At 33.9% G+C, this 72,089-nt stretch overlaps 3 protein-coding genes, 1 long non-coding RNA gene and 1 pseudogene across 9 annotated transcripts; 4 read left to right on the top strand and 1 right to left on the bottom strand.

The window, feature by feature from the left end:
• The first annotated feature begins 8,153 nt into the window (after nt 1-8,153).
• Nucleotides 8,154-12,134, top strand: LOC126694228 (uncharacterized). Its single transcript, XR_007645682.1, has 2 exons — nt 8,154-8,384; nt 11,608-12,134. It is a non-coding gene; the product is annotated as an uncharacterized LOC126694228 (long non-coding RNA).
• Nucleotides 12,135-17,200: 5,066 nt separating this feature from the next.
• LOC126694229 (uncharacterized) lies at nt 17,201-30,048 on the bottom strand. Of its 6 annotated transcripts, XR_007645684.1 has the most exons (10): nt 29,906-30,048; nt 29,743-29,801; nt 25,975-26,198; nt 25,826-25,862; nt 22,169-23,177; nt 21,597-21,676; nt 19,368-19,774; nt 19,171-19,257; nt 18,918-19,010; nt 17,201-17,642 (listed from the first exon to the last, which is right to left on the bottom strand). XR_007645684.1 is itself a non-coding variant. In XM_050390314.1 (8 exons), the coding sequence occupies exons 3-8, from the start codon at nt 26,178-26,180 to the stop codon at nt 17,619-17,621; spliced, it is 1,449 nt and encodes a 482-aa protein (XP_050246271.1). In that variant the 5' UTR covers nt 26,181-26,198; nt 29,743-29,801; nt 29,906-30,048; the 3' UTR covers nt 17,201-17,618. The 6 variants fall into 6 exon arrangements, 1 of the variants encoding a protein (XP_050246271.1); XR_007645686.1 differs by lacking the exon at nt 19,171-19,257 and having other exon boundaries at nt 29,743-29,797; XR_007645687.1 differs by lacking the exon at nt 19,171-19,257 and having other exon boundaries at nt 25,975-26,202; nt 29,743-29,797.
• Nucleotides 30,049-34,363: 4,315 nt separating this feature from the next.
• Nucleotides 34,364-35,810, top strand: LOC126694167 (uncharacterized). Its single transcript, XM_050390247.1, has 8 exons — nt 34,364-34,522; nt 34,616-34,678; nt 34,786-34,885; nt 34,978-35,074; nt 35,167-35,291; nt 35,373-35,454; nt 35,565-35,715; nt 35,790-35,810. Exons 1-8 carry the CDS (start codon nt 34,364-34,366, stop codon nt 35,808-35,810), a joined length of 798 nt encoding a protein of 265 aa, XP_050246204.1.
• Nucleotides 35,811-36,055: 245 nt separating this feature from the next.
• On the top strand, nt 36,056-37,020 carry LOC126697934 (uncharacterized). The gene is made up of 4 exons (XM_050395071.1): nt 36,056-36,209; nt 36,292-36,412; nt 36,540-36,698; nt 36,785-37,020. The coding sequence occupies exons 1-4, from the start codon at nt 36,181-36,183 to the stop codon at nt 36,875-36,877; spliced, it is 402 nt and encodes a 133-aa protein (XP_050251028.1). The 5' UTR covers nt 36,056-36,180; the 3' UTR covers nt 36,878-37,020.
• A 3,225-nt stretch (nt 37,021-40,245) lies between these two features.
• LOC126694168 (uncharacterized) lies at nt 40,246-50,484 on the top strand (annotated as a pseudogene).
• Nucleotides 50,485-72,089: the final 21,605 nt, after the last annotated feature.

Below are 72,089 nucleotides of genomic sequence, written 5' to 3' on the forward strand. Positions count from 1 at the left end.
ATAAAAATGTGTATTCCAAGCATCATACTGTCAAAACCAACAAAACCCATTCAAAAAATTCAATAAAAAGATACCCAACCCATATTCAAACATCATATTTTTCAAATTTCAACAAAAACACAAAATCCAAGAAAACAAGGGCTATAAACATGAAATACTTTGAGAAAAATAGAAAACTCATACCTTTTCTTGAAGTTTGAAGAAGAGATGATGATGAAAATGGTGGATTTTTGGAGTAAACACGGTGAGTTTGTGAGGGAGATGAACAGACAAGATAATGAACGAGGGAAAACTGAAAAGTTTAAAAAAAAAACTATCTTGAAAAAGAACCTTAAAGTGCAAAACCGATTTTCGTGACTAAAGTGAGTCGCAAACAAGTCGCAAGAACAAGTCGCCAAAAACCCCTGTGACCAAATTTGAAAAAAAATTCTAAGTGTTTTTCGCGATTGGAAGGTCCACCCACGAGGTAGTCGTGAAGGGATCCGCGAAACTTTCTGAGTACACCTCACAACTGGAGCTTCCACTCGCGAACAAGTCGCTAAGCCGAGTCTCGAGAAATCTAAAAACCTAGATTTTTGAAAAATTTTCTTAGTCTTTTTCGCGACTGGGACTTTGACCCACCAAAGAGTCACGAAAACCTTTTATGTATGCTCACAACTGGGGCATGCGACTGGCTTGACCCGCAAGGCATGTCGCCAGAACAGAGTTGCACAATTTTTGACATTTTTCAAAACAAAATACTTTCCAAAAACAATTAAAACACTCAAAAATCTTTTTGTGTTTGATCAACATATTATTGAGCATGTGCAGCACATTTAATCAAGTACAATCACGTAAATGAATAAGGCATTCATTGAATATAGACATGTGTGATGTGTGTGGGTATCAAGAATGAAATAGTCCTTAGTCTAATGTGAAGTTTCAATGATCAATTCAACCAAGTCATGCATAATTAGCACTAAGAAGAGTAACCAATCTCAATTATAGAAGTATGCATATATGACCTCCCACAAAACTTGATAGCATAACTTTGAAGGTTTTCATTTGGCTCCATATACATCATATCATTTGATCATTTTGAATCAATGCATCTCATTTTGAGATCGATGCGTAAAATTTTTTATATTTCAATTTGATGAGCAAGCCTTTAGCTTTTTGGGCATCATACATTTTATTTGAGTCGCTTTCCCTTTTTCCTAGTCAAATACTAGAATGTGCAACGGCTTTTGCAGCTCATTATCTCTTTTCATTTTGATATTTACATTGGTTGAGCTCTTTAAGCAAAAACAATAAAATAAAAGAGTGGGAAGATATATAGGCACAAGTCTATGCATGTCTCAAGATCAACAAAATTATTGACTAATCATTCATGACAAATTTGAAGATCTATTTATAACAATCACATAAATGTCAAGATTTTTCCTACAATGATATGAGTGCATAGAGAACAAGCTATGCTCATAAATGCACATTGTCATTTGTATGAAGGTACAAGGCAAAACATGCTTGTGACAAAACATAACAATGCCGATCAAACTTTTTGGATTTTCTTTATGTGTTTTTGGATTTTTGACACAAAAGCAAGGAAAAATTTATCAAAAGCAATAAATGTAAAAACATTCAAAAACAAATAAAAAACAAGCAAACAAAAATTTTCAACACTTGTTGGAGAGATAACACAAAACACACAACCAATCAATGTCACAAAACATAGAAAGTATTAATGCATGGACATGTTGTAATGCTTATGCATGTGTACCCTTCTTCACCTACACGACACGTGCGTTTGGGGTGATATCCTTAAAGGATTTGGTACGAGTGTTGTGGTTTTCAAACCTTCTGATGAAGCTTGCCAAACAAGTGGTGAAAGCATCAATCATCTTCATCACATCCATCACTCCAGAATCACCTTCTTAACCTTTTGATTGCTCAGCAGTCCAATTCCTTTTGTCATTTCTTGGTCCTCCTAACCTTTGAGAACTTGCATTCTTCAATGCTCTAAGCTTATGACAATTTAGTCTAGTGTGTCCTTGAAGTCCACAATGATGGCAGAAATGTTTTGTTCTCGGACCTCTTTGTGATTTTGAAAGTGATTTCCCTTTAGCTTCAGGTTTGACCACTGATTAGTTACGAGGCTTTATCAACACCCGTTGGTCAGTTGTATTCCTCTTCTTCTCCACCTTCACTTTCTTAGTAGTAGTGGTAGCTACTATTGGTTCCTTAGCTTTCACAAACTTCATTTCCTTGGATATATTTGCGGTCGAACTGCTCTCTCTGGTGTATCCCAATCCGCTTCTGTCAAAGAAAGGCTTTTGATGAGCAAGTACTTCATCAAGCTTCTTGGAGAAAACCCGCTCTACTTCAGCATTCACTTGAATTGCCTTAAGCTCAAGGAATTTGATCTTTGAATAAGCTACGGTTAACTCTCCGTTCAATGATTCCATTTCATATCTGGTCTCCTTGTATCGCACTAGAAGACTTCTATAATCTTGCTCTGCCCTCTTCATCTTTTTAATGGCTGCCTTAGCCACTCTTGCATATTCTGTTGACTTCTCAAGGAGGGAATTGTAGGTTTCTTGCAATCCCACTGTTTTTTCATCATCCTCAACATCGGATTCTTCTACTATCCCCATAGATTCCACTTTAGTGTGCTCCCCAAGCTCTTCTACTAGCAAATTCAAATCATCTGAAGATTCAAAGGGAGCAGTGGTCCCAAGGGCGGAGTAGTTTCCTTCTCCATCACAGCTTTCTTTCGAATATGAATTGGATGAGTCTGAATCGCTAAAAGTAGTGGCATACACTTTGCCCTTCCCTCTCAAATAATTGGGACACTCTTTCTTAAGATGTCCATGACCGTTACATTTGAAACATGTGATTCCTCGAGAGGATTGAGACTCCTTCCCATGTTTTCTCTTGAAGTCTTTTTTCTCCTTTCTGAAACTTGGGAATTTTCCCTTCTCAACAAATTTTCCATTCTTCTTGAATTTCAAGAATTTTTGGAAATTCTTCACAAGATATGCTACATCTTTCTCGACCTTATCCTCATCCGATGAGTTGTGAGCTTCTACCCTCTCATTAATCGTCTTTAGAGCAAGGGATTTGCTCTTCCTTTGTGATGGTAGAGACAACTCATATGTTTGAAGTGAGCCAATTAGTTCTTGAACTTTGATATCATCTAAGTCCTTGCTCTCTTCAATTGTAGTAACTTTTGCACGGAAACTCTCCGGCAATGATTGAAGGATTTTCCTCACTATCTTTGAGTCCGCCGTCTTTTCACCAAAGTTGAACTTGCCAATAACCACCTCATTCAGCTTGCCATAAAACAAATCAAATGACTCATCTTTAGCTCCTCAAATCGAGTGGTTAGAATCTGCAACTTGGTATCCTTGACCTTATTAGTGCCTTCATAGGTTTTCTTCAATATTTGTCATGCCACCTTAGCAATTGTAATGTGGGATATCCTATGAAACTCATCTGGAGAAACACCACAGAAAATAGCATTTAGTGCCTTGCTATTTGCATTAGCTACCGTGAGGGCTACCTTATCCCATGTGAATTTGGCTGCCTCCGGCCTAGTTCATCCTACATCTACTACATCCCAAACACTTTCATCAATTAAACATAGGAATACCTTCATCTAGACTTTCCAAAATGCATAGTTTCTTCCATCAAAATATGGTGGAGCATTGAGAAATTGAGACTAATCCATCTCAAAAGGGGTCAAGGATTGCACTTAGGTAATTAAACCACAGCAAGTGCACCCGCTTTGATACTAATTGAATGTTCAAATAGTGTGTAAAACACCTATGAACGTTTAGACCCCCAATTTACAAATTACTAACGTAAGCTTATAATCAAACAATGTATGTGCAAAATATGAAAATAAGCTAAAACAGAATTGTTAAAACAATCTAAACCGAAATTAATCACAACCACAGCAGTAATTAAAAGGTAAAGATTAAGGGAAGAGAGATGCAAACATAAAGACAATATAGCGATATGTTATCGAAGAGGAAACTGAAATCCTCGGCAAAAAACCTCTCCACCACCCTCAAGCAGTCAATAATCCACTAGAGAATAAAGTCAGGATACATAAATAGCAGAAGACCCTCCAAGCCTAATCTACCTAGTGCACCTAAGCCCTCCAAGCTTGCTCCAATAGGGTTACGCCGAATCTTGTCTTCTCTAGCTTATCAGATCCCGTAATCGCCTATTACATCAACCAAGATGAATTGGTCCCTTCCTAACTTCTTCCCAAGTACCAAAATGCCTCCTCACAAATATGGGTATGGTGAGATAAGGATTTAGCTAATGTGCCTCTCAAGGATGTATCAATGAGAGGGTGAGAGTAGAGGAATTTGGAGAATCAAAGGATGAAGATTATGGATGAGTCAATCTTGTTTTTCTCTAGGGTTTCTCTCTCAAAATTCTCTCTAAAAACTCTCAACATTTCGTGGGTATAAGGGTATTTATAGTAGGGTGTGTATGGAATGCGAAGAGTCAGTTACAACCAAACAGGGTGTTCTGGTGACTCGAGCTCGCGACTAGAACTAGTTGCAAGTTTGAGTCGCAAGCTAACTGTCTAGCCAAACTGGAAGTTTTGTCCTGTAGTGCAACAGCTGGCGTAACCCTTCAGCTTCCCTGCATGCTTCACACGTGTGCCACCTTTGGCGACTCGCCAATCGCTAGCCAGTCATGAAATCCAGTCGTGAAGCTCTTCTTGAGTGCAACTCTTGAGCTTTTCTTCACAATCTTTCACACACTACCCTTACATGATTTCCACCTAAATACAGGGTTTCTAAATGCTAAATTACAAGCAAATTTGGCACGGAATAAAGCCAACAAAATGATTGAATAAATTCAACCTTACATGTTGAACTTCACAGATTGAGGGTAAAGATGGTGATGATGATTCAGTTAATTGATTAAAAATGTGAAAAGAAAGAGCTTGGAGAAGTAGGTCCGGGTCTGGCAATGGAAAAACTGAGTAAGAAGAAAGAGCTAAGGTGTTGTTGCTAAGGGAAATGGAATAGCAACCTAGAATATTGGTATTGCTCCAATTACTTGTAGTTGCATCAAAGAAATTTCACTATTAGAGTCAAGAATACAGCAAACTAGGAGAAAGCAAGAGGTGCTATAGACTTGCAGGAATCGCTAAAAGAACAGGTAATCTGTTTTGGGATTGTAAAGGACGAACCCCATGTTTTTTTTTATAGAAGAAAAGTAGAAGATGTGGATACTGGATACAAGATTCTAAGAGGACCTTCTTAATTATATTGTTATTGTAATAGGTATTGTTTTTTAGTTTAGACATGGTGATGGGGATGGCTTTCTGGATTTATCTGTACATATGTTTTTATATTTAAAGCAATATTTGTGTAGGAACTCACTTATTGAGCTCAAATATTTATGATTTTGCTCTCTACATGGATTTCTATTTGGTAATCCCTTTGTAAGTTAATCTCTTACTACGAGTTAGCTGTCAGAAATTAAAATGGTGGTGCTAAATCTGCTGATGAATGATGTGTAAAGAACATATCCTTTTTATTGCTCACTTTGGCCCTTTTTTTCTCCTCTCTTTACAAATACTAGCCTCACCATATGTGCTTTGTGCATGCGGATGAAGCTTTTTTTTTATTTTTTCATTTTAGTGTGCTTTGTGCATGCGGATGAAGCTTTTTTTTTATTTTTTCATTTTAGTGTCATAAGTTTTTATTCATCCAAATTTAAGATTGACACGTTTTCCCACTAATATTACGCATTTAGAACTGCTAATACAACTAGGAGTGTTATGAGGTTAACTCCAAAAAATGAACACCGAAAATTGAAATCATATGTGTTATGATCCTAGTATCCCACATAGATTAAGTATAAACTTAACCATGTGTTTATAAGTTCTTGGGTACCCTCTCCTTGCAAACTGGTCTTCAAGGGTGAGTTCTACCCATGGGTTCCTAACAATGTGTTCTTGTGTGGATTTGTTCATTTTTTTTAAGTTAGTCTCATGACATTCCTAGTTGTATTAGTAGTTCTAATTAAATAGGTAAAATTAGTGGGAAAATGTGTAAACCTTAAATTTGGATGAATGAATAATTATGACACTAAATAAAAAATAAATAATAAAAAAGTATCATTAAATGCATTAAGCACATGTGATGAGGCCAGTATTCCATTATCATCAATCATTATATCTGTTACTTGTAACTTGATTGTTAATTGTTTCATTTTGGAAAAATTAGTGCAATTAGAAATATATTTTTTAGAACATTAGTCAAATTAAATTTATTTTGAAGGTTTGAAATTTTTTTTTATTGTAAGTTGTGTAGTTGCTTCCTCAATAACAAAAATTAAAAATTAAACGGTCTAGTACATTTTCAATAACAAAACAAGTCCAAAAATTAAATCACAACGCCAAAGCATAAAACACAAATAACCCCCCTCCCCCCCCCCAATAAAAAAGATGAAATTTCAAAGCTCTTTGGCAATTCTATCACATAATCCGAGATTGTAAAGTATCGTTTTATAAATATAGATTTAAGGACAATGAGAGATATATATGAATTGTAGGCTTAACATGAGAAAATCATTGCAGAAGTTAATGATTGCATGAGATTGACAAAAACATAATTGAATTGCAAACAAAAAAATTTTAAAATTTTAAAAAAGAAAAAGAAATATGAATAAATTGCAAACAAACAAACTTAAAATTGAAAGAAAAAAAAACAATTTATATTTAATTAAATGAAGAAATTGAACAGTAAACAAACGTAAAAATATAAGTAGGCCAAAATGGGTAACTAGGCATAACTTTCCAACTATATAGTTAGTAGTCAATGTTTGCAAACTATATTTTTTACTAGCATCTCGAGTCTAAGAGACTCGATTTTGGCCTATAAATCGAGTCTCAATGACTCAATTTTCATGGTCTAATCACCTTTGATGTGGCATATTTTTCCACGTGGCGATCGCTTGCAAATCGAGTCTCTAAGACTCGATTTATAAACCAAAAAAATTTAAAAAAATTTTAAGTTTCAAGTCGCCCATGTACAAGCTGAAATACCCAAAAAAAAAATTCAATCAGATCAGAGAGAGGGAGAAAGAATCTAAAGCTCACCTCACCGGAATCAGATGCTCACCTCACCAGCGCGGCCTCCTAGGCTCGTGCGGCCTGGGTTGCACTGGACTAGATCACGCGGCGTAGCTAAGGGCGGTGCCGGTGTTCTATTTCTAGTTTTCTTTTTTCTTTTTTTTTTCCTCTCTCTTTTTGGTTCTGATGAGAAGATGAGAAGAAGATGCAGGATTTTTACTTTTAATAGTGTTTTCTTATAAATCGAGTCTTAGAGACTCGATTTCCAGGCATTCGCCACATGGAAAAAATGTCACATCAGACGATGAAAATCGAGTCTCAAAGACTTGATTTATAGCCCAAAATTGAGTCTAAGAGACTCGGGATGCTAGTAAAAATAATAGTTTGCAAACATTGACTACTAACTATATAATTAGAAAGTTATGCCTAGTTACCAATTTTGGCCAAATAAGTACCTAAAAGTTGAGAATTATAAACAAAATCGATGTTAATGGGTCATTCTAGGCAAAATTTGCCAAACAGTGAAAATTCTGAAAAATTTTAGCCGGACAGCATGCGTTCAAACTTATTTAGTTAGTTAAACTGTTTTTGAAAGTCGAGTTTGGCAAACTCGACTTTGGACTGAAAAACGAACACTATAGTGGCGTTTTTTTAGTGGCTATAGCAGCGTTTATAGAAAACGCCGCTATAGGAAACCTATAGTGGCGTTTTTGACAAACGCCACTAAAAAAAACGCCACTATTGTGTCTGTATTCCAGCCCAAAGTCGAGTTTGCCAAACTCGACTTTCAAAAACAGTCTAACTTACTAAATAACTTTGAAAACGTGCCACACGCCTAATTTTTTCCCACAAATAGTCTGTTTGGCAATTTTTTCCGTCATTCTACCATTACTTCCTCTCTTTTTTTTTGGGTATGCTACCCACCTAAATCTAAACCATTAATTGAATAAAAATTTGATCCAGATCATTCATTTAATTTGGAGTAATTTAGAGTGGATACTGGTTACCGGTCAAACAAGTTATATATATAAGTAAATAAACAAAAAGAACCCAGTGTTCACTGTGCGCTTCTCCTTCTCAAAAACAAAATTCTCTCTGTCACGCTTCTTTCTCTTTATCACGCTTCGGACTATATATCACGCTTCCGATTCGGTTTATCTAAAGAACCCAAAATTCGGCTTCTTCTATATTAGCTTCTTCTCTTACTAATCAACCACAAGAACCCAGGGTAGCTAAGCAAAACCCAAAGAAGAAACAGTATCGGCCGTTCTCTGCCTGGCGACGATATTTGAAATAGGTTTGTCTTTCTCTTTCTCTCAGACAAAGTTGATTTTACTACTAATAGACAGATTATTAAAGTTTCTTTGACTATCAACGCATGATTTGTCTTTAGTTTAATTCATTGTTAGTAATCCCTAATGCTATTAATTGATTTGGGTTTTTATTTTTATTATTTTGATAGGAGATTTGGGTGTTGTTTGTTAACTTTGTTTCGAAAGTTGATTTGGAATTTCCTCCTTAGAGATGCTAATCAAGGTTGATATACAAAAAGATAGTATTGGGTAAGGCAAATGCCTACACATTCGAGTCTTATTAGATCTGATAAAGCCATTAACGCTAGTGTGTTGAGTTAGTATGTATCAAAGATTTACCATTAGTATGGGTGAGATTGAAATATGAGAGATTGCCATTATTTTGTTATTATTGTGGGTGCATTGGTCGTGGGGATAAGGATTGTAACTACGTTGAGTTTATCAACTTTGCATATATGTGCGTGTGTGTGAGAAACAAAATTTCAATACCCATGATTGCTTTACCATAATTCTCCCCCACCAGGACCACCACCACCACCACCAAATAAATAATATAAAAAAGCATAATAATAAAAAATAAAATTTGCTGTAATGGGAGGGTCTGTCAACTATGCTTGTAACAAAATATAATAGAGTGGCAACTTAGTTGGCAGACTAGGCTGGTAGAGTAAATGAGTTTCATGTCTGGCTAGGGGAAGGCTCTGACTTCTTCAAACATTTGTACAACAAGAACTAGTAGTCTTGTTCCTTAATACAAACACTACTATTTTAATTAAATTAAAATAAAAAGGTTAAGAGATTGTTATAGCATTATGTCCCCATAAGTCCTCTCTCAGCTAAGTTCTTTCTATCCATGTCATTCTTTAACATGCTACTATAGCTTCAATTTTCAAAATATTGTCAATTGGTACTGTAGCTACTCAAAAATAGCTAAATTGAAATTTAGTGACTGATAGTAGTCAGTTCTTTACATGGAAGGAAGAAAAAGAGATAGAAAGTCATGCCCCTGTCAGACATCCAATTTATCTATTTTTTTCCTTTCTCTAGTCTTTTTACAAGTCCTTTGCATGTGGATAAATAGCTGGAAAAATTACAGTGGACTTAAGTGGTGCTATAGATGAGAAGTTCAAATTTCAGTTGGTGGATTGGGAACTTGCTTGTTGTCCTTCTAAGTTGAAGTGTTTAGAATAAGGAAGCTAAGTACCTATAACCGAGCTTCGCTGGCAAATGATCGTAGTATTTGGGGAGGAAAGATCTTTGGAGGCATATTATTGGGATGAAAATGGGGTTTCCAAGGTGAGTGGATGACAAATACAGTGGAAGTAATATGCTTCTGTTAATTCTTGGAGTACACAAAAGATAGGCGATCCATTCTAGGAATCTCATGTTTGGTCAAGTTTGCCAAGATTGAGAATCAGAGTAAGTTGATTCACTGATGAGCCTATTATATTTCAATATCCTGATGGATGAGTGGGCTGACAGATAGTTAGGGAAGCGTAACATAATGTTATATATATGAGTGGGCTGATATATATGTATTTGGAATTATAGATCTTTTTGCTGCACTGTTCTCCTCTTACAACCTTTTGATTGTCTTCTCTATGTTAGCAATGATGTTATCTTTTATTTTTATCTTGTTCATTTCTTTCAAATATTGATTTTTCTGTGGCACTTCCAAATGCTAGTCATTGCAATGTTTTGTAACAACTGCAAATTAGATATTCTTTTCTTTCTTTTTTCGTCACAATTTTTTTTTTATCTACAGTTTTTAGTTTGTTTGTTGGTTTTGTTGCTTGGGTTTACTCCCATGGCAGCTGAACATGACTTAGGAAGCCTTAGTTGATAGTTGCTTTGCTAATTTATGGAGTTTGTCAAACAATTTTGTATATTACTTCTATGTCAACAGTTCAGTCCCTTGCATTTTTTTTATTCTATAATTTTTTTTCCTTTGCTGAGTTGTTAAAGTTGAGTTGGAGCTAAAGTTCATTGGCATCTATGTTATTTGCAACTTAAACTTCCTAGATTCATATATTTTTCTGAGCCTTATATATGTTTTTTTATTTCCTTTTCAAATATCCAAAGATACTTCTCCCTTACAATTTAGCTTTACCTATTAAAGGGGAGAGGCAACCAAGTTTTTTGTCTATCTTTTGTTGGGGAGATAGTTGGGAGGAGGAAGAAAGAGAGAAATATTTTTCTAGTAGAGAATATAAAAATTCCATTGAATTCTTACTTGCAATGAGGATTTTGATTTTTTATAATAAAAAAAATGAAATGAAAGTGTTCAAACTTCTGTTGTATACCTTTTTGAAATTATTTTTGCTATATGGGTGGCATAATGTTAGTATCCTCTCTTATTAGATATATCATATATGAAAACTACAACATTACATGAGTCCAGCACCTTTCAATCTCAATTATAGAAACTCATTAGTTGTTAAAAGAATTTAAATTGAATGCTAAATAATCACATATTTAATTGCGTTAAGTTGTTTAATGTTTACTCTTCAACTAAAGTATTTATGATTGTTGTCTTTTTATGAATGGACTACTGGTATTAGCAAAGTTACAGTCCCTTCTCTTTTGTAGACTTGGTAAATTATTTACATTTCAGCTTGCAATTCTTAGATTATTGCCACTTCCCTTCTGAGTGTGTGTGTAATTTCTACCCAAAAAAATCTTTAGAAAGTAGAGGGTTTCTTTGTTTTCTTTCAAATAAAATGTTTATGACTTTGAAAATAAAATAAATAAATAAAGAATGCTGAATGACAATAGCTATCAAACAGAAGTGAACAAATGAGTATTCTTCCAACTGTTTAGGTCCCCAATTAAAATTTTGAATACAGTATTGCTATTAATTAGACCTTTTCTCTTCATGCTTCCCATATTAATTTCCCAGTTATGCTCACTTTCTTGGTACTGGTCCTTATATCAGTGAGTCTTGGAATTTCAGGTATATTTTATTAAAGATTGTGTCTTGAGTGATAAGTGTAAGTGATTTGGTTGTATTTTTTGCATATTAGTGTTAGGATCTTGGTGGGAAATCTGATACCTATTAGCTATATACAGCATGTTTCAGACCACCCTAGTGATTTAAACTTTGAATCAACACTTTTATGTGGTATCTAATTTTCTGAATGTGCTGGAATTAGTTGCTAGCTATGATTGGATAACAATTTGATCATGGAGATGTAATTTGTAGAGCAGTTGTCAATGTCAGAGCTAGGCAGGAAAAAATATCTCTATGGATGAAGAATGCTACAAATGATGCTGCACAGGCATCTGGCATGTTTTGTTCACATGTACTCTTTTGGACCCACCAGATGACTTAACTTCTTCTACTTCGTACGGATGCTAAATTATAAATACAACTTTGGTTCTGTATATATGAGTATAAAACCTACTTGCATTTGTGCTCAAGATTTTAGAGATGAATTGAGAAAGAAGAGTTAAACATGATGGGCGGGTCAAGATTTTGGTCTAATATGTTATGAAATGGATGAATTGCAGACATTTTAGTAATAGCCTTGTTTTATGTTGGGATTGAGATACGATGAGTAGAAGATATTAACTGTGGTAACATAGGGCAATCTACTTAGACAAGCTAACATGTGCTCCCTTCTATTTGTTTGTTTATTGTATTGATAGACGTGTTGTAATTTTTTATGGTCGATACTGTTTTTGGGTGAATGCAAAAATGTAATTGATATTTAAGTAAAATTCAATGACTTGAACTCTTACAACTTGAAATCGATTATTAACTCCTTCGTGTTGGAAAAGTGCAAGGCACAATTAAGTGAAAACGCCTGTTGGAGCCTAGGCACAGTACAAGTGCGCACCAAATTGATGTGAAGCACACGTTTAAAAAAAAAAAAAAGTTTGATGAATTTGAAAATAATTATTAATGGAAAATTAAACAATTAAGAGATAAAATAATCATGTAAATGGATATAAAATAATTTTTTTAATTCATATGAAAGTTATAGAAGCCCATCATTTTGCAATTTTACCACAAATAATGCAAGTTAAGTCATTTTTATTTTTTGGATAAGCTAAATGAGTACTTTTGTCAATATCCTTTCTTAAATCTTAGGTAACTATAATGAGCAATGACTAATTGCATATCTTAGTTAATAATTTAATCGCTTAATAATTATAAATCTATAAGAATTAGCTAATATAAGATGAATGGTGGATTGGAGTGATTGCAGTCCCAAATCGGTCTTATATAGTAGCACAACTTAACATTGAATTTTATATACCAAATTAATGATTTATATTAATAGTGTTAAGATACTATGGCTACAATTAAGTTTTGGTTTATTTTTTCGAAAAATAAAGAAGTACAAAAAAAGCATGCCTAAAGTGTGCATTGTTTAAATACACCTAGCTTTAGAGGCTACAAGTGCTGGAGCTTTGGCGCTTTGCGCTTTTACCAACACTGTGATTCCTTGGAGTTGGTTGGTTTACTGAGTTCGGTCCACAGCATGGTTAATACCTTGTACTCTACAATGTATGATAGTGGTGGCATTTTATTTGTTCCCTTGAAATTGTGTTACTCAAGATAGTAAAACTGTATTAGTCAATCAATGGTGAAACTTTGTATAATCACATTATTAAGCGAATATAATCACATTATTATATTTAATCCATTTTGTATATAACACTAGAGGAATTATTATACTTAATATTTATATTGCAATATAAGCATATATATAAAGCCTCAGTTGTAAAGCTTGAATATTATATGCAAGAGTTATGTCCTAAAGAAAAAATGAAGCTTCTCCATGTCAAAGCTACCGTTGTCTAAAGGTTCTTACGTACCAATCATAATGAAGCCTGGACTTATGTTTGTGTCCAGGAAGCTCTTTTCATGAACAATCTTTCTTTGTGTTTGTATTCTAGCTGTAAATTGTTACATGCCAAAGTTGGAAAAAAAAAAAAAAATTTATCAGGCTCCACTCTAGAGAGGTAAAAAACAATCTCATAATTGCCAATAGCTGATATTAAAATGAAAATGGAATAATCAGTAAGCGATATAAAAGAACTACATCAGATCTCAAAACCTTATCTTTAAACTCCTAATCAACTAGAATAACATGTAAGCGCCATAAAAGTCAAATGAAGATATAAAGAAACACACAAAAAACCTTATTAAATTTAATATTAACAAATAGCAAGAAAATTCACATATGATGAAGGCTTCTATCAAGTCTTTTACCTATCATCTTCACATCTGAATAGACTTTCTTCATACTGATTTCTACGCATATGTTTAAGACAATAGTCCTCACTTGCAGAAGTCACTGATACCCAGTGATCATTTAGTGACCCTTTCGGAAGTGTTATTCGATGATCATTAACTGCCTTTTTCTTTTGACCTTGCCCTGTGATTCTTTAGACCAAGATATAACCATCCTTTCTAAGACTGTTGTATTCTGAAGCAAAAGTCCTCACCACAAGTACTTCTTCTTCAATTCCAAGAAAATCACCAATTTTGATAGTTTTGCAGGCTCTCCCTCCCCATTGGTTCCTCGAATGATCCTTCAACTGCATAGCTAATGCCAGATGAATAACCAAGTACTCGATGTGCAAGAAAAATTAGCCATGGTTGCTTTTGCCTATCAACTGATGCCAAGCAATGCTCAATGAACTTGTATTGCTCGATTCCTTCCCTCTAGACATGTTGAGTGTCAGCTATGCAGAAGTGGAACATGCCATAATCAGTGGAGTACCTGGAAAATGAAAATAATATTGTTTACACCAGTTTCTTACACATCTAGAAATTAAGTCCTATTGTAGGCCACATGTGGGGAGATTGTACTGGTTCAATATTAATAAAACATATAAATACACAGCTATAGGTGAATGCCAATCACTTAGCAATCCACTTTTTCATATAAAAACACAGACGTATAGGTGAATGGAAAGCACAACAAGTTTGAAATAATATTCCTGTACCAGAATTTGGCTCTGTTCTCAGCAGGGACATAAAACATAGTCTCCGCCAACACGCCACATTCCCCCCGAGGGTCCATATTCCCATAGAATGATCCAGTCCTTGACCAGTCACGCTCATGGTTACCACTATAAGGATTGTTCACCAAGTGGCACATAAGACAAGGTACAAGACGAGTATAAGCTCAAATATTATGAGTGATATATTAAGATGAAACCTTGCAATCATGTACCGCAAGGTTGATGCAATTGGCTCAACTTGTGTATGGCACGGTTGATGCAATTAGCTTTTCAGGAGTATTTTAGCCATTCTTAGCTTTCAAGGGCATTACAGTCATTTTTTTTTTGTTCTAATGGTACTTTGGTCATTTTATAGGTTCTAATGGTTTTTTTTTTTTTTTTTTTTAATTTTAGAGGGAATTTTTTTTAGGGGGGAGGGGTTGGTCATTTTTTAGGTTTTGAGGAAATTTCGATCCTTTCTAAGGTTTTCGAGGTCATTTCGGTCATTTTTTAGGTATTAAGGGTAGGGGTGTGTAATGAACCCGCTAAAACCGACCCGACTCAACCCAACCCACCGAGTTAGGTCAATTTTTAGGAGATGATGGGTTGAGTTGGGTCATGATTTTTTTTTTTTTTTTTTTTTTTTTTTTTTTTTTTTTTTTTTTTTTTTTTTTTTTTAACGATGAGTCAAGTTAGGTTTGGGTCATAAGATTTACAAACCCACCTCACTTGACCCGACTCACCTATATTTAATATATTTTTAAATTTAAAAAATACATATATATAATTTTGATATTTATTTTTTTGCCCCTCTTCCTAAATAGAAAACCCAAACCCTAAGTTTTTCTTATATAGTTTGTGTTTGTTTTGCGTTATGCTCATGGTTATTTGGTTATAAATTTGCTCTTATTTGTAGTGGTGTTGTTCTAATGCTCAATTTAATAATAATGAAAAAAAAAATTGTCCAACCCATAGGTCCAACCGACCCAATCGGATCCACGTGGGTTGGGTTGGGTTGGGTTGAACTCTTATGATAGGTTGAGCTGGGTTGAATTGGGTTGGGTTGGATTTTTTTTAACCCACCATGGTGGGTTGGGTTGAAAAAAACTTCTCAACTCAACCTATGCACACCCCTAACTAAGGGTATCTCGGTATTTATCAAGTTTCTAAGGGTATTTATAGATATTCTCTACGTATATGACCCATTACGGTCATTTTCTTTTCTAAGGGTATTTTGGTCATATTTACGGTTTCGTGGTTATTTTAGTACCGCACAATATGAGGACGACACTGTCAAATGTGAGGAAAATAAAATAAAATACAACCAAATGTGAGAAAAGTACAATCAAATGTGATGTTGGTACTGCCTAATGTGACAATAGAACCATCATTTGCAAGAAAGGAAAAATTGGACTACCAAACATGACAAAAGTACAGTCACATGTGATTTTGGTACTACACAGTTTGAAGATGGTACCATCAAATGTCAAAAAATATATATATATATGAGTACAACCAAACATGGAAAAAATACTCTCATATGTGATGTTGATATTACTTAATATGATAAAGGACCAATTTAGTGTGAGAAAAAAATAAGAGAACTATTGAATATGACAAAATTACAATCACATGTATTGTTGGTATTGCCCAATATGACGATAGAACTGTCAAATGCGAGTAAAAAAATAAGGAAACCATCGTCACATTAAGCCGTACTACTCAATCAATCCCTACTCCAATACCTTCATTCTTTCTCTTTTACCTTCAGTCTTAAGTTCTTCTCCCTCTTCACTTTTTACTTCTAATCCACAGCTCATTTCAACTTCTCCTTCTACTACTCCATCAATCCCTACTCCAATACCTCAAACTTAGCCACAACACTCTCCTACACCAAATCCTTCCCTCTTATTCTTTCTCAGATTCCTTAAGGCACTAACATTCATGCTATGCCAACTAGGTCTAAGAGTGGTATATTTAAGCCAAAGCAATGCCTTATATCTCACGTTGATTACACTTTAATGGAACTACTTTCATTTAAGATTTCCTTTTCAGTATCCACAATGTTGCCAAGCCATGTCAGATAATTACTCAGCTTAACAAAGACAACATACATGAACTCTTGTACTTTCACTAGTCGATAGAAAATATTGTGGTATAAAAATGGGTCTATAAGCTTAAACATAATAGTGATGGATCCATAGCTACGTACAAAGCCAGTTTGATAGCGAAGGGATTCTATGAACAAGAAGACATAGACTTTGAAGACAATCAATCCAATTGTTAAACCCCCAACAATTCGACTAATTCTACCTTGGCAGTTTAATTCATTGGCCTATCAAACAGTTGTATGTTATTAATGCTTTCCTAAATGGATTGGTTTGAGAAGATGTTTACATTGCATAACCTCCAACTTATGTTGATCCTCAATTCCCTCACCATGTCTACAAATTACAAAATTAATCTATGACCTTAAACAGGCCCGCGGCAGAGCCTAGTTTGAAAGGTTTACGCTTGTTAAGCAAGCTCTCATGCAAAACAGCATGCAGCTCAACTAAGTGTTGTTTTCTATCAGGATCACACATGGCAGGTCGTATTGTCAAAAGCCTCTGTACAACAAGTCATGGTCCTAGCACTGTAACATACTATTAGTGAAACAGTGTGTTTTGAAGATAAGTTGGTGGATTCAATTAGAGTAGTTTATTAGTAGAATTACTTATGCAATGGCTAGCGGTTGCAATAGACCATTACTCTGCTGAGTCTGCTCTGCTATAAAAGAAACATAGCTTGTTTTATTATATAATATTGATTAATATATCAAAGCAAGCCAAATCCAGGGGCAGAAAGCACCACCATCATACAACAAAAGGGCAGCGTTGTTTTTGTGAGCTTTGATTTCGATAGTCCCTGAACAGTTGGTGGATCCAAGAAGAAGAATCTTACAAACAAACTTTTATCTGCAACATTTTCTCTGTGAAGCAGTCAAATTAATAAAAAAATAAAAAGGAGTTCTTTCTACACTTATAAACAGTGACCCTGCAACTGCTAAAACAATTGGTAGCCACTATTGACTGAAAAGTTTGCTGCTGATAGTTATAATGCTAAACGATGCTTCCCATGTTACTACCAAAAAAGTGATTCTCCATTGAACTGTACATGGCCATAGCTTTGAGGACCCTAAAGCTTTCTACCATCAATCAACTACTGGCACCTAATTCCTCGGAAGAGCTCTGTTTTCTGCAGTTTCATCATCATTGAAGCTAGAAGGCATCTCCATGACAGATCTGGACGATATATAATGCAGCAAAATAATAATTAGCTGTGTAGGGCCCCAAAGAAGAAAAGAAAAAAAAGAAGTAAATGTGACACAAAAAATGGTGATGATAAGTTAACATATATACAGGAACGGGATTTTTTTTTTTTGGTTTTGGGGTGGGGGAGATAGGTATACAGCATAGAAAGGTGATACAGTGAGCTCTTCGTCCTCCAAAAGGACAACGGAAAAATTCAACCAAAACAAATAGAAAGAAAAGCAATTGAAGAAAAAATGCAAATAATTTATGATTGGAAGGTCAGTTTACTAGAATTTCCATAGCTGTTCATTTCTAAATTCTCAGTCATTTTGTAATGGAAAAACTCCCATTAAATGGCAAGTCATAATCCTAATCATACATAATACATTTTCATCATTCCACTCTCACTGAAACAAATAAGCTTGATACGCAATAATACCAGGAGATGCCTCTAAAAATGTAAGAAAATTTCAGAGCCAGTGAGGAATGAGTAGAGTGTTTAGAGTAATATTACAGTCACAAACTATTTTACAACATTTTTACAAACTGTTGATATGGCCAACTTCTTATTGGTTTTCATCTAGACCCATCATTAACATCACTTTTTCATTTACCAATAATCACTCACTGCATCAATAGCTTGTAAAATTTTTTGTAAAAAAATTTGCATCTCTAGCATTACTCGAGTGTTTATGTCAAATGTTACAATAGCTGTCATATTGGACTTCTATACTCCTATTGCCTAGTGTCGGAATTTATTAATTAAAGGACTAGAGTTTGGACATTTAGAGCTTCACTAAAATCAGGTTAATTATTATACTTTTTTGAGATACTTCAACAGTAGATTTAGATTCCACAATCAACCTCTCCCCATTGAGGGATAGAAACAATATGGCCCCCACACTTCCTAAAATTTCAATTTCTACTGTTATATTTCAGTTAAATTTTCCAGAATGCAGTCCCCCCCCCCCCCCTCCTTTTTTTAAATAAGTGTACTTATTCCCTTTATGCCCCCCTTAAGTTTGGTTACTTTTCATTCTAATTATCACTGTCCACCCAATCTTGAATTCAGTCCACTCCTGCATATGCCACTTGGGCTTTGGCTCAGAAAGAAAGGGATTGGTTTGGAATAGGTCTTGTTCAAGTCATATCAGGCAAAATGAAAGGGGCACTGATGCACAAGCAAACACATAAACAGGTGAAGACACATGCATGCATGCTCGTGAAATGGAACAGATAACAACCACAAGAAGATTTAATACCCACCCTTTGCTCAAATTTCCGTGTTTGCATTTCAGTGAATGGTGCTTTTGTCACATAGTCTTGCTGCAGAAGATCATGTCTGACTCGTTTTGGAACCTTCAATATAAAACGGGGCATCAACAGAAATGCAAAAATTGCACATGCATATACTTACGCACGCGCATGTGTGTGTGTGTATATATTTTTTTTTCTATTATGTGTGTTTACATATAAGTATCACAATGTCATATAAAAATTGGCCAAAGCTCAAGCTCACTTTAATTTCATTTGTTGAATGCATCTTTAATTTAACTTGGTTTCCATGTTCTTTTATACCCTACCATTTTCGATTAACTATCTCCTCCTGCACATATGCACATAAATACCAGAATCTCAAGCAAAGCACTTTCAATTAAAATGAGAGGTGTTTAATAATATAGCAAATCGTAGAAAGGTCTAAACCAAAAATTCAACCTTTTTCATACTTGTAGATAGCCCTCTCTCTTCTGTGTCAAGCAACTCAAAGCGGTTAGGTATCAAATTTGGAGGCTTAAATTTGAAGTATTCACTCCTTTGGATGACATTGGGGCTGACATTAGCATAATCATGCATCTCACTTTCAATTTTCCCATCATAGTGACCACGATGGTCAGTGACAGAATCAATCCTCATCCCTTCAACACCATGCTTAGAGCTCATTCTTTGATTCCTCTTGCTATTATAAAGAGAGGTTTCTCCAGCAGAATCTTCATAGAGATCCAAGGAAGAGTTCTGTACTGAGATATCTTATCCTGGTAATGAGACCCATGCATCCCGCTACTGTTTGCCTCTTCCATATATAAATCCTGTGAACTCAACTTGGAATTATACAGCTCATATCCCTGAAAAGGCATGGTGAAGGGAAAATTACACAAGTCACCAAAAGTATTATTCCCTCCGTCCCAATTTATTTGTCCTATTTCAAAAATCCAACTTTTTAAAGAAACCTCATTTATTGTATTGTCTGCTATATAAAAATGTATAAGTTTCCAAAACTATCCTTAAATAAATTTATCAAAAATAGTTTTGGAAATAAAGTAAGGACATAATAGGAACATTAATAAATTAATGGTTTTTAATTTTAGAAACGGAACAATATTTTGGAACATCCCAAAATGAAACAGGATAAACAAATTGGAACGAAGGGAATATAAAGGAAGACACTTATGCAAACGGCACCAAGAATGCAATTCCTACTAGAATTGATGCAAAGGCTTTATGTATAAGTTTATCGGGCTTCTAGGAATGCTATAGAAATATTATTTGCTGCAGTAAAGCAAAAGTGCAGGAGTGAGCTCTGTTGTTCAGAGCTTTCAGAAATCCACAGTTTATATAAATATAGATTGCACTGTCACTAGTAATTGCAGGTCAGTTCAAAACCAAAGAATTGAAAAAGACTTGCTCAGCCCAGATTTTATTTTATTTTATTTTTTTTTACCACCAGGTGGAATCTCTTAAAAGTTGGGGTTCACCTTGGGGAAATATGTGTTAAGACTATGAAGGTGATGCTGTTGGAAGTACACATGCTGCTGGTACAGGAGTGGTCTGCAGAGGCAGTAGTGGAGGACCAATGGGTGGTATTAATATGGTAGCAATTGCATTTTTCCCTTTCAGTATTTCTTTGAAGGGTAGGAGAGAGAGGGGTTTAAGAGTTACTTGACAGCAAAAAATGGTGGTTAGCAAAAAATGATGGTGATACTGCAACAAAAGTAATGGCAGACGGGGAAGTAAGGGCAGTGACCACAGTAGTCGTGACAGTGTCAGAAAAGATGGAGGTTGTGATGGTGCTAAAGCAGCAAATAAGCCTTAATTAGTAAATGAATTTCTCCCATTAGATAATTAATTTGGATCTCTAGAAAGCAAGAGTTGAATAGTTCAGAATCCAATCAAAATAACCACAATTTTTACTCAGTTGTGGCATCCATATCCAGTACTGAAAGTACCACTTGAATTCTAGGGGAAACATTACAGCTACACTATGTAACTGCTAACAAGCACTAAAAGTTTAAGAACTTAATTTGTGCCAGCCAAGTACATTGAATCATGACATATGACGAACTTTTTCCTTCTCAAAAAGATGGATTTTGCAGTATTTCATAAACTAAATCAAATTAGCAATTTTCGGTTGGCTCCTTATATACGTGGATCTGACTGGAAACCCCAAATACATAAAAACTGTCAAGTGCAGCAGCAGAGTCGGGTTTGATGTAAGTCATAATATAAGTTTGTGTATATATACATATATATAAATAAAATAAAATAAAACTCAGATGTTCATAATACAGTAAAATGCAGAATGGTTTGTAAATATATATTTTGTACAAAGAAGAGTTGCAATAAAGGCATCCTACCCAGAATAACTATGGTCTATCTTCTCCCCCTAATCCTTAACATAACATCACAAAATCCTCCAGCACTTAACAAAGATAACAAAATTGCACAATTTTATACATCAAGATATATCACATGGACTTTCAGCCTTGACATAAATTGATCTGGTTCAGCCCTCGTCATGACAATTATATATAGCTAGATTAACATATTTATAAGTTTTTCCCTTCTTTTTTCAAACTCCATCACAGTCATCCTACATATGTAGTAAAATATAGCTTCTCTTACTAAATTGCCAGTGCTTGATAAAAAAGGATCAGAAACTCCACTTACATTGCTGAGACTAGGTTGCCTTTCCGCTCCAGAGATGTCTGGAGAATTGGGAATAGAAAGTTCCTCATCATAGTATGGTTCTGCAAAAACACATATATATGAAACATAAGACTCCAACCTGCTCCAGAAAGAAGTTTTGCCAGGAAATTAAGAAAAAGAGCTGTCTGCTCTATAAAATAAAGGAACCACGTACTAAGTAACGCTTATAGCCTTATAGATATATACATGTACTGATGTACATATCAATCACTGATAAAAAGAATTCTCAAATAATTTTGAGTGAAAAGTATTTCCACTTATGATAGCATAAACTGCTACAGTTTTAGATTGCAAAATAATTTGTAATTTAATTAATAATACTCCCAACTACTCTCTCCCCCTCCCCCTTTCAAACAACTGCCCATTTCAAACTCCTTTCCAGCGTCCATCTCTAAAATCAAAATACTATCAGATTTTGTTGTGATGATACCAATTTAAGAAAATAACTCAGATACTTAGAAAGCACATTTAGAGCTTCTACACATGTAGCTTTTTCTTCAGTCTCCCTCCACTATCCAACTTTTCAAACTTACCGTCCAAAGTTTCATTCATGCATGTTACTTTACACAATTCACACCACTTCGGTTGGTTTGGGATTTCTTCTCCATGTTTTAATGATTCCACTTCTTGCAGTTTGTGCTTGTGCTTTTTTCCTTGAAAATGCTGCTTCAGCAAAGTTTCATTCATGCATGTTACTTTACACAATTCAGACCACTTCGGTTGGTTTGGGATTTCTTCTCCATGTTTTAATGATTCCACTTCTTGCAGCTTGTGCTTGTGCTTTTTTCCTTGAAAATGCTGCTTCATCAAAGTTTCATTCATGCAGGTTACTTTACATAATTCACACCTCTTCAGTTGGTTTGGGATTTCTTCTCCATGTTTTAATGATTCCACTTCTTGCAGTGTGTCCTTGTGCTTTTTTCCTTGGAAATGCTGCTTCAGCAAAGTTTCATTCATGCATGTTACTTTACACAATTCACACCACTTCGGTTGGTTTGGGATTTCTTCCCCATGTTGTAACGATTCCAGTTGTTGTTTCTCCTTGTGCTTTTTTCCTTGTAAATGCAGCTTTAATAAAGTTTCAATCATGCATGTTACTTTACACAATTCACAGCATTGAAGCTGGTTTGCTTTCTCTCCTTCATATTTCCTATTAAGTTCCAACTCTTCTACCTTCACCTTGTGTTTTCTTCCTTTAAAGTGTTGCTTGAGATTAAAGGCACCCGAGCACTGCACTTGGCAAATCTTGCAAAAGTTATCTATCTGGTCCTTAAGCATGACACTACCATGAGATAGCCCGGGTTGTTCAGGTTGCAGGTATTGAAGGCAGTTGGTCAACTCTTTTCGCTTTATCCCTGAAAGATTTGTGCTTGGAACCGGACTTGGACTTGGACTTGGCCCTTCCAATGGTCTTGGGTTGTGGCTGGGACTTGAAAGTGTAGATAGCACTGAATGATTTGTGCTTGGAACCGGACTTGCACTTGCACTAGGCCGTTCCAATGGTCTTGGGCTGCGACCGAGACTTGAATGTGAAAATAGCACCTGAAAAAGAGGGGGGGGGGGGGGGGGGGGGGGGGTTGAAGTTCCCAATATCACAAACAACTTAGCTGAAGAACCATACCCTTGCAATGCATCTACTGAAGAAACCTATCGTGTAAAAATCAAAACTTTGAAGAGACTAGACATCTTCGAGTAATTTACACCATTATATCATAGCAAAATGTGCTCGAAAACGAAATTACTGATAACCAGATCAATTGTATGCACATGAAATTTTCACTAAGTATATTGTATAGCTAGGTTCCAAAATTCAATTTTGACTCTACCACAAAAATTTTATATGCATTTCATAATTTATATTTTCATTGTGAAATATCTCTGCTTCTTATGTGATGGGTGCCATTTTAAGATGGAACAATTGCACATCTAGTCATTCTTCAATGAAGACCAATAAACATATGACAGCATCTAATAATCCGGGCCATAAGAAACATTATAATTAACAGAGATATTAATTTTTAGTGCCTAATAAACCTTCCTTCGAATTCTCATGCATTCTCTAACAAAGCAAACTAAGGACCTGTTTGGATACCGCTTATTACTAAAAACAGAAAACTAAAAATACTAAAGCAAAATATTTTTTAAATGTGTGAATAGTACCATGGGACCCAGTTTTAAAGTTGTTTTTCTGAAGAAAAAAAAAAAAAAAAAAAAAAAAAAAAAGGTACTTTCTGGTCCCGTAAACAGTGCACGGGACCCACTAAAAAACGCCAAAACATAACATACACTAATTAAAATTTCCATGTGGGAGATAGGAAAAAGAAAATGTAAGTTGGGTTCTACATCAACTAGATATGGTCGGTATCTTCAAATCCAACTACAGGCCTTGATTTATATGCAAGTCATTTATGCTTTTGAACAAAAGTTGCACTTTAAGGAAAAAAAAGATATTCACAACAGAGCCTCAAAAGTTTTTATGTATAGCTTTTTAAAACTTCACTTTTTCCTTCATTTTCTTTTTAAAATTTTTTAAAGTACAAATATAGAACATTTTCAGCCAAAAATTTAAAGTTATATTTAGAACATCTTCAGCCAAAAAATAAATAAATAAATAAGCTATTCCCAAAAAGTTTTTTCCTTTGGTATATTTTCTATTGACTAGAATATTAATAGTAATGAAAACTATTTTTACCTCATTATTTCCATATTACTCATCTTCTCAGCTTTTTGCTCTGAATATTTAAGAAAACAGAAAAAATACAAGAAAAAAAAAGTCAAAGAAAAAAACGCAATGTACAAATAGTATGCATAGTTTCTGATTGATACCAGTAGCATGAAACAAAGAACAACATATTGCACCTAAAAATATAAAAAGAACTGCAGCATAGACCACTCGAATAGAGAATTTGATTCATATTGGTTCAGTGTGCCATAATGGTTGAATAAAAAAAACAAAATTAAAGTGAGCATGTAATGTACACTTTTTTTTTAAATTTTTTATGAACGCATACAATATACAGTGTCATAAGACTGATGTCGTGTCGGGTCGGGTCGGGTTTACTGCCACCCGCAACCCGACCCGATAACAATCGGGTTTATCAGGGAGAAACCCGACCCGACCCAACCCGAACAGTACGGGTCTTGGGTCGGGTTGGGTGGTTGGATATTGGGTCAAGTGTCCTTTTTTTCCAAAAAAAGGCACTGTTTCTACAATAAAATTCTCTCTTTCTATCTCTCTTTCTCTTTCTCTCTCACTCTCTCCTATGATGGCTGAAAGGTAAAACCCTAGACGATGAACAAGGCTGAGTCTCCCAACAAAAAAATGCTTTCAACAACAACAATAGCAACAGCAACAGCTACAACCACTCCCCACCGCCGCACGTTAGCACGTACCACTCCTTTTAAGATTTTTCATTCTCATTCTCTCTCTCACAATGCCGCCATGTCTAGGTTCGTCTCTCTCTCTCTCTAGCTCAAGATTTTAGGGTTTAGTTTCTCAAAATTTCAGTTTTTTTTCGGAGTTCAAAACAAGCTTGATTGTATGTTGCTGACTCGTTCCTCTATTTTTCTTGGAATCTTGCAAAACTCAGTGCAAATATCAGTCTTTTTTTTTTTTTTTCTGGGTTCTTAGAGTGTTTGATTTATGGGGTTTTTTTTTTTTTTTTTCTGGGGTCTTAGAGTGTTTGATTTATGGTTTATCTTTGCTATTTTAATGCAATATTAGCTGATTTCCTTTGTGTTAATTGAAATTATTTTAGTGTTTTTACTTTTCGATTATGGTGTATCTTAATGTATTTTAGTTTATTTGAAATAGTTCATAATGGGGTATTGGATTGGTTTCGCTTGTCTGATACATTAGTTGTGTGTGTGTGTGTGTTTTTTTTTTTTTTTTAAAGATCGGTCGGGTCGGGTTGGACCCGAAACAGACCCGAACCCAAGGCAGACCCGAATATTGGACCCAAACCCGACCCAAGCATCCATTCAACCCGCCCAAGACCCTTCAGATCGGGTCAGGTCGGGCCGGGTCTATGCTCAGTCCTACTGTGTCATCTGCATCAAACAAGTAGCTGCAAAAAAAAGCAATGCAACTAGCAAGATAGAGCATAGAGAGAAGAAGAAAAATGCAAAGTCATTTTAATTCTTTCACAAATTTTTTTTTTTTTACTGAATAAAAAAAAAAGACAACTTACTTTGCTAAATCTTTCGAAAACCTTCCGTTCCAAATTCCTGCAAGAGATCTCACTTGTTAGAGAATACAAAGAAAGAGGAAGTAGAAGATATGGTTTTAAATAAGAACTTGAAGGCAGAAATGGATATCAATGGCATGAAAAATAAGTACCATTTTGGTGATATAAGCAGTCCAGCCACAGCATGTGGCAGAAGTGCTTGAATACCGCAAGCAAAGCCACAACCAGAATGGTGTCGTTTTCTACGTCTTCTTCTCATGTATTGCCGGTAAATATTCACAAATCTAAGTTTATGAAATTGGCGGAGACGAGCAAGCAAGAGAATGGGCGAGATTGATGGAAAAAGAGTCTCGGCCATGGCGCACAGAGATCAAGGCTGGCTTGGGAGATGGAAAGGAGAAGATGAGGATTAGAGGAAAGACAGCAAAGGAAAACGAAAACGAAGGAGAAGGTAAGAGGGGAAATAAGAGTTTATAGAGGAAGAATACTAAACTGTAGTAACTTGGAAAGAGAATAGACAACAGTGCATCTAAATCCATAAGAAATAAAGGCGTGAAAACAGAGGTGAACTAAGTATGTTTCCTTTTAACCAAAAAAATAAAGAAAAAAGAACTTTGTATGTTTTAACTTTGGCTAAATTATAGTTGGCAACCATAAAGTTTAAGCTAAAACTAGGTTTAAAATATTTCAAAAACAATTAATTTGGTCTCTAAATCATATGTTCTTAGAAATGAATTGCTGTATTTTTAAAATGTCTTAAACTCAATTAGTATTATCTCAAATCTAGGAGTGCTAATTAACTGTATTTTATCCTCAACTTTTTATGTACCAAATACGCTCCCATAGAGTAAATGAAAGTTAACAAGGGTAGGTGGTAAAAAAGTCGAAAAAATAAACATTGGTATTATGTAAATATATAATAGTGGGTTTAAATTAAAATCAATAACTACCTACTGTTTTGAATTTGTTGTGAAAATATTGTACAAATAGTAGCACTACTCTTAAAATATTACATAATTTTTTTATCACCATTAAAATATTCTTTTTTGAAACACTCAATATATGTCTCAAAATTTATGAATCCATAAATATTTAATTTTATTTTACATACTTAGTTAGAATTTGTTGTATATGTGTTACGAAAATATTGTGAATATAATATTTTTCTTGCTTAAAATGTTGTCATTTTAGTATAATAATATAACTTACTTTAAATCTAAATTTCAATAAGAGCATTAGCATCGGGGATACAAAAAAAATATATATTTTGTATCCTCAAATACTAATTTATTTATTTTACCAACTTATTTTACAACTCACCCTACATCCCAATTTTTATTTTTACATACAATCCAATAAAATAATATATACTACCTAATAAAATAATAAAAAGTATTATTCTCTCTCTTCACACAACCACTGGATTAAATATTATTTTTTTTAAACCTATGAATAGTAAGGTTGTATATATGCAAACTTACAATTCATAGGTTACAAATTTTTTTAAGTATACAAACTTGGATGGAGTGGGTTTTTGCTGTCATAGGCTGTAAAATAGCAACTAGGGAATGTTTACACCCCCAATATTAGTGCTCTTACAAGGATGAATGCAAATTTGCAACTTTTTATTAAAGTAATCTCTTACAATCGGTACATAACATAACCACTATTAATGATAAGACAATATGAAAATCATATAATGCCAATCAGAATTTTATCACATTTACAAATTAAATTGTGAAAAATGTTGTGATTAATAGACGATTAAATGTGAAAATTGAACAATGCACACACTATATCATAAATGTGGCTGACATGGGGATTTGAATTGGGTACAATTGCTAGGGTATTGCACCTGCCTAATTACCCATCTTACTCACAAATATTTTTATTTACAGAACTTTTACTTTTTTTTTTTACTTATTTTCATTTTATTTATTCATTGGTTTTGAAATTTTTTTTTTCTAATTTAACTTTCAACTATCAAGAGCTATTTTATATAATTTAAGGGACGATACTCTAAATATTGCACATATCTGAATCTATTGACAAGCCAAGTAAGGTGAAGAAACAAGAATAAAGACCATGGTGGGTGAGTGCTCTAATAATCGAACCTATGGGGTCTGCTAATGGTCACTCCCGCTCACTTATTTTGTTCATTAAAAAATAAATAAATAAATAAACAAGAGTAAAAGCCAAGGCTCCCACCATACCTCTATTAACACACACTCTACAATACTTCCACTTAGGCGCACAAAAAAAAAAAAAAAAAAGGTTCAATTTAATAAAGCAACCACAAGAAAATCGCCTAAGAATCTTTCCATAGCAGATTGATCAATCAGAGCAGCTTTGCTGACACAACTGAGTAGTCACCATCATGCTCTAGTCACTCTATAATTAAAGTTTTGATTCAAAGTTCAACTCTCAGCTTTGTTAACAGGATTGAGTAGTCACCATCACTCTGTAGTTTGTACTAAAAGTCTTTATTTAAGTGTTAATTTTTGGTTATGTTAAGTTATTTTATAATATTTTTAAAAAATATTAATATAAGTAACTTCTTGTTGATTTTTATTTAGATTTATTATTAATATTACATTTTTATTTATTAATTATTACCTATCACATTAACTGTTTGTAAATTTTTTTATAAAATAGTTTATAATTTAACATTATTTTAATGTTATTTCATAAAACTATTTTTGAAATAGTTTAACGTTAGTAAAACTCTTTTTATAATGCTTAAAATGTCATCTTAAATGCTATTAAAATAATTAAAATAATCACATAAGTACACTCCAATGGAAACAATAATCCTTCTCAAAAAAAAATGGAAACAATAATCTAGCCATTCACATAAGTACACTCCGATGGAAACAATAATCAAAATTATAATAAAGAAAAAAATAACAAAGAGCTCTTATTGCGGAACCTAGCCACCCAAGACAAAAATAATAAAGAAAAAAGGTATAAGGCACAACAAAGATGAGCCTTCCTAGAAAATATAGTATGCCCCTTAGTCACATAAATAGTTCCCAATTTTATTTTATTTTTTTGGCAGGAAGGAATGGGGCCACAAATGGTAACTAACATGCACAAACAAATCAAATTAGAGGCAATATTTAAGGCATGTAAACAAGCCAAGCAGAAACATGAAGCCAGTTCTGGTTGAACTTGGTTCCAATTTGACCAATCCCAACTTCATGAGCAAAGCAATTTCTTTATTAGTCACAACAAGTTCAAGAACTCAGAGAAAACATTACAACATTAGGAGGTACCACGGCTCTAATAACGGCTTCTCTTCATCATAAGCAATCGTACATCAACATTCTGATTTACCTCCAACTTCTCCCACTCTAAGGCAGTATGTCAAACTAATTGATCTTACCAGATTTCCTTACACTTATTGAATGGAAATATATATGATAATGAGTATGAACTTGGAAGCAACCATGAAGAAGAAAACTTCTGAATGGACACAAGAATGTGTTCTAATGAATGTTCAGAAAACATAGGAACTATTATTGAGAGTTTTACATCGTCACAAGATACCATCTAACATTAATCGTATTTAAAAAACCAGGAACCTCTTAGTCGGTCAAAGGAACCTGAAACAAAAACTAAAATACCCAATTCCAAAAAAGACCCAAATCATGCTTAAACTTAAAAAATCAGATCTCAATCCAAAGTGGCTTGAACAGAGAAAGGAGGGTTGGACGATTTATTGTCATATATTAAAAGGTGACTTGAACATGAAAATATACAGAGCATGTAAAGACAGAGCATATACCCAAAAAAAAAAAAAAAACAAAACAAAAACAAAGCATGTACTCACAAATTTTTTCAGTACCCAAAAGAGAACAAATAAAGCGTGCACAGATCTGAAAACTTTTCAACAAATATTTCAGAATCTCTGGTGGTACCTGGTGGTTTTTGGTAGCAGATCAGTGTTGCTTGGTATTTTGTTGATCAAAAACTCTGCCTTGAAAATGTTTTTCTCAGATCAGATATATAAGACATAAATAAAATTTTAAAAAATATATAGAGAGAGGAGAAGAAGACGAAGAAGAGGAAAAAGACTTTTACCTGCAGCAGTACGGAGAGCTGAGATTTTTGGCGTGAGGTGAGCTACAGAGAGATGAGATTCTGGCGGGGCGTGAGGTGAGCTACAGAGAAAATGAGGGGCGGCTGTTAGGGTTATAACCTTTATTACTGTTTAAGGGTTTCCGCGTTTGGATTGGATTTTTTTTTCAAAATTCGCCGCAAGTTTAAGGAGGGACCAAATTAAAGGATAATTTAATAAAAATATAAGTCTAATTTGTATTAAAATATTATTTACAAAATAAAAACACTCTTTAACTAATTCACTTCTTCAAAACATACTTAAAAAAAATATTAAACAACCCCAAGTTTTTTTTTATCCTTTTAAAAAAAAATCATCCCCACGTTTACCTTCCTATCAAAAATTTAAAAACAAAAATTCTCAAGTTTATCAAAAAAAAAAAACTAAATAAATACACGTTTGGTTACATTGTATTTAACAAAACCAAAAAAAATAAAAATAAAAAACCACTCTCACGTACAAACCCACCCAGATACAAATTTAAGGCGAAAATGGGAAATTAGTCAAAATTTTCCAACTATATAGTTAGTAGGTAATGTTTTCAAACTATATTTTTTACTAGTATCTCGAGTCTAAGAGACTCGATTTAGGGCCTATAAATCGAGTCTTTGAAGGTCGATTTTCATGTTTTGATGGGGTCTGAGTTGGCACTTTTTTCACGTGGCATCCACCTGAAAATCGAGTATCTAAGACTCGATTTATAAGCCCAAACAAAGATAAAAAAAGAAAAACAACACCAACAAAGAAATCAGAGTAGAAAAAAAAAAAAAAAAAAAAAAAAAAAAAAAAAAAAAAAGGAAAGAAGCCGAAGAAGAAAAGAAAGCCAAAAAGGCTGCTCTCTTCTCTTTCTTCTTCTTCTTGTCTCACTCCTTCTCTCTTAGTCTTTCTCATGCTTCAATCCAAGAAAAAAAAACACCACCACAACCACCAGATCCGTCTCACTCCCTCTCTCTGCTGTGGTTTCTTTGTCGCGACCCAAGCCGCGCGAGCCCCAAGCCGCGCTGGTGAGGTGAGCTCTTTCTCTCTCTCTCTGATCTGATTGTATTTTTTTTTTTTTTTGGTATTTCGGCTTGTACATGAGAGACTTGAGACTTAAAATTTTTTTAAATTTTTTTTGTTTATAAATCGAGTCTTAGAGACTCGATTTCCATGTGGTCGCCATGTGAAAAAAGATGCCACATTAGATGTGATCATGCCATGAAAATTGAGTCTTTGAAACTTGATTTATAGGACAAAATCGAGTCTTTTAAACTCAAGATGCTAGTAAAAAATATAATTTGGAAATATTGCCTACTAACTATATAGTTGGAAAATTATGGCTAATTTCCCATTTTCGCCCAAATTTAAAGTTTAAACTCCTCATTATCACGTTATCATCAACCAGTTAGCAATCTTGGCGTTACAATTTTATCTTACGTGTGGCCATCCTTATCCTCATGTCCCATATTTAATGCTAATTCAAAAAAAAAAAAAAAAATACCTTGACACGTTAAAGAGCTAGAGAGGACTGTTATCAAAGCAAAAAGTGAAAAAAAATAAAAAAAAAAAATGCCACCACTCAAAATAGAATTCTAAAGGTAGTTACTCTCATCTTTCTCTATATTTTGTTATTGACATTTGAGTTTTTATGTGTTGTGATCCCCAATTTTGATTTTTTATGGGTTGTAATTTATTTATCTATATATATATATATATATATATATATATATCATATCATATTATATTATATTATATATATAACAAAAGTTGGGCTTAGACGCCGTAGTTGCGTCAAGTGGCAACACCAAACTGAAGAAATTTTGTTGGACTTTTAGATTTTAAAAAGAAAAAATGGATATAATTTTTTTTTTCTTATCTTCTTATTCTAAAATTTCTAAGTTGATAAAAATCTTAATTTAATTACAAACCAAATTATTTTCTTCATTTGTTTCTTCTTAATTTGATTACAATCCAAAATCTTCATCTTCATCTAATCCTTTTTTTTTTTTTTTTAATTACTACACCTATTGCTACACGTAAAAAAAAAAAAAAAAAAAATTGATATTGAAAAGCTTCTTAATTTGATTACAATCCAAAATCTGTATCTTCATCTAATCCTTTTTTTTTCATTTAAATTACTACACCTATTTGCTACATGTAAAAAAAAAAAAAAAAAAAAAAAAAAAAACAAACAAACAAACAAACAAACAAACAAAAACAAAAACGTGATATTGAAAAGTTGAATCCAAGAGAAATTGAGATAAGCTAAAACTCTAAGTCTACTAAATGGATATAATTTTTTTTCCTTATCTTTTTCTCCTATTATTTCTAAGTTGATAAAAATCTTAATTTAACTACAATCCAAATTCTTTTCTTTATCTCTATTTCTTTTAATTTGATTACAATCCAAAATCTTCATCTTCATCTAATCCTTTTTTTTTCTTTTAAATTACTACATCTATTGCTACACGTATATATAAATAAATAAATAACTAAAACAGCAACGTGATATTTAATTGAGTTAACATGATTATTTTTATACCACCACAAATTAAGTTTGAATCCAAGAGAAATTGAGTTAAACTAAAACTCTATTAAGTCTACTCTACTCTACTATTTAAGAATTAATTATTAGTATTATTTGTATTTGTTAAACGGAAGCCCTAGTGGATGATGTATTTACTTTTGGACTCTTTAGTCACACGCATCTATAGTACTGGAGGTGTTTTTGTAAATGATTTGAAGCTTGATTTTTGGCTGTCATTAGAGAGTATGTCATTGTCTCATGGTAATGTATATTAGATTCTTTTAGATTTGTAGTACTTCCACAGAAAGCAGCATCTAGTATGCTATCTCTTGGCATCAATAATGATGAATATCTTTTAATTTATGGAATTTTTATTTTGGTCAAAATTTTTTCATTGAATCTATTTGGGATGGAACTCATCTACCATATGAAATTAGGAGATTTATGTGAGAAGATATCTTCTTTTTTTTTTTTTTGAGTATCTATTTAATAATTTCTTAAATTATATGATTTTTTTTTTTAAATTTTAGATAATGCAATTCAACTTGATTATTGATATAATTTTTTGATTTGGTGTTCTTAATTGACTAGGCAGATTATTTCCTCACTTATGGCCACATTAAAATGGCTATAACTGGTAATTTATAGGTAAACATTTACATTGCAATTTAAATACTTACATTTTTGTAATTTATGGAATTTGTTTTTGGTCTAGCTACAAAAGTATGTATTTCTTTTCTTTTCTTTTCTTTTCCATTTTTTTTTTCACAAAGCTGCATTCTAATTCATGAGTAAGGAGCAATAAATTCAATGATAATAATAAATAGAGCATTTTGGTAAATCTATAAATGTTATTTTCTATGGGTGTATGTCTTTGGTACGTGTATACATATATATTGCGTCTTATATTGTTTATAGGACCTTTTGTTTTCTATACTTTGTGTTGTCTTACTCTTATTATGAGCTAGAAACCTAGAATTTGCATTTTATGAATTTGGAAGGACAAATTTTTAAACTCTTTTAAGAAATGTAGATTCATATGTTGGCTTACTTTCTAAATCATGAGTTATTCTCTTTTGATAAATAATTCTCATATATATATATATATAGAGAGAGAGAGAGAGAGAGAGAGAGAGAGAGAGAAATACACACATGTTGTGGTGGTTACCTAATGATGTACAATATAATTTATTCAAACACACTATATTTATAATGTATTAGGATAATTAATTTAGAGTTTCAAGTTTCTCACTACTTAATTAGTAGAGTATTTCATAAATAAACCCCATTTTTTTACATTCAATTCTAATTAAAATAAGTTTTCATTTTTTATAATCTATATTTAACATCAAAATATATATTTTAATTTATATATGATTTTTTATCTAAGACATTTAATTCACATGTGATTTTTTTTATTAAACCGTGCATCGCACGGGCATAATACTAGTTTTTATAATCTATATTTAACATCAAAATATATATTTTAATTTATATATGATTTTTTATCTAAGACATTTAATTTGCATGGATTTTTTTTATTAAACCGTGCATCGCACGGGCATAAACTAGTATTTCATAATACTAGTTTATAATCTATATATATATATATATATATATATATATATCATATCATATTATATATAATAAAAGTTGGGCTTAGACGCCGTGGTTGCGCCAAGTGGCTTCACCAAATTGTAGAAATTTTTAGAAATTTTCTAAAATTTTTAGATTTAAAAAAAATTTTAGATTTAAAATATATTATACTCTTTGCAATTGTTGTGCATCTTATTAATATGTTATTATGTTTGTAATTGTTGAAGGTGTAAACATTTTTAATTTTTCAAAATTTTTACGTTTCATTTTTCTCTATTTGTTTTTAGATAAGTGCTAATATTTTTTTTTTTTAATCAGAATGGATAGACAAAGTCAAAGATATAATCTTTTGGATGAAATCGACACTGAAAAAGACGATTGGAATATTAGAGTTAGAGTCACAAGAATGTGGGAAGTTCTTGACATTAAAACAAATAATGAGCTTATGAGTGTTGATTTGGTGCTTCTTGATGAGAAGGTAAGTTTTGAAATAAGATAATAAAATTACTTTTAGCTCTTCAAATACAATTGAATTATATTTTCTTGATAAGTTTATTCTCATTTTTTCAAGATAATCTTATTCATGCAAGTATTAGAAAGTCATTTGTTAATCATTTTAGAGATATACAAGAAGGTAAAATTTATCAAATAAAATATTTTGGAGTTGTCGAAAACAAGGATGCTTATAGGATTGTGAATCACAAGTACATGATAAGATTTTATGCAACAACATTTGTGAAGTTGTTAGAAACAAATGATGAACTTATTGCAAAACAAAAATTTGAATTGGTTCCATTTGATGAGCTGAAGTATCTTGCTGACAAAAACACAACTCTAACAGGTAATTTTGATTATACATTTATACTTAAAATATATTTATATACTATTATCTTCAGAACTCATTATTTTGATTAATCACTTTATCGTTTGTAGATGTAATAGGAGAAATCGTAGGAATTTCTCCCATGGAAAAGATAGAGGTGCGTGGGAAAAAATTGAACAAAAGGCTAATTGAACTTCAAGATAACAGGTTAGTTAGATATTGATGAATATATTACTTAGATTTGTACATTTTTGTTAAGAGATAAATTTTTAATCCAACAAACAAAAATGTTTATGCAGGAGGGAAAAAATTAGAATCACATTTTGGGATAAATTTGTAGAGGCAATTAATGAAGATATATGTTTTGCTAATTCTGTTCGGCCTATTATAATTATCACATCAACCACTGTTAAGACTTATATGAGTAAGCAATTCTTTCTCTTTGATATACATGATATGTGTTTAAACATCATGATTTAAACTACTTATGTATGAATGATGGTAGGGAAATTATCATTGTCTTCTACAAACTCTTCAAAGTTGTATGTGAATTTAGATATTCCAGAGGTCATAGAGTTAAGAAAAAGGTTAGTACAATTTTAAAATTACTTATTTATTTTAGTTCAATTTTATAATATCTTAAATTATGATTTTATGATACCAATAGACATTTTTAATATGTTGAATTTCAATATAGTCTTGAAGAAACTGAATTCAGCCTTGATGAGAAAGAGAAGAAGATTGAGTCATTGCAACTATCACGTTCAATCCTTGACCCTAATGAGATTTCTAAGATGAAAAGAACGCTATTGGAAATTTTGACCTTTATAAAGACTGAAAAAGAACAGGTTAGTATTAAGTGTGCAAGGTATTGTTATCTCTTACTAGAACTTGGATTCAATTGTTAAATATATTATGGCAGAGAGTAAGCAATGGTAATTAAGTTGAAGTTGATGACAACAAACTATGATTACGTTAATTCCTCAAAATGATTTTGAATACAGTAAAGACTTTTGAAAAAGACAGATGAAAGGAGTAGTAAATTGCTATATATTTAAGATGTTTTAAAGAGTGTTCTTGGGTCTATATTTGCTTTCCTATCCACTTAGATTATGAATATTTGCTTTCCTTATGTTTATGTGAAAAATTCATTTATGAACTTTTACCATGTGTTTTTTTTATAGGACATAACATTTTATTGCACGGCCTCAATTAAAAAGATCAATGCTGAGAATGGATGGTATTATGTCTCCTGTGATGAGTGTCCTAAAAAATTGAAAAAACATGAATCCAAACTATTTTGTGAGACATGTATGAAAGTATGTGGATTCCCAAAAATTAGGTAAGTAATTCTAATATTTACTATTGGTTAACTTTAAATATATTAAAATGTTAATTGATGTAAATGAAAAATAATATTTCAGATACAGACTTGACATGCAAGTTGGTGATACAACAGAACATGCAAATTTTGTAGTGTTTGACAAGGAAGCAGAGAAGTTAATTAAAGTGCCTGCTATGCAACTCTCCAATATGGAAGAAGAGGTAAATATATAAATAAAAAAAAAAATATATATATATATATATATATAGATTATTTGTATAATTACATTAATTGTATTATGTTACACTAATTGAAATCTTTTGTTTTTTTTTTTTTTTTTAATAATAGGATGAAGACGATGACAATATTATTCCAAGTAGCATCAAACGCATAATTGGAAAAACCTACATCTTCCAATTGAAAATTACTGCATACAATTTTTTCGTTCGCAAACAAAACTTTACAGTAACTAGAGTCATTGAAATTGAAGGAAACGGACAATTACAGGTAACGATGCTTCACCTATACATTATTGATGAAGTTATAATATTATCATTAGTACATAATAACATATTGAATCATATTGATTATAGGAAACAACAAAAAGAGGGGCTAACAATGGAAATGAAGTACTTGAAGAAAAAATCTGTGCCCAAGTAAAGAAAAGAAAGATTGTGAAGAAGTAAGTACAATTGCACAAATAAATATTATTTGGTTCTTTTTTAAAACTTCACACAATCTTTATTTTCCTAAACAAGAAAATAACTTCTGTATTGTTTCTGTTTTGCAAAGAAATAAAAAAAGAGAAAGTGGAAGATCAAATAGAAGTGTTAGACGATTAGAGAACATATGAAATATTTAAATCAAACATTATTTTCATATTTAGAGTTTTAGATTGTTTTCATTTTAGAATGATTTGAGTTTGGGAAAAAATACTTTTAAGCTATTGTATACAAGTTAATTCAGTTTAAAGTTTTATTTCGGATAGGTTGACTTAGTTTATTGTACACGTTTTCGGTGTTGCATTATTTTTTTGACAAATGTGTTCATGTGCTAATTTTCTTTCATAAAAATATTTCCATTCATGTGTAGAGAAATGCTAAAATAACAGTTACGAAAGTTTATCATCTTAATAACAAAACAAACAAAGTAATAATTTCTACCTTGCTTAAAAAATTTCTACTTATCAATAAACTACTTATGGCTAAACAGCATATCACTAAACCCCTTACCCCTAAAGTCATAGCTAAAGACAAAAACCGTCTTTATCATCCTATCTGGGCTTAACTTTTCGGCCACAGAAAATTTCAAGAGTAGATCGTACACATTCTTAAAATCGAAGTTATCATCAAAGAGAAAACGTAAATGGTATTATAAAATAAGTTATATATATACTTAGTATTCTAGAGATGGCAAATACAAATTAAATCTTCAAGCATTTTGCACTATACCATAGGAATAAACTCTGACATAGCAAAGGCAACAAATGAATTACACAAAGATATTAAAGCAAAGCAGGTCACATGCAATATCAAAGAGAAACGAGATAAAATGGCACATCATGTGAAACGCTCTTCGTCAAATGCCATTTCACAATTCTGAGAGCTCCTTTGAAATTTCCTAAATTCCTTGCCAACACGGAGCTTCTTTGAGTCTAGATAACCTTTGAAATTTCCTCAATTCCTTGCAAACACGAAGCTTCTTTGAGTCTAGATAACCGTTAACAGTGATTTTCATTGACTTTACTGAAATTCCAAAAACTAAATTATCTAAGACACATAAATAAATGAATAAAACTAAATAGACAAACCTAAGATAAAAAAAAAAAATAATAATAATAATAAGAATTTGATCACAATTGGAATACTAAACCCAGCAGTATTAGGAGACCACCAGACACATAGTGCGATTTTGATAAATACTAAGACAAATAAATAAATAAGAATTTGATTACAAGTGGAATACTATAATCCGCATCAAATACATCAAAACGTTTATCAAAAAAGAAAAAAAAAAAACTCTCAAAACGTTTCAGACTGATCAATACAACGTAATACATTTAATCAATAAAAAGTCATTACTCTATCTACGGTTACAATAAATGTCTGCTGATTTGATTTGAAAAGGCTGACATAGAACTGGAATAGAATTTTAATTGCAATCATGCGTTTATGATTCTTTGCAAATAATCGGAGGGAAAATTCTCTAGCACTTCTTTAGTTACACAAATTTTTGTCAAGCTCTTTCTCTGCTCTAATGTTATCAGAAGCAAGGTTTCAACAGGTAAAGGATTATGCAACTTTCTTAATATTTAATTACTACACTACACGTTTATATATATAACAAAAAAAAAAAAATGTCATGCGTTGATTCTCAAATGCCAATTTCAAATAGATAATACTAAGACAAATAAATAAATAAAAAAAAATTTGATCACAATTGGAATACTATAATCCACATCAAATACGTCAAAAAAAAAAAAAAAAAAAAACTAATGTGTATTCTTCAAATGAGATCTCTCATTCTATTTATCAAAAAAAAAAGTCTCTCTCTCAAAAGAAAAAGACGATTCAGAGTTGTCTCTAAATTACAACAGAAGATTACTCACATGGAAGAAATCACCACCACTACTAACCTACAGGCAAGTATTTTTTTCACTTTACAGTTTACATTGACTTGATACAAATTGTTAGTTTGGTTGTGTATATTATAGTTGTTTATTTATTTATTTTTGGTTAAATAGTTGAACAATGCTGAAATAACAAGAGTTGCAAGATTAAAACGAAGATCTATTATGAATTTACAACGATCAAGATCTGTAGATTCAACCAACAAAAGACAAAGAATCACTATTCAAGAATCATCAACTATTCTTTCAACACAACATGCCAGCAATGAACAATTAAAGGTAACCAATATAGTTATACACTAATTTTTTGATTTCAAGTAAGACCTATCCACGTAGATTATGAATATTCCAATGAACAAGGCTACTAAGAAAGTCTTTTTCTTATTTTTTTAAATAGTTGAACAATGTTGAAATAACAAGAATTGCAAGATTAAGACGAAGATCAATTATGAATTTACGACGATTAGGATCTATACATTCAGCCAACAAGAGACAAAGAATCACTATTCAAGAATCATCAGCTATTCTTGCAACAGACCATATAAGCAATGAACAATCGAAGGTAACCAATATGGTCATACATTAATTTTACATTTATTTCATAAACATCCTATCCACTTAGATTATGAATATTTCAATAAACCAGGATTCTACGGAAGTCTTTTTTTTTTTTTTTTTTTTTTGACTTCTCCACTAAAATTATTGAATAATAAAGTCTTTGTTTGCAACACATAAACTTTTTACTTTGGTTTAAATAGTTAAACAACGTTTTTGCTTTTTTGCTTTGTTTTTATAAGAAGTTGAACAACGTTGAAATGACAAGATGTTCAAGATTAAGACGGAGATCCATTATGGATGAACGGCGACAAAAAGCTACAAATTTAGCCACCAAAAATCATATGAAGGTAATGAATATGGTCATACATTTATTTCATAATAATTTTTATTTTCATATGAAGTTAATCATGTGTTTTTTATTTAAATATTATTTAACTTTGCAAAATTTAATTTAATTTTTTAAAAATTTGTCATAATTCTATATAGACTCCAGCTCAAATGCGTAAAGAGACTGCCAATCCACAAACAATGCCATCAAATGACAAAGGTTACTCAACTCAAATTTCATCATATATTTTTTTTAATCTCCCCTTTTTTATTTATTTATTAACTCATTTTATACTACTATTTTTTGTACACTTTTTTAGCAGGTCAACAATGTGTTAATGAAGATCCACAAATCTCTAGAAACTATGACACTAATGACATCAATAGTTCAACAAGAAGTAAGAATCAAATACTAAACTATATATTTTCTGTAATTAAATTTAAGAATCAAATACTAAACTATATATTTTCTGTAATTAAATTTTTTCTATATTTACAAAAAACATTTCATTTTTAATAATCTAAAAAATTATAAACAGGAATGTCTCTTCAAGCATGGAACTTTGGAAAACCAACATTTGAATGCCTATATTGCGGTTCACTTCTATGGTATGAAGAACGAGTCAAAAAATCTCAAAGACAAAGTTGTCCAACTTTTTCTATATGCTGTGAAGAAGGAAAGGTTAGATTGCCACCAATACAGCCACCACTTGAGTTTTTGAGAGAATTACTTAGCCATGAAGGGGGGCCTAGATCATCAAAATTTCAAGAAAACATTAGAGCTTATAACTCCATTTTTGCATTTACATCAATGGGGGCAAATGTAGATGATAGTGTCAATGACAAGCCTGGGCCATATATCTTTCGAATAAATGGGCAAACCCATCATAAGATCGGTTCTTTAATGTCGACACCTGGACAAACTCCTAAATTTGCTCAGCTATACATTTATGATACAGAGAATGAGGTTTCAAATAGGATGAAAGCAATTTCAAAAAAAGGAACATCTGGTAATAATCTTGATCCAAAAATTATTGAAGGACTAATGAAAATGTTTGATGAGCACAACAAGCTTACAGAGGTTTTTCGCAATGCAAGAGACAGATTTCAAGATTCAGATTTAGTTCCTATTCGTTTAAGACTAATTGGCAGGAGAGAAATGAATGCAAGGCAGTACAATGCCCCAACTTCTTCAGAAGTAGCTGCACTAATTGTAGGTGACCTTACAGACACAAACGGAGAAAGAGATATTGTAGTAGAAACTCAAAGTGATGGACTACAAAGAATTACTGATCTACATCCGTCATTTATGGCTATGCTGTATCCAATACTGTTTCCTTTTGGAGAAGATGGTTTCTACATTGGCATTCCTTATTTCAATAATGAAGGAAGAAGAAAAACAAAGAGAGAAACTGTAACAATGAGGGAGTATTACGCATATAGGATTCAACACCGAAGAAATGAAGGACAAACAATTCTCTGTGGTCGTCGACTCTTCCAACAATTCATAGTTGATGCATATACAGCTATTGAAGAAGAAAGACTAAGGTTTATACGCAAAAAACAGCCACAATTAAGAGCAGATTTGTACAAGAATGTGCGTGATGCTGTTGTTAGAGGTGACACAAGTCGTAAATCACTTGGTAAAAGAATAGTTCTCCCTGCAACATTTACAGGTGGACCAAGATATATGATACATGTTAATGTATATTATATTATATTATGGGCTTTAGGCCCAATTACCTTACTTGTACAACACTTTACTTGTACCGCACACTTACGCCTCCTATATAAGGCTCTGATGTATATTCTCTTAGGATGAAATACAATACAATCTTCCAGTATTTCTAACATGGTATCAGAGCCACTGCTCTGACCTTTTCTTAGCAGTCTTGTCTTCATTAGTGTGGCTTTCTTTTTAACAACGCTTCCGCCATCACACTGCCGCCGCAGCCTCTCGCCGTTGAACTTCCGACGTCATCCAGCCGTCGTCCTTGGGTTCCGGACCTGCAGCCGCCGTCGTTAAGGAGTTTCACACTGCACAGACCACTGCTCCGCTGCAATTATTGCTCCGATTACGATTTTGAAGGTACCACTGAGATCGTCCAGCGCCGATCTACACACTCGTGGAAGCCTCGTCGCCATCGGAGACTGAACGCGCCCCCACGCGCCGCTCAAAGTTGCTGTTCCGCCGATCACGCGCCACCACGCGCCACAGCTTCTTTTCACGCGCCTCCACGCGCCGTCACGCGCCTCCACGCGCCTTCACGCGCCGTCACGCGCCTCCACGCGCCTCAACAGCCTCGCTGACGTCATCGCTAACGTCAGCCCTAACAGCTTGCTGACGTCACTGCTTGCGTCATCCGCTGATGTCACCTTCTGAATCTGGATTTGACCGTTGACTTCAGGCTGACCGTTGACTTTGACTGGCCGTTGACTGTTGACCGTTGACTTTTCCAGGGTTGACTTTTTCAGTCCAGGTTCTCCTTACCCAGTTTTTCGCGTAGATTTCATTTTTGCTGTTTGTTTTTGCATATTGTGTCTCTAAATGGATAAAAAGGATAATTTTGTTCCTCGCCCCATCAATACTGTATTGGAGGGGAATAAAAATTACTTATCTTGGTCTCAAGCTATGCGCAGTTTTCTTAAGGGTCGCATGCTCTGGCATTATTGTACTGGTGCAATGACTATTCCTGTCAAGGGAGCAAGTGAAGAAGATGCTGTTTTTCTTGGTCGCATGATTGAATGGGATAGTCATAACCACATGATCCTCACATGGATTCGAAACACTTCCATTCCCTCTATTTCCAATCTATTGGGCAGCTTTGATGATGCAAAATCTGCATGGGATATGTTGGCCAGAAGGTACTCCACTACTCATGGATCCATGAAATATCAGTTAGTGGTTGAATTGCATCAACTCAGGCAAGAACCAGGGCAATCCATCAATGACTATTATGATCAGCTTCGCTACATTTGGGACCAAATTGACCTTTCTGATCCAACTTGGGCATGCTCAAAGGATGCTCAGCAATATGCTTCCATCAGAGATGAATTTCGCCTCTATGAATTCCTGATGTCACTTCACAAGGACTTTGAGCCCATTCGAGGTCAGCTTCTAAATCGCAGTCCTGCTCCCTCTCTTGATACTGCTGTGAATGAGTTAGTTAGAGAAGAAGCTCGTCTTGCAACCCTTCAAGCCCAGAATAAGCTCAATGTTTTGGCTATTACTCCATCTACTCCACTCATAGAGCAACCTCAGCAATCAAGTGATTCCTCTGGCTCTCACAATCGTCGCAAGCAGTCCAACAAAAAAGTCTGCAACTATTGCAAGCGTTCTGGCCACACCATTGAGACTTGTTTCCGTCGCAACAAATCTACTGCTGCTGTTGCTAATACTGAGCCTACTCCGCCAATGGCTTCCACTTCAGCTGAGTCCCAGTCTTCTGGATCCACTATCAACCTCTCCCCCACTGAACTACAGGAAATCATAGCTCAGGCTGTTCGTATGGCTGGTAATGCATCTCTTTCCACTGCCCTATCTGTTCTACCCGGTAAGTCTCAAACTTGGCTTTTTGATTCTGCCTGCTGCAATCACATGACACCTCACTCATCCTTATTCTCCAAACTTGACCCTGCACCACATCCTCTAAATATTCATATAGCTGATGGTTCCACCATGCATGGAAATAGTTTAGGTTTTGTTTCAACCTCTAACCTTTCTGTTCCTGGAGTCTTCCATGTACCTGACCTATCCTATAATTTGTGCTCTGTGGGACAATTAGCTGAATTAGGTTATCGCCTTATTTTTGACTATTCTGGGTGTATTGTGCAGGATCCGAGGACGGGACAAGAGCTTGGGACCGGCCCTAGAGTTGGGCGTATGTTTCCCGTGGACAATCTTCATCTTCCACCTGTTGCTCCTGTTTCTGTTGCTGCTGCAGCTGCTGCAGTTTCTTCCTTACCATCTCTTGCACTTTGGCATTCTCGTCTTGGTCATGCATCATCTTCTCGGGTACAACAGTTAGCTTCTAGGGGTCTGTTGGGTTCTGTGTCCAAAGACAATTTTGATTGTACTTCATGTCAGTTAGGAAAACAACCAGCTTTGCCTTTTAATAACAGTGAATCCATTTCTAATAGTATTTTTGAGTTAATTCATTTTGATGTTTGGGGACCTTCTTCTGTTGCTAGTATTGGTGGATCTCGATATTTTGTTGTCTTTATTGATGATTATTCTCGTTATAGTTGGATATTTCCTATGAAATCTCGTTCTGAAATTTTACCAATATACAACAACTTTGCCAAAATGGTTGAAACCCAATTCTCCAAACGTATCAAAACTTTTCGTTCTGATAATGCTCTTGAATATACTCAATATGCTTTTCAAGCTTTGTTACATTCCTATGGCACTGTGCATCATCTAACTTGTCCAGGTACCTCTCAGCAAAATGGTCGAGCCGAAAGAAAACTTCGTCATATTCTTGACACTGTTCGTGCTCTTCTTCTTTCTGCCAAAGTTCCTGCCCCATTTTGGGGTGAAGCTACTCTTAATGCTGTTCATGCGATTAATCGCATTCCAAGTGCTGTCATCCATAATCAGACTCCGTATGAGCGTCTCTTTGGGTCACCTCCTGATTATCATCACCTTCGATCCTTTGGATCTGCTTGTTTCGTTCTTCTTCAGCCTCATGAGCACAACAAACTTGAGCCTCGATCTAGACTTTGTTGTTTCCTTGGTTATGGCGAAACTCAAAAGGGGTATAGGTGTTATGATCCTGTCTCTCATCGTCTTCGTGTTTCTCGTAATGTTGTCTTTTGGGAACACCGATTGTTTGTTGAGCTCTCTCACTTTCGTTCTTCCTTGACTAACTCCTCTGTTTTAGAAATCTTTCCAGACGAGTCTCTTGTTCCTTCTACAAATACTTTTGATCCTTCTTTGGACTTCTCTCCAGATATTTTTGATGCTTCTCCTAGACAGGTTGAAGATGAACAGGTTGATGACGAGCTACCCCACCTTGAGCCTGGGTCCCCTGCTCCTGCTCCGCCTGAAGATCCTCCACAAGACATTCCACATCGCCACTCAACCCGGGTAAGATCCATTCCTACACATTTACTTGACTATCATTGTTACACTGCCCTTGCTACACTTCACGAGCCTCAAACCTATCGTGAGGCCTCCACTGACCCTTTATGGCAGATTGCAATGAAAGAGGAACTTGATGCATTAACCAAAAACCATACCTGGGATCTGGTTACTCTCCCTCCTGGACAGTCTATGGTTGGTTGTAAGTGGATCTATAAGATCAAGACTCACTCTGATGGGTCCATTGAGCGCTACAAGGCTCGTCTTGTTGCAAAAGGTTTTACACAGGAGTATGGGATTGATTATGAAGAGACTTTTGCTCCAGTTGCTCGTATCTCATCTGTTCGTGCCCTCTTAGCTGTTGCTGCTGCTAGTAAATGGGATCTTTTTCAGATGGATGTTAAAAATGCTTTCCTTAATGGGGATTTGAGTGAAGCAGTCTATATGCAACCTCCTCCTGGTCTCTCTGTTGACTCAAACAAGGTTTGTCATCTTCGACGTGCACTTTATGGTCTTAAACAAGCTCCAAGAGCTTGGTTTGCCAAGTTCAGCTCCACTATCTTTCGCTTGGGTTACACTGCCAGTCCGTATGATTCTGCCTTATTTCTTCATCGTACTGATAAAGGCACCATTTTGCTTCTTCTATATGTGGATGATATGATCATAACTGGTGATGACCTCAGTGGCATTCAAGACCTCAAGGATTTTCTCAGTCAGCAATTTGAGATAAAAGATCTTGGACATCTCAGTTATTTCTTGGGTCTTGAAATTACTCATTCCACAGATGGTCTTTATATTACTCAAGCCAAGTATGCTTCTGACCTTTTATCTCGAGCTGGACTCACTGACAGCAAGACTGTTGACACTCCGGTTGAACTTAATGCGCATTTGACACCCTCGGGGGGGAAACCATTGTCTAATCCTTCTCTTTACAGACGATTGGTTGGCAGCCTAGTTTATCTCACAGTTACTCGTCCAGACATCTCCTATGCTGTTCATCAGGTGAGCCAGTATCTATCTGCTCCACGATCTACTCACTATGCTGCTGTTCTGCGCATTCTTCGATATCTGAAGGGCACTCTCTTCCATGGCCTTTTCTACTCAGCTCAGTCTCCTCTTGTACTTCGTGCATTTTCTGATGCTGATTGGGCAGGGGATCCCACTGATCGCAGGTCCACTACAGGTTATTGCTTTCTCCTTGGTTCTTCTTTGATTTCTTGGCGAAGTAAGAAACAAACTTTTGTGGCCCGCTCTAGTACTGAAGCAGAATATCGTGCCCTTGCTGATACCACATCTGAGCTTCTTTGGCTACGATGGCTTCTTAAGGATTTGGGTGTGTCCACCTCCTCTGCTACTCCCCTTTATTGTGACAACCAGAGTGCCATTCATATTGCTCACAATGATGTCTTTCATGAACGGACTAAACACATCGAGATTGATTGTCATTTTATCCGTTATCATCTTGTCCATGGTGCTCTTAAGCTCTTCTCCGTCTCCTCCAAAGATCAACTTGCAGATATCTTCACCAAGTCACTTCCTAAGAGACGCACTCGTGATTTAGTTGACAACCTCAAGTTGGTCTCACATCCACCTTGAGTTTGAGGGGGGCTGTTAATGTATATTATATTATATTATGGGCTTTAGGCCCAATTACCTTACTTGTACAACACTTTACTTGTACCGCATACTTACGCCTCCTATATAAGGCTCTGATGTATATTCTCTTAGGATGAAATACAATACAATCTTCCAGTATTTCTAACAATACAAAACTATCAGGATGCCATGGCAATATGCAGATGGGCAGGTAATCCTGATCTATTCATCACATTCACTGCAAATCCAAAATGGCTAGAGATTCAAAGCTTCCTAGATGAAATACCTGGCCAAAATCCGCAAGACAGACCTGATATTGAGACAAGAGTCTTCAAAATAAAATTGAATCAGTTGATGAAAGACATTGTACAAGGTCAACAGTTTGGGAGAGTCATTGCAGGTATGATGAAAATTAAACTATTATCAAATAAAAATCATTCAAAAAAAATTGTCACAATTAATATTCTTATTTACTAAAAATTAAAATGCTTTCTTTTCTATATGTAGTTTTGTACACTATTGAATTCCAAAAAAGAGGATTGCCCCATGCACATATTTTGATTTGGCTTCACCATGACAACAAATACCCTTCACCAGCTGACATAGATAGAGTCATATCAGCAGAAATTCCAGACAAAGACTCAAACCCAGATGCATATGAAGCAGTGGCTCAATTCATGGTGCACGGACCATGTGGCAGAGCAAATAAAAACTCATCCTGTATGGTAAATGGCTCTTGCACTAAAAAATTCCCAAAGAATTTTTACAACGAGACAACAATTGATGATAATGGATATCCAATTTATAGAAGAAGAGATGATGGAAGATTTATACAAAAAGGAGATGCCAAGCTAGACAACAGTTATGTTGTTCCTCACAACATCAATCTATTGGTAAAATACCAAGCTCATATAAATGTTGAGTGGTGCAATCAATCTAAAGCAATTAAATATCTCTTTAAGTATATTAACAAAGGCCCTGATAGGGCTACAATGTTGGTACAAGAAAATGTAAGAAGAAATGAAATATCTGGAAAGAAACAAATCAGTGATGTTGATGAAATCAAGAGTTACTTGGATTGTCGATATATTTCTGCATGTGAAGCATGTTGGAGAATTTACCAATTTGACATACATTATCGAACTCCAGCAGTTGAACGATTATCATTTCATCTCCAAGATGAACATACCGTCACTTTTACAGACAATCAACGAGCTAGAAACGTTATAAACAGGTACGACATTGGAAGAGCTATGATTGCTCAACTTTTATATTATATATAATTTAATATAAAACAAAGCTATAAATTTTTGAGATGTTTATAAAACAAAAAACTTTTGTTAAATCTATATTCATTACATTTTTGAGATCATAAAAATTTATGATTCCATTTAATAATATCTTTCTTTTACACAGGGAAGGCATAGACAGAACAATGTTTACTGAGTGGATGCAAATGAATTCAGTAAATGAAGAAGCACGATCACTGACTTATGCTGAATTCCCAACAAAATTTGTATGGAGCAAGCAGCAAAAACAATGGAGGCCAAGAAAATCAGGTAAAACTATAGGACGAATTACTTATGCACCTCCAACTTCTGGAGAAAGATATTACTTGAGAATGCTGCTGAACACTGTTAGAGGACCTCAAAATTTCGAACAGATACGGACAATTGATAACGTAATGCACCCTACATTCAAATTGGCATGCTATGCTCTTGGTCTATTAGATGGAGATAAAGAGTGGAACGATGCAATAAAAGAGGCAGAACAATGGGCAACAGCAGCTCAACTTAGACAATTATTCATCACTCTTCTGCTATGTTGACGTGGGTGGCTTGAATTGCCACTGAAGCCCAAGCCCATTGCTAGTAAGTCAGTCAAGGATGACCGAATACAACTAGGAATGTATCTCCTAGTAATAGCCGGCCTATAATATATATATATATATATATTAGGTTTGTGTTGTAGGGAAATAGTGATTATTACTAATAACCTAGCAAGTGCAGTCGTGTGAGAGAAATTCCTAAAAACCTAGCAGCCGCAGAAGAAGAAGAATAGAGTTTTCTTGTCTTGTGGGTGAGAGAGAGTTAGGGTGTATTGGAATTTGGATTTCTTGAGAGTGTTATTGTGCACTATTGTATCTCCCTAATTTTATAGTAAAATTTCTCCGTCGTCTCCGTGGAGGTAGGCAGTTTGCCGAACCACGTAAATTCTTGTGTTCTATTGTGTGTGCTTGTTATTTAATTTCCGCTTATTTACTGTTATTGATTTGAGTCCTGGGGTGCTATCTGCACAACATGCTATTTTGTGAAGTCTCAAATCCATTACAGCTATGGACAAACAACTGGCAAGCTTTGTCAGATGATATCCTTCATCGACAAAGGCGTTTATTTCAACATCCAGATCTACAACTAACACAAGAACAGATTCAAAATTATGCATTACTTGAAATTGAAAAGCTCCTAATACAAAATGGAAAATCTTTGAGAGATTTTGACACTCTACCATTGCCAAACATGGAACTGTTAAATCAGTTAACCAATAGCTTGATTAGAGAAGAAACTGGATATAACGAGGAAGAGTTACGCAAAGAGCATGAAAAATTATTTGCAGGACTTAACTCAGATCAACAGGCTGTTTACAATGCTGTGATGGATTCAGTATTAAAAAAAAGGGGGGACTATTTTTTGTTTATGGACATGGAGGAACTGGAAAGACCTATCTCTACAAAACAATTATTGCCAGTCTACGTTCAAAGAAACATATAGTTTTGGTTGTTGCATCTAGGAATATCCGCACTCTTACTACCCGGAGGACGTACAACTCACTCAAGATTTCGAATACCCATAAACCCTCTAGAGAATGTAACATGTGACATCAAACATGGTACACAACTTGCAGAGCTAATATCTTTGACAAGCTTAATAATATGGGATGAAGCACCTATGGATCATAGATATGCATTTGAAGCGGTTGATAGATCACTAAAAGATATTTTATCGGTCAACGATTTGAGCTTAACTAATGCTCCATTTGGTGGAAAGACTATACTTCTTGGAGGAGATTTCAGACAAATATTGCCTGTTGTTCCAAAGGGAAAAAGACAAGATATTGTATTGGGATCCATCAATAGATCACATTTATGGGAGAATTGTCAAGTTTTTCTCCTTACAAAAAACATGAGAGTAAATGAAGATTTGACTGCCACTGCATCAAGAAATAAAATCTTAGAATTTAAAAAATGGGTGCTTGATATTGGAGATGGGACCATACCAGCAATTGCCAAAGATGGAGAAATTGAGGAGACATGGATCAAAATTCCAGATGAGTTTCTAATTGAACCTGAACAAGATCCTATAGAAAAAATAGTTACCAGCACTTACCCATTATTTGAAGAAATGCAAGGAAATACTGAATATTTGAAGGAAAGGGCAATTCTCACACCAAAAAATGAAACTGTCAATGAAATAAATCAATACATGCTGCAATTTGTGCCAGGTGAGAAGAATCATTATCTCAGCTCAGACTCTATTTGCAAAGCATCATCAAATATCCCTGATCAAGATAATCTCTATCCAGTTGAATTCTTGAATACACTTGAGTTTCCAGGAATACCAAATCATAAGATAGAACTAAAAGAGGGAGTACCTATAATGCTTTTAAGAAATGTAAATCAAAAGCTTGGCATGTGCAATGGAACAAGGTTGATTGTGACACATTTAGGAACTTGGATAATAGAAGCAAAAATTATTACAGGTTCAAACATTGGAACAAAGGTTCTTATTCCTCGAATAGTTTTATCTCCTACAGAATCAAAATGACCCTTCATCCTAAAAAGAAGACAATTTCCTTTAAAGATTTGTTATGCTATGACAATCAACAAAAGTCAAGGACAAACTCTAAACAATGTTGGCCTCTACTTGCCAAGTCCAGTGTTCAGCCATGGCCAGTTGTATGTTGCTTTGTCTCGAGTAACAAGGCCCGAAGGACTAAAGATTTTAATAAAGAATAATGACAAACAAGAACAAGGATACACTAAAAATATAGTGTACAAAGAGGTGTTCAACAATCTCCCAAAAATACAAAATACTCATTAGAACACAATCGGTACGTTACAAAATAATAAATTTTTTTTTTTAGTTGTTATCATTTTATATTTGATAGTTATTATGCCAATACATTTTATTACTTTTTTTTTTATTATAATAGTTAGTTGTTTCGTTACTATTATCAATTCTTCAAAATACCTGCTAAGAGTATCATAATTTCTCCTTCATGGTTTGGTAAGAATATCATAATTTTCAATTGATTTTTTTTTTTAATAATATTAGTTTGATTGTTAAGAAATTATATAAAAAATTGATGTGTGAATCTATGCGTGTGTGATGAGATTGTTTCGTTACTATTATCAATTCTTCAAAATACCTGCTAAGAGTATCATAATTTCTCCTTCATAGTTAGATAACAGATATTCCGTTTGTCATTATAATAATTACTTATTTGTTTACCACAATTTTCCACGTCAGCACAACATTAAAAAATAAAAATAAAACATAAAACAATAAAACCAAAACCAAAAAAAAAAAAACATCATAAACCCATTCCCTACCCGACTCTGATTTTCACGCTTTCCCTTTCACGAAAACTCTGCCATTACCTTCTTCCCAGCTCCTCCTCATTCACACCCATGGCAAGCCAATCAGACCCACGGCAATTCAACACCCAACCCATCTAGCCTACCTTTCCCGATCCTCTGCCTCTCCCTTTCCACGGCAAGACCCAACAGACACCTTCAACAAGGGTTACCAGAGATACACATATATATTTACAATTGAGAAAGGCTTAAGACAATTTGGTTTTCCTTTGAAGGAAACAAAGAAAAAAAAAGTGGGTATGATAAAGAAAGGATCTAGGAAGATTACCTTTTTGAGATTTGGCTTAGAATCCACAAAAAACAGAGATACTCAACCAACGACAAGCGGCTAATAACTGGCTGTGAGTAGGGGTGTGCAAAACTTCACCGGAACCGACCCAACCGACCGCCGCCGACGACACCGTCCCGACTGTTGCGCCGACCGAATGAGCCGAGGCCGGCATTCGGACTTCGTCCTCCATTCCGATGTCAGTGCGGTGAAATCATCGGATTGACAAATCCGAAACCGAGCTGTGGCCGAACCGAACCGATACAAGATCTGTTCTGTCGTTCTGTTTTTTTTTTTTTTTTTTTTTTTTTAATGAAGCTGATAAACGACATCGTATGTATGGGTGTTATTAAAAAAAAAAAAAAGAAGCAAAACGGTGCGTTTTATGCTAGGTTTTCAGATTCTCAGGGGTATATAAGTTCGTATGTTTCTCTCAGTATCTTTTAACTCTCTCTCTCGCTCTCGCCTCTCTACTCAAGTCTCGCCTGACGCAGAACACCGGTAAGCCGTAAGCTTCTTCGTGTTTTCAGTTTTGTAGTTTGTCTTCGTGTTTTACTTTTTTTTTCATTTTCATTTGTTTGGGAAAGCTGAAAGCAAGTATGATTTTATTGCCATTGCTGTGTGACTGTGTGACTGTGTCTCTCAAAGCAAAGCTTGTGTGAGTGTGACTGTGTCTGTATTGTGTCTTTCTATTTTGTGGGGGGTCCAAGTTGGACTAATGTGAGCTGCTTACACTTCGATATATGTAAGGTTGGATGGATGTAAGCAGCCTGAAAGTTTTATCATTCACGAAGCTGGATACACAGTGTAATCATGTCCAACTCCAAGTAATATAATATTATATTAATATTATATATATATATATATATATATTATATAATACACAGTGTAAGGTTGGCTGCTACACGAAGCTGGATACACAGTATATTCATGTCCAACTCCAAGTAATATAATATTATATTATATATTATATATAATACAGTAATACACAGTGTAAGGTTGGCTGTTTGAGAGTTTGTATAATATAATATAAACTATTAAGGTTGGCTTGGCTGTTTGGATCATTATGTGATCATTATGAAATGAAAAAAATGCATTATTTGGCATAGGTTTCTTGAACAGGTTGATATATTGATATTGGGCTTGAAAGCCCAATTTTTTTATTATTAAAAAAATTGTTTTTTTTTAATATTTCAAACTGACCAAACCGACTAAACTGTACCGCAAAAAACCGCACCGCTATAGGTTGGAAAATTGACCTTAGACGGTGTGCATCGGTTTCAATTATGAAAAAACAGATCTCTATCGGTTCAGTAATAAATTTGGAAAACAACTGCCCTTACCGAACCGCGCACACCCCTAGTTGTGAGGAATACAAAGAGATTGAGAGGAAAGGAACGATAGCGGTTTCCGTTGGAAAGCCTGTCTGATTTGGACGGAGTTATTAGACAGAATGTTGAAACAAAAAATGGAGTTATAAGACAGATAACAAAAATGTGGTTATCTTAGTATTTATGTGCCATGTGGAGTTATTAGACAGATTTTTGTTTCAACATGGTGGGGCTTTTGAGCCCAATATGGTTTTAGCCTAATGGGACCCAGTTATGGGCCCAAAATAATGAATTATTGGGCCTATCCAACCAGAATACTGTTCATTCTGTTAATTTTCTGTTGCTAATCTGCTTTTCAATGGCCGAATAAAATTTAGACAAAATTCTGTTTTTTTGTGTGTGGAAACTGAGCTATTGGTCAATTTGAATTGTTTTTGTGTGGAAATTGAGCTATGATTTATTTTTTACCCCAGCCTATTTTGTATTCTAGAGTTGATTGAATTGTAGTTTTTATGCACACACTAAGATAATCAAATTGAATATATGTTTTTGTATGGAAACTGAGCTATTGGTCAATTTGAATTGTTTTTTTGTGGAAACTGAGCTATGGGTTTGAGTTTTTTTAGTGGAGACTGAGCGAGGTGAAGTTATCAGCTTGCTTCTTTTGTTTTTGTATGGAAACTGAGCTATGATTTATTTTTTACCCCAGCCTATTTTGTATTCTAGAGTTGATTGAATTGTAGTTTTTTGCAGACACTTAGATGATCAATTTGAATATATGTTTTTAAATATAATGAATGCATTGAATATTTAGTGGAAGACATGAAATAAATGAAATTGAAAAATAACAACATGCTACTAGAGAATCGATGTTGAATTCCAATAGCTAATGTCACATCATTTGGAAAAAAATTGGTAGCTTTCCCGTGCATCGCACGGGTTAACAACTAGTTTATTTAAATTTGGTACTGCGTAGGTGGGAATTTATTGGCAAATATTTGATACAGTATCTTAATTATATGCTAGGCATCCCTATTTCTCTTTCACGTTCTTTTTAAATTTTTAGTTTTTTGTTTACTGGGTTCTATTTGCCAAAATATTCCAAGACCTAGCATTTCTTCTACATACCTAGAACTTTATTATGCCCAAATATTTTAATTTAATTTTTCCTTTTTCTTTTTAGATTTTAGAATTTCTTATATAATTCTATCAGAAAATTATAGCATATTAATTTTGTCGGTTGGTTTTCTGTATTTTGTAGAAGATTTTCACAGATAAGGCCTTCTGGTACTGGAGCAATATCTTCTACTCCGTTAAGTGAGCATCAACATGTTGAGAATTGATGTTCATGACCATGTATAACTCATTCTTTGAAATTCTTTTATTTTCCTTTTTTCTTTACTTTTTAGATTTTAGAATTTCTTATACAATTTCATAACAAATTATGGCTCCAAAAAACCATGAATGGGAATATGTCTAAGATCTTACAAATCAAAGTAGATTTCAAATTCATGTATAGTACGAGTGGTATTTTAAAAGGCATGCTCTAATCTCCCACACACACACACAAAAAAAAAAAAAAAAAAAAAAACCTTATTGATGTTGAAATCATTAATGACAAATTTTACAAAAATAAAAAAGTCTCTACACGCATGCATTCAAAACTTTTAAAAATTTCATAGCTTTGCAAGATATACAAATCATTTACCTTTTCTGGCCTTTTCTTTTTCCTCTATTCTTTTCTCATTTGAATTTAGATTCTATAGAAATTGCAAATTTCTCCGTAATGATTTTTATTCTCACCTCCAAGAATGTAAAAAAAATTTAAAAATAAAATTTTAAGAATATTTTAGTTGAAGAGTTTTTTTTTTCTTTGATAAATATTTTAGTTGAAGTTGAGTCTTGATTTTGTATCGTATTAATCATGACACTAATATGAAGTATTGTTACTTGAATAGTAAATGCTTTGTAAGCTTTAAAGTGATAAAAAAATTATGAATATTTTAATGGTCAATTCTAGATGTTTACATAATTTTTTTAAGATGTTGGGATTAATTATACACTAATTTGTGGTAAATTTTTCTTTATAAATCAAGTAAAGGTAGGAAGAGATGAATCCATTGACTAAAGTTTGTTCCTTTTGTATCTTATCATTATAATTAAAATTTGTATATTAAAGGAAAAAAATTAAGATAAAGAAAGTATTGACATTTAAAAAATAGAAAAACCTCTAAACTTGTGCGAAAGGACTATTATGTACATTGTAGCTCATTTATTTTATTGGACAAAAGCATTAGTTTGAGGAGCATTCAAATTGGGTTATGTTTTTAAAACTAATTTTCTAATGGTATAAACAATTGACAATCACATTAGAAGAAACTAGCCTTTTTGCATGTGCTTAGAGACTCTTCTTTTTAATTTTACTTTTCTCTAAAAGACTATTTTTCATTTATCATAATTTAGAACTGATGCATTTTTCAATCATGAAAATATCTAGAAATGTGATTAGATTTATGTATTTCCAAATGTGTTTATATACATGTCATTACACTTCTAGGGATTTTTGTGATTGGAAAATACATCAACCTCGAATTATGGAAACTGAAAACAACTTTTAGGTGTTTTTGAGTTATAAAGACAGAGTTATGATGGCATTTTGGTAAATACACATATATAAGAGAACCACAGTCAGAGAGTAGTCAAATCCGGTCTGGTCTTCTTCTTCTTCTTCTTCTTCTTTTTTTTTTTCCTTTCACGCTGGGTCTGGTCTTCTTCTTCTTCTTTTTTCCCCCCTTTCACGCTAGGTTTAGTCGTCTTCTTCTTATTTTTTCTTCTTTTCTTTCCTTTTCACATTGGGTTTATGGGTTTGGTTTCTTTTTCTTTTTCTTTTTTTCTTTCACACTGGGTCTGGGCTTGATTTCTCTATTCTTCTCTTCTTCTTCTTTCTTTCTTTTTTTTTCTTCTTTTCTTTCCTTTTCACATTGGGTTTTTTTTTTTTTTTTTTTTTTTTTTTTTTTTTTTTTCATTGGGTTCGATGAGTTTGGGTATTGGGGGTTGAAGGAAAGAAAAAGAAAAAAAAAAAGAAGTAAAAGCTGCACCAAGTCAATCTGCGGGTCCCACAAAAAGTAAAATTTTTTGAGTTATCAAAATTGGAAACAAGTGCCAAACATGTCACCTTAGGAAGTTGTGGTATTTTCAGTGATAAGTGATGAGTTATAGAGCGACGAGTGATGAGTGATAGTTTTTTAAAAACCAAACAACCCCTAACCCATTCTCTTCCAACTTATCCACTTACCTAAGGTTTCGGAGGTGTAAAAATGGTGGAAAAAATGGCTGAATATATATATATATATATATATATATATATTGGAGAGGGGTTTTCTAAAGAAAAAGGGAGAATTTATTCCTAAAGAAATTCCTAAGAGAAAGAGAAAGAGAAAGAGGAGAATTTTAGGGATTTTTGTGCATGCAATTGCTAAATGGGGTGGGTCTATTTATAGTGGAAGGAGGGAACAAGTATAGGTTTTGTTGGAACACCTTCACATAGCCACCTAGTGCCATGCAACTATGTGATGGTGTTCTAGAAACACTATCACATTGTTCCTTAATGCTCTCCAAATTTTCATGTTGTTGTTTGGAGGCCTTTTTGAGCTTCGGTTTCTTCAAACTTGATATCCCTAGAAAACTCTGGATGTCTAGTTTCCATAGGTTCTGTGAACTATCATTTGGAAGGGAAAAATATGACTTACAATATGGTTCAAAATTTATCCTAATCAAATGGTTGAATCAAAAATCAACTTTTCGATCATCCCTAGTTAGAGTTTTTGGTTAATTCTTGCCAGAAATGGAAAAATTGGTCTTGGATTTTTGGTCTGCCATCTGCTCAGGGTAAATTGGTCTATTATAATTTGTTTCCAACTTTTTGGCTTTAAAAATCATGGCTTTCACCATTTTTTTAGTTTTAAAACATTATTTTGATGCGTTAATCGGGGCTAAATAAAATACAGTATCGACACATGTGAAAAATAATTAAATTAATAAAAACAAGATTTTACCCAAATCTAGGTTCGGGGTGCGTATGCATACTTAACCATGCATGTGCATGTTCAAAAACATGCGCACATTTACTCAAGTATGCGTATGCATCCTTAAATAGAATCTGGACAAATCACATATTTGCAGATTTGAACAAACAAAGGTATTACCAAATAAACATGTTAAATACTTAACCAAGAACCAAATATTACTAACCTATAATCATGTTAACACATCAATCAAGAATCATAATCATTGAACAAAACAAATATTAAGATTCAAACTAACATCACACCAAGAACATGTTAATATAACATAAAAACAAAATAAAGACACAAGCACAAATAGAACAGATTATATCAACCCAAAATCATATTGATACATATCAAAAGCATTACAAAAAAATAAACAAAACAAATATAACAATTAGAGAAACTACATTAAGAAACTCATGTTAAGCAAAGGAAGAGTTCATGGAAAGAACACTCACCTTACTTAGGATCATGAATTTGAGATTTTTAATCGACCCCTCAGTGCCTACAATACTGAGATTAGATTGAGGAAACAAGAGAATCAAATAATCACAATAGAACAATAGTAATCACAACTTGAATGTTCAAATAGTGTGTAAAACACTATGAACGTTTAAACCCCCAATTATAAAAATATAAATTCAAGCTTAATGACAAACAATGTATGTGCGGAAAATGAACATAAGCTTATAACAGAATTGATAACCAATCTAAACCAAATAAAATCACATCCACAACAGAAATTAAATGGCAAAGATTAAGGGAAGAGAGATGCAAATACAAGGACAATACAATGATGTGTTATCGAAGAGGAAACCGAAGCCCTCGGTGTAAAACCTCTCCGTCGCCCTTCAAGCGGTCAATAATCCACTAAAGAATGAAGTTAGGATACATGAACAGCAGAAGACCCTCTAAGCCTAATCTAGCTAGTATATCTAAGCTCTCCAAGCTTCTTGCTCCAACGAGATTACGCCGAACCTTTGTCTTCTTTAGCTTACTGAATTTCGCTATAGCCCATAGCATCAACCAATATTAATGGTCCCTTCCTAACTGCTTCCCAAAGCATCAAAAAGCCTTCTCATAGACATGGGTATGGTGAGAAAAAGATTTGACTAATGAACCTCTCAAGGATGTAACAATGGAGAGGGTGAGAGTATAAGAATTTGAAGAGTTTCTATGTAAAGATTGTGGATGAGTCAATCATGTTTTTCTTTAGGGTTTCTCTCTCAAAATTTTCTCTAGAAGCTCTCTACATTTCGTAGGTATAAGAGTCTATATATAATGGTGTGTGTTTGGAATGCGATGAGTCATTTTTCCAAAACAAAGCTGGCTGGCGACTTAGTCTCGCAACTTGACTAAGTCACGAGTTCAAACCGCGAGCTAACTGAATGGTTAGTCTGGACTTTTTGTCTTGTAGTGTTACAGCTGGCATGACGGTTCGGCTTCTCTGTATGTTTCACTCGTGTGCATCTTTTAGCAGCTTGCCAATCGCGAGCCACCCGCGAGATCCAGTTGCGAGTCCCTGCTTCACTGCACAATCTTGAGCATTTCTTCACACTCTCTCACACACTATCCTTACATGATTCCCACTTATATACAGGGTTTCTAAATGCTAAATTACAAGCAAATTTGACATGGAATAAAGCCAACAAAATGATTGATTAAATTCAACCTTACACAACTCAAGAACAACTTTAATTGAAAGGGTTTTGAAAATCATTTAGAAAACTAGTTTATGCTTTAGTAAAACTACTAGAGAGAGGTTTTGAATTTGAAAAAAACATGCTTAGGTGTTGTGTGGGTGATTAGAGAAGATGAACTAGGATTTTAAAGAAGATGGAGGCAAAAAATAAACTCTATCGAGCTAGAGTTTGGATTGGAGACAAAAGGTGAGTATTTATATGTTAAAACTTGGGTTTTTTTAGGGTGGGTGTTTAGAGGCCTTTGGACATTCCCAAGAGTTTAAGGGCCGGCCCCAATCAGAAAATGATTTTTTGTGGGCCCAAAAATCAAGTTCTAAGAACCTGGGAATGTGGCTGCACAACTGGTCCAAATTTAAATGGCCATAACTAACACAAAATAAGTCTAAATCTTGTAAACTTGATGCTCCAATTGAAACCAAGGATGTCTACTTCCAATAAAACAAACCTCGCTAAAAAATTATTTGTGGATCAAAAATTATTGTCAAAATAGTGAGCAAATTTCATTTTTCAGCATCGTTTTCAAAGCGATTTGAGCACTTTTGAGTTGTGATTACTTCCAAACTATTGTGAATTCTTTAATTATCCTTGGTTGACGTATGTCAAGCTCATCATTGGGGGCGAGGAACAAAGGTTATTAACGGGTACAAAATGAGGTGTCTAAAACTATTCATCTCCAAAATGTTGTAATAACTATTCCTTAGCATGTCTAATTTTTAAAATTAATATTTTCAAATGGACAAACTTTTTGTATGCACATAAAAGCTATAAAAATTTTAAAAATAAGAATTAATTAAAAGCAGACCTCATTTGATATTACTTAATGTGATAATGGACCCATTAAGTGTGAGAAAAAAATAAGGGAACTATCGAATGTGACAAAAGTATAGTCACATGTGATGTTTGTACTGCCCAATGTGACGATGGAATTGTCAAATGTTAGTAAAAATTAAAGTACCACCGAATGTGAGAAAAGTACGGTCAAATAAGATGTTAGTATTGCCTAATGTGACAATGGAACCATCAAATGTGAGGAAAAAAAATAAGGGAACCATCATCACATTGAGTCGTACCAATATTACATATAGGCGTAGCCAACCCAACCCAACCCTATTTAATTACCTAATAATCGACGAATATATATAACAAAAATAATACTCCTAAAATCTCTAAAATTCTCAAAATACCTTTAAATATACTAAAATTATCAAAACACATCCTAACAATTTAAAATTACCAAAATGACCCCGAAACTCTCAAAAATTATTGGAATATTCTTAAAACCTAAAAAATGACCGAAATGACCCTAAAATCTAAAAAATCACTAAAATACCCTCTAAACCTAAAAAATAATTGAAATACCCTTAGATACTAAAAAAATGACCATGAAATCTAGAAAATGACTAAAATGACCTTGTAACTTAAAAAGTGACAATAATACCCTTAGAACCTAAAGAAACGACTGTAATGCACCTTAAACTTAAAAAAATGACCGAAATACCGATAGAACCTTGAAAATTACCGAAATGACCCTAAAACCTTAAAAAATTTTGAAATATCCTTAAAATCTAAAAAATGACCAAAATACCTCATAAAACTTGAAAATGACCAAAATACTACCAAAAATCCTCAACAAGGAATACCTTTAGAACCTAAAAAATGATCAAAATACCCTTACAACCTAAAAAATGACCTAATGACCCTAAAACCTACAAAAAGGAAAGACCAAAATTACCCTAAAACATAAAAAATGATTGAAATAACCAAAAACCTAAAACAATGACCAAAAATACTCCATAACACTTGAAAATGACCAAAATACTTTTGAAACCCTCAAAAATTACTAGAATACCCTTAGAACCTAAAAACTAACTTAATGATATTGAAACCTAAAAAATGGCTGAAATGACCCTATAACCTAAAAAATTACTTAAATATGCTTAAAACCTAAACCGTAATGCCCCCAAAACCTAGAAACTTATTGAAATAGTTTCACATGTAATTATACTTTTGTTACATTCGATGGTACCCTAATTTTCCATAATTTTTTTCTCACATTTGACAATTTCATCATCATATTGGGTAGTACCAACATTGCATTTGACCGTACTATTGTCACATTCCATAGGAGCATTTTTTTTTTCACATTTGACAATGCCATTGTCACATTTGGTAGTTTCAATATCACATTTGACCGTACTTTTATCACATTCAAAAAAATTTTTCTTTCACATTTGACAGTTTCAGCATCACATTTTATCATATTTTTGTCACATTTGACAGTTACATTTAAACTTCAACAAATTTAAATTTTATTCAAATTGAAAGTCTATTATAAAAATTTCTAAACTTAAATATTTCAGCAAATTTAAATTCTATTCAAATTAAAAGTTTTGAATATAAAAAAAAAAAATAAATAAAAAAATAAAAAAAAAACTTAACTCTCAGACAACAGCGCATGCTTTCTTTCTCAAAAAAAAAAAAAAAAAAAAAATCCAATCTTTTGACTTCTACTCCAAGTAAAAGCCTATTATCAACATTTTAAGAACTGCCAATTAGTAAATCAATGTTATACATTTATGCTATGTTTGGAAGTTTGGTGGGAGAGGAGAGTAGATGAGAGTAGAGGGGATGCGAGTAGTGGGGAGGAGAGCATAGAGAAATTATTATCCTTCACCTTATTTGGATTTTTTAAAATTAAGTTAAGAGAAGAGGAATAATTAGTGTTTTCATAATTTGTAAATTTGTTAATATGGTAAAGGTAAATTTAGTAATTCATTTGGTCAAACATTTCTATTCTCTACTCTCCCTCTAAATCTCTCCAATTTGGGGGAATTAAAAATGAGGGATTAGAAGTAATTAGAAACCCTCCAAAACCCTCGCCCTCCTTCTTTAAAAAAACATTCAAACAAGGTAATTAACTTACTCCCCCTCCCTCTACTCTACCCCGCCTCTACTTTCCCTCCACCTAAACAAGCTATTAATCTTTAACAAATTAAAATTCTATTATAAAAAAAATATAAACTTAAATCTTACCCATGTTTCCTTGGTCTCACACTCTTGGTAAAAGAAGAATCGAAAAATAAATGGGTCCTGAACTCAATGCTAGTGCTGCAGAAAACACACAAACCATCCACTGGAACTTGGAAGACCCTGTTGCAAGATTCTAGCTTTCGTTGAAAGCTTAGTAATAATAAGCATCCAACCAACAAATGAATGTTTGGAAATGGCCAAGTTAAACCACAGTAAATGCCACCATTCCATATTACTACCTCTGCTCCTAATTTCATTTCAAATTCCAGCACAATCAAATTTATAAGAACCAACCCATTAGGGAGCAATTATTATTTGATGCATAAGGACCATGTTTCCTAGACTTTTTTGTACTTGATTTTATTTATATCATAAAAGATATAACCATCGTTAAAGGGTTTAACAAGGAGAGAGAAACACCCCTAGTACTTCAAGATCCTCCTTTTTATTTTTTTATTATTTTTTTATAACACTTCAAGGCCCTCCTTATTACATTACTCGATTAGACTTTTGTTCATGTGATATGCCCACTTTGAAAATAGATTCCTTTTGATCATGTAGCCATGAGTCATTCCTCTTGGAGTTGTTGACAGAGGTGGCTGAGGATGAATAACCTCTGGCTCTGCTGTTACATTGCTCCTTCCAGATGATAGGCGTTTCGCTTTTGGATCTAGGCCACACACATAGTCAGATGGTTCAGTGCTAGCATGGGTACTACTGCAGGTTGTATCCAAATCTTCTCCAGACATTTGACTAGGGGTCATTAACGAGTCATTACTACATAGACTAGAGGCTCTAGGAATGCTATCTTTGCTTGATCTCCTCATAATGTCAGTGTAAAGTTCTGACATGTCAAACTACCTCCGGGTCAGCTGAGAACTTTCCCTCTCGATCCTCTTTTGATGCTGGAAGATATTCCACTTCATAGTTGTACTTTGGCAAGCATAAGAACTAGAAATCTCGGAACAAGATAACGCGGAGGACCAAAGCGCTTCTGATATTTCTCAGAAAGTTCCGACACTGCCATAAAGTCGAAATACAGACACACGAGCAACAAATACTCAAAAACTAATCAGACATTACTGTACCATGCTTTTTTTTTTGTGGATAATTATTACTGTAACATGCATGTGATACATAACCATTGACAGTAAGTAACTCGTTCCATTTAATATTTAGCTGGTAATTGTATTCCTGTTTCACTACCCAATCTATCATTAAAAACTAAAATCACGGAACAAAGTGCAATCAATATAATTCAATGTTATCAAAGGACTGCTAATCGGACATAACATTAGCTAATTTACAGGCACTCTAAATGACAAAAATATCCTGTATACAAGAGATTCAAAATCAGCATCCTTTTGACAACAAATCATTGCTTTAAATTCAAACACTGCAGAACGAACAATGATTACAGAATAAGAATCAATCTCACTTCTTGGAGACACCAATTAAAATGGATTAGTGCAACAAGGGAATATATATGTGCATTAACAGGCTAACAAGTAATGGCAGGTCTGGAACCGTGCTAAAAGATCAATTCAATCATGTTCACATGTTTAATAAAAATAGAAATAATTTGGAAGCAGTATGACCATGCTAATAGAAGAAGAAGAAACATGTCATTTCATGAAAAGCTCACATATATTAACTACCATATGATATAGTGGACTACATCATACATGGATTAATGTTGCACTCATTTACCAAAAGAGTCATAGGCACCATAATTAGCTCAAATACAACCATATAGATAATTCTAAAGACAGCAAATAAACTTAGATTTGTAGTTTTGATAGTACAAACACATGTACTTATATGTCACATGACCAAAACAAAGTAAGCTTAGGCATTGTTTTGTACCATTGATTGAATTCGAACGAAAAATATAAATATCTCCAGCCCCCAAATGGAAAAATATGTGAATTAATTCGTCAACTACATTAGGATAATTTAGTATATATGCATTGTTGAGGACGTTATTGTCTAGAATTATAAAACAATAATTTATTCCTTTTCCTACTTTAGCACCCAATTAAGCAGAGTGTGAAATTAACCACAAAATGTATTCACCAATTCTTTTTTTTAACAAAATAAGTAAGCTTATGAATCACTTCTAGGGTAAATGCCTGACAATGATGTAAGGCAAGCATCAAGTGTTAAACACGCTTACAAGTCTGAAACTTCAAAAGCATGTGACAAAGCATTTCTTCTTCAAACTTCACTAGAAAGCAAACTTCAAGGAACAAGAAAATTCAAAAATACAGGTGATCCAGAAACACGAAAAAACAAAACGCAGGTACTTGTAGTTGTGGCACCAAATTGTGACTGTGCTCTATTTCACTGTGTTTGCTACTTGGAATGTAGACCTGATGTGAAATTAATTGACCACAATACAAGTCAAGATTTTTAAAAAAGGCAATTCCAAGGATCATGATTTACCATCACTAACAAAACCAAAATATGAGACTGTCATCCCAAAGTGAATAACCCCAGTCCGAATCCACTCAACCGCAAAAACATCTGTAGCGGTAAGGCCTCCCTGAAACCAACAAAGACTTTCACTAAGTAGGTAAATACATTTTACTAAAAGCCCATAAAAATTATGGATAAGAAGGTAGTTTAAAATATTAGTCTGAAACTTAAATTTTGCAACCAAAAAAACAAAATAGTTCCTCTAATTGTTAAGTAATGACATGAAAGGAGAAATTGATGCAAATAAAATTGCAACTTGTTAGTTAACCTACCCATAATAACGTATCAAATTAAAGGTAAACAGAAAACAATAAAAGAAGTAGAAAAAATCATTTTGAAACTGATCTTTTGAGTCGTTCAGTGGCAAGGATATCTGGCCCAAGATATTTGCATCATTTGGAGACTCTTGGTTATGCCAAAGATGGTGTCCCAGAATGCTTTCTTGTTGGAAAGAAAATTTCCATGGTCAATAGTGGTGGCAAAATATGGAAGGCAGTCCCGTAATGTTATATGTGGACACTGTGGCGTTAGTGTAATAGTAGGACTTTTGATGGGGTTGAACATCCTATTCATGTTCTCAAAAAGTCTATGCTGAGATGTTCTTATGAATGGAAGACTGCTATTGTCAACATTCATTCCTGTCATTTTTTTTATAGATTTCATTGACTCCCTAAATATGAGTTTGTAATCCTTTAGGTGTAGTCTGGTACAGTGTATACTGATTACCATCTTTCATTTTATTGAAATTAATATTTATAATAATAGAGTGATTAAATCTTTATGTTAGCTTTTATTGAAATTATTATTAAAAAGAATCAAATTGAAACTAGAAAGAACTCACTCAATCTAATAAGAAACAGTATATTAAGCCAATTATGCTAATGATCCAACACAAACTCTAAATGTTTATGTGTATTCCCAGAAGCCAATCATTCCTATAAACTCCTATTCTTTCTGCAAGAACATGATCAATCACAAGTCATACACGAAACATTGAAATTTGAGATTCCATTTTATTCTCTTTTCCCAATACATTCTAAGCAACCAAACAGAGGATACCAAAAGTATGAAACGCATGCAAGATTAAATAACCATAAACAAAACGACCAATCACCAAAACGATAAATACCCATCAAAATCAAACCCCAAACAAACACAAATCCTCACGAAAAATCAATAAAAATGCGAACTTTATCAAATTCTTCTAACAGAACAGGGGGGAAAAAGTCAACTTGGAAAGAACACCTCACAAATGCCATCATCAAGCAATTCTGGTGAAAAAGTGAAGCACAAATCAAAAAAATTTGGGGAAATTTCAAACCAACTCCACAGTACCTGAAATGGGTTTCGATCGTCGCCGTGTAAAACCCCTTTCCCTGCGCCGGTGAGGTCAATTAATGGTGAGGTCCTTTTTGAAAATGGAGCGAAGTCGAAGAGAGAGGAAAGAGAGTACGGTCGCGAGAGAGAGGGAACGCAAGACAGCAAATAAACAATGGATTTTTATTGTTTGGCGAGAACAATTCCCTCGCTAGAGCTGGTGAGGAACCGTTCATGGCTTAGGGATCTGTTTCTTCTTTTGTGGGTCTTGCTTAGGGTTTTTTTTAGTAATCGTCGCTCTAGATAGGTTCTTGTGGATGGTTTGGATGAGAAGAATTTGAGAGAGCCGAAAGTGAAGAGAGAAGCGTAGACTATAGAAAAACTGAGAGAGAGAGAGAGAGAGAGAGGAGAAGAAAGTCAGACTCCACAGTGTGAAGATGATATCAAATGTGGGGGAAAAAAAAAAATTAAGGGAATCATCGAATGTGATAAAAGTGTAGTTATACATGATATTGATATATAACGTGATAAAAGTCTCATCATACTTGGTGTTGGAAGAACATTGTTAAGCAAGGTGATTCTAGACTTAGGGAGGGGCAGTGAAGAGTTGGTAATGGTTTCAATATCCCTCTTACTCATCAAAATTGGTTTCCTACTGCTCATGGTACTTTGCATCATCCTGAAATACAAACTGGTACAGTGGGGGATCTTATTGACCAAAATTCCAAAACTTGGAAAGCTGATTTGGTCCGAACCTTATACCACTTTCCTTTGAGCAAACAAATCCTCCAAATTCCTTTACCTAAAGCTCATGATGTGCAAGATCAGTTGATTTGGAAGTTTTCCAATGAGGCTAACGGTAACTATGGAGTCAAAAGAGCCTATGAGATTCTTATACAAGATTCCCTTTCTACTGGAAATATTCACGGAGACCAAAATGTGTGGAATCTGATTTGGGGAGTCAAAGTTCCTTTGAAAATCAATACTTTTGTTTGGAAACTTATCCAGGACAGATTACCAACTCTTTGTAATCTAAACAACAGAGGCATCTCAACCCAAACAACATGTCCCCTCTGTAATTCTGATGTTGAATCCTCAACTCATCTCTTTCTCCTCTGCCCATTTACTAGAGCTTGTTGGCACGGATCAACATTGGCTGTGCATGCTACTGACTTTAGGAGTTTAAGTGTTCAACATTGGCTTTCCACAATCCTCATGAAGTACAAATCCAGGGAGCCTTCTTCTATGGCTTACTTACAAGCAATTTTTACAACCCTTTGGCATATTTGGTTACACAGGAACAGAGTGCTCTATGATGGGTTACAACCTAATCCTATGAGCGTGATTTTAATCTCTCAATCTATGGCTTGCAGGTACAAAGAAGCTTTCCTTGACCAACCAAGAGACACTTGTCAGCCAAGAAGATATCAACCAGAACACTACTCAGTCTCAGGGCAGTGGCAGTTGATCGTTAAGCTTGCTGGAGCTAGGAGTAAGAAGCCAAATCGCTGGTCTTCAGCTTATGAAGCTATTACTAGGCAGGGAGATAGCTTGTTTTATGGTGTTAATAGTAGTGTAGCTGATACAACAAGTGGGGCGCTGTTGGATGCTATGGTGGAAGCTGCTCTCAAAGCAAAAAACCATGGTTTCCAGTTTGTTTTGTTTCTAGGCACCAGCAGACAGTTAGTCAATCTAATTCAGCATAGGAAGACCACAAACCGGCTGCAACAGATCCGGCTTGCTGATTTAGACTTTTTGAACCATAATGGGTTTTGTTGTGATGTGTTCTTAGTGCCTAATCTTGTTGTAAAATCTGTTTGGTCAGTTGCGAACTTGGCATGTCAAATGCCTCTGAATTGTAGCTGGTTTAATCCAGCTGTTGTGTAGTCTGTTGGTTTGTTTTTCTCCCCTGTGTGGTATAAAAAAAAAAGATATATAACGTGAGAATGATATCATTAAATATGTGAAAAAAATAAGAAAATTATTGAATGTAACAAAAGTACAGTTACATATGATGTTGGTATTTCGTTTTGTGAGATTAGTATCATAAAATGTGAGAAAAAAATAAAGGTACCGAATGTGACAAAAGTACAGTCACATGTGATGTTGGTACTGTGCAATATGAGGATAGTATCATAAAATGTGAGAAAAAATAAAGGAACTACTGAATGTAACAAAAGTACAGCCACATGTGATGTTGGTACTACGCAATGTGAGGATGATACTATCAAATGTGAGAAAAAAAATAAAAGAACCACCAAATATGGCAAAAATACAGTCACATATGATGTTGATACTGCACAATGTGTAAAGGTATTATCAAATATGAGGAAAAAAAATAAAGGAACCACCGAAAGTGACAAAAGTACAGTCACATGTGATGTTGGTACTGTGCAATATGAGAATAGTACCATAAAATGTGAAAAAAAATAAGGGAACTACTGAATGTGACAAAAGTACAGTTACATGTGATATTGGTATTGCGCAATGTGAGGATGGTACCATTAAATGTGAAAAAAAAAAATAAAAGAACCACAAAATGTGGCAAAAATACAGTCACATGTGATGTTGATACTGCACAATGTAAGGACGGTACCATTAAATGTGAGAAAAAAAATAAAGGAACCACCGAATGTGACAAAAGTACAGTCACATGTGATGTTGGTACTGCACAATGTGAGAATGGTACCATCAAATGTGAGAAAAAAATAAGGGAACTACCAAATGTGATAAAAGTACAGTCACATGTGATATTGATACTGTGTAATGTGAGGATGGTACCATTAAATGTGAGGAAAAAAAATAAAGGAACCACCGAATGTGATAAAAGCACAGTTACATATGATGTTGATAGTGCACAATGTGAGGATGTTACCATCAAATGTAAGAAAAAATAAAGAAACTACTGAATGTGACAAAAGTACATTCACATGTGATGTTAGTACTACATAATGTGAGAATGGTACCATCAAATGTGATGTTTTGGTAACATATAAAATTTGTAATTTTATATGTCTAACTCTATTATTTAAAATTTCTAAATAGGAGAATTTGAATGCATTTTGGTTATCAAAAAGTAGGAATCCAAACATGGGAAGCCCCTTAAATATAGTATATATTTTCGTTCTGTTTGTTTTAAAGTAAAATATTTTATATGTATCTGCCGTTTATTCTCAAAAATATATATATATATATATATATATATTTTATATGTAAAATATTTTCAGGTGTTTGGTATGACAAATAAAAATTTTCGAGTAAACCACCAAAATCAATGGCTCAACATTGAAGCTACTAGTTTTGGACGTATGGTGACTAGACCACAGGAAGCAAAAGTCAAAGTGGTGACGCTGACAACTAGATTGCCAACGATCACCGTTGGATCAATATCTTAAGTTTTGAGAAATTGAAGGAAAAATCAAATTTAAGTTTTGAGAAGGAGGAAGCAATCACACAACTTACAATAAAAATAAAATAAAATAATTTCTAACCTTTAAAAAACATTTAATTTAATAAATGTTCTAAAATATATATTTCTAATTGTACTAATTTTTCCAAAATAAAACAATTAACAATCAAATTACAAGCAACAAATAAAATGGATGATGATTATGAAATACTAGCCTCATCACACATGCTCGCGCGTGCAATGAGACTCCTTTTTTTTTTTTTTTTTTTTGGGTTTAGTGTAATAGTATTTCATTCATACCAATTTAAGTTTTATACGTTTTCCCACTAACATTACGTATTTAAAGCCACTAACTAGGAATGTCACGAGGCTAGCTTAAAAAAATGAACAAATCCACACACAAACATATGATTTCAATTTTCAGTGTTCATTTTTTGGAGTTAGCCTCATAACACTCTAGTTGTATTAGTAGTTCTAAATGCATAATATTAGTGGAAAAACTTGTAAATCTTTAATTGGGATGAATGAAAAATTATGACACTAAAAAAAAGTCTTCGTGCATGTAATGAGGCTAGTATGATATTGTGATCTATAAGATCTTAAATTTAAGTCTCATCATCAAAATTTTGGCTAGTTTGTGGAATGAGAGAAATATCATGTGCTGAATTTAAGTCTCTTTATCAAAATCTATAGGTTTATATTGTACTAGCATTGTAAGATTTACATTGCGAACTAAACAAATGTGTACAAATCCATAATGTAAACCTTACATTGCTAGTACAATTTAAATTAAAAATTTTCCTATCAAGTACTCCACAAGTTTGGAGGCTCAACTTGAAAACTTAGCAAGAGAAAGAGATGAGGAGCCTATCAATGGTCTTTAGAAGTACAAATCACCAAGACCTTTTTGTGATTGGTCCTTTAAAGCATTCACAATAAGGTTGCTAAAATGGCTATTTAGTCATTTTAGCAATCAAAACACCAAAAACACACACTACAGTAAAGAAGGTAAAGCTAAAATTTTTTGAGTGATTGCTACAGTGAGCTGCTATCTCTAGCAGCTCATTGTAGCTGGAAGGTATTAATAAAAAATATTTTTTTATTCCCCACACGCTCACTTCTCACTCCACACGCATATTTTTTCTTCTCTCTCTTTTCTTTTCTTTCTCCTTTCTCACTTCTCCTCTACTCTCTCCTCTTGGTTCCGACTCTAGCCCATGTGAAATCTGATTGTGGACATCGACATTGAGGTGAGATCGGATTCGTTGACATCGGCGTGGAGATCGGATCCATGGGTTTGGGTTGCCTATTTTGTGATTTGTGAGGTGTCGCCATGTTTGGATTCGTGGGTTTGGGTTGGCCGTGCTCGATGGTGTGACCATGAGTCTCTTCAATATCTTGTAGTTCAATTGGTTCGTGGGTAGTGGATGATTGTGCTTTGATGGGTCCGATTGGTTCGTGGGTCAATTTGGCTGGTTGGGTCGTGGGTCGTGGGTCACAATAACTGTGCATCGATGGCTCGATTTGTTTGATTTCTATTAAGTTGTGTTGTGTTTCTGGTTGTGGTTGAGAAGTGGAAGAGGAAGGTTGTTGGTGGTTGGATTATAGGTTTGTTTTGTTTTTTTTGTTTGTTTGTTTGTTTTTTTTTCTATGGTTGGTGGTTGTGGGTTGAGAAGTGGAAAAGAAATGTTGTTGGTGGCTGGATTTTTTTTTTTCTCTTTTTCTGCTATGGTTTGTGGTTGTGGCTAGTGGGGCGACGGTGGAGGTGGTTGTTGCTGTTGTGTTGGTTTTTGTGGTGGATGTTTTTTATTATTTTATTGAGTTGTTTATATTATTTTAAATGAGTTGCTAAAAAAATAGTGTCTTTAATGTTGGGTGTATTGTAAAGTGAGTTGTTAAAATAGATAAAGTTGTTTTTCAAGTTGCTAAAAGCTATATTTTTTACATGCTTTGCTGTGAATGCTCTAGCATCCCCCAAAAAAAAAAAAAAAAAAAAAAAGGGAAAAAGCAAAAAGCAAAAGTGTTATTGGTACTTGTCACTCGTGCAATGGAGTTCGCATATTGGATATGCGAACTAGACTTTTTAGAACATAATAATACACCATGATGGATCCAAAACAAGATTTGTCATTGCATAAAGTGCAATATCAATTTGAATCCTTTACCAAAAAAAAAAAAAAAAAAAAAAAATCAATTTGAATCCATTTGGTCCATGAGCATCCTAAGGGATTTTCCATCCAATAAAACAAATAACTCTGTCTAATCATCCGGCCAAAACTCATTGATTGATCTTTCCAGGTTACACCTAATACTTACAGAGAAAGCTAGGAAACATTGGTAGGGGCCTCTTTTTTAAAGATTTCAAACAATAATAACAAAATGTTAGTCCCAAGTTCTTAGGGTCAACTATAAATCCTCAATTCTATGTGTATCAAACTCCACGTGTTTGTGCTTAGTGTCATATATTTTGTTCACAATCAAACTAGTCAGTCCCAAGCTTGGAAAAGGGGGAAGATTACAATAAGTTGACAAATAGTTAAAATTTAGTCACTCTATTACGAATAGATCCATTAAAAATAATCTTTTTCAAAAAAATGTTGTTAGCTTCAATGTAATATTGGTGAAAAGGTACACTTTGTTGGAAACAAAACCTTTTTCCCAAGATTCCCTCAACCTCTAAGAATCAATTAGTGCATATAATTGAATGACAATTTATAGCTAAATTCAATTAAAAGTGATCAAAAGAAGTATGAAAGCATCACCTTAGCCACTTTTAATTGGGAACCACCCTCTATTCTCCAAGTACGCTATTAATAGACTTATATATGGGTTAAGATTAGACCACTCTTTGCTTCATTTTGGATGAATTATACAAGCAATACCACAAAAGGAAACATCCAAACATCACTATTTTTATTTGAATCCACCACCGAATCTTTTGTGTACATAAGATTTGGTCTTAGGCTTATAATAGACCATATATTCTTTGTTTCCACCAGTTTTTATTTTTTATTATTTTTTTTTATCATTGTTTCCACCATTTGTTTCCTTTTGATTGCCTATTGCTCTTCTTCTTTTTTTACCTTCATAATGCCCCATTTGTGTTTGGCTTTGTTATTCTAAACAAAAAAGACAAACCCTTTGCCCCTTTTCTTCAATAATTTCGTTGTTAAATAAAAATAGGGCTCTAATGAAAACAAAGCTTTGTCAATCATTGTCCTCTATCATAATTTTCCCATCCTAATCAATCCTTAATTCAGGAATTTGTTCTTCAATACCTTCCTTTTTACTCTATAAACTATTCAGAGAGATATAATGGGCGTAAGGTGGGAGAAAGCTCATGTAACCTGGCCTATGAAAACCTTTTCTTTACCTAAAGCAAAAAAATAGTAACATTTCTATTCAATCTCATAGTCATAGAGTCAACATTTGTGTACTAGAGTTT

This window comes from Quercus robur, chromosome 8 (assembly GCF_932294415.1).
Source record: "Quercus robur chromosome 8, dhQueRobu3.1, whole genome shotgun sequence".
In the NCBI taxonomy this organism is placed as follows: domain Eukaryota; kingdom Viridiplantae; phylum Streptophyta; class Magnoliopsida; order Fagales; family Fagaceae; genus Quercus; species Quercus robur.

Excerpts from the sequence above, each read along its gene's own strand:
- LOC126694167 (XM_050390247.1), top strand. The coding sequence starts at position 34,364 with ATGGATAGACAAAGTCAAAGATATAATCTTTTGGATGAAATCGACACT. Across the intron at positions 34,679-34,785 it reads TTTTAGAGATATACAAGAAG|TTGTTAGAAACAAATGATGA; the intron begins GTAAAATTTATC and ends ACATTTGTGAAG. Across the intron at positions 35,716-35,789 it reads TAAAGACTGAAAAAGAACAG|AGAGTAAGCAATGGTAATTA; the intron begins GTTAGTATTAAG and ends ATATTATGGCAG.
- LOC126694229 (XM_050390314.1), bottom strand. The coding sequence starts at position 26,180 with ATGGCCGAGACTCTTTTTCCATCAATCTCGCCCATTCTCTTGCTTGCT. Across the intron at positions 25,863-25,974 it reads CTGCTTATATCACCAAAATG|GAATTTGGAACGGAAGGTTT; the intron begins GTACTTATTTTT and ends GATCTCTTGCAG. Across the intron at positions 19,011-21,596 it reads GGCAACCTAGTCTCAGCAAT|GTTCCAAAACGAGTCAGACA; the intron begins GTAAGTGGAGTT and ends TTTATATTGAAG.
- LOC126697934 (XM_050395071.1), top strand. The coding sequence starts at position 36,181 with ATGAAAGTATGTGGATTCCCAAAAATTAG. Across the intron at positions 36,210-36,291 it reads TGTGGATTCCCAAAAATTAG|ATACAGACTTGACATGCAAG; the intron begins GTAAGTAATTCT and ends ATAATATTTCAG. Across the intron at positions 36,413-36,539 it reads TCTCCAATATGGAAGAAGAG|GATGAAGACGATGACAATAT; the intron begins GTAAATATATAA and ends TTTTAATAATAG.